General features: G+C 36.2%; 3 pseudogenes; 1 reads left to right on the plus strand and 2 right to left on the minus strand.

Moving 5' to 3' along the window:
• Positions 1 to 16,240: 16,240 nt before the first annotated feature.
• On the minus strand, positions 16,241 to 17,677 carry LOC112916031 (heterogeneous nuclear ribonucleoprotein H2-like; annotated as a pseudogene).
• Positions 17,678 to 29,911: 12,234 nt separating this feature from the next.
• Positions 29,912 to 35,561, plus strand: LOC112916004 (pre-rRNA-processing protein TSR1 homolog pseudogene; annotated as a pseudogene).
• Positions 35,562 to 39,083: 3,522 nt separating this feature from the next.
• Positions 39,084 to 40,134, minus strand: LOC112916030 (glyceraldehyde-3-phosphate dehydrogenase-like; annotated as a pseudogene).
• Positions 40,135 to 60,704: the final 20,570 nt, after the last annotated feature.

Consider the following 60,704-nt stretch of genomic DNA (forward strand, 5'->3'; position numbering starts at 1 on the left):
AAAGGAAATACCGCTAGAGGAATGCCTAAGTGGCTTGCGGTTGAGCATCTACCTTTGACTCAGGGCATAATCCTGGAGTCCCAGGATCGAGTCCCACCTCAGACTCCCCATCGAGCCTGCTTCTCCCTCTGCCTGTGTCTCTGCCTCTCTTTCTGTATCTCTCATGAATAAATAAATAATTTTTTTGTATATTTTTTATTGGAGTTCGACTTGCCAACATATAGCATAACACCCAGTGCTCATCCCATCAAGTGGCCCCCTCAGTGCCCATCACCCAGTCACTCCAACACCCTGCCCACCTCCCCTTCTACTACCCCTTGTTCGTTTCCCAGAGTTAGGAGTCTCTCATGTTCTCTCACCTTCTCTGATATTTCCAACTCATTTTCTCTCCTTTTCCTTTAACCCTTTCACTATTTTTTATATTCCCCAAATGAATGAGAACATATAATGTTTATCTTTCTCTGAGTAACTTACTTCACTCAGCATAATACCCTACACTTCTATCCACGGTGAAGCAAATGGTGGGTATTTGACATTTCTAATGGCTGAGTAATATTCCATTGTATACATAGACCACAGCTTCTTTATCCATTCATCTTTCGATGGACACCGAGGCTCCTTCCACAGTTTGGCTATTGTGGACATTGCTGCTAGACACATCGGGGTGCAGGTGTTCCGGTGTTTCATTGCATCTGAATCTTTGGGGTAAATCCCCAACAGTGCAATTGCTGGGTCTTAGGGCAGGTCTATTTTTAACACTTTGAGGAACCTCCACACAGTTTTCCAGAGTGGCTGCACCATTTCACATTCCCACCAACAGTGTAAGAGGGTTCCCTTCTCTCCGCATCATCTCCAACATTTGTGGTTTCCTGTCTTGTTAATTTTCCCCATTCTCACTGGTGTGAGGTGGTATCTCATTGTGGTTTTGATTTGTATTTCCCTGATGGCAAGTGATGTGGAGCATTTTATCATGTGCTTTTTGGCCATGTGTATGTCTTCCCTGTGAGATTTCTCTTCATGTCTTTTGCCCATTTCATGATTGGATTGTTTGTTTCTTTGGTGTTGAGTTTAATAAGTTCTTTATAGATCTTGGAAACTAGCCCTTTATCTGATAGGTCATTTGCAAATATCTTCTCCCATTCTGTAGGTTGTCTTTCAGTTTTGTTGACTGTTTCTTTTGCTGTGCAGAAACTTTTTATATTGATGAAGCCCCAATAGTTCATTTTTGCTTTTGTTTCCCTTGCCTTCATAGATGTATCAGCAAGAAGTAGCTGTGGCCAAGTTCAAAAAGGGTGTTGCCTGTGTTCTCCTCTAGCATTTTGATGGATTTTTGCCTCACATTTAGATCTTTCATCCATTTTGAGTTTATCTTTGTGTATGGTGTAAGAGAATGGTCTAGTTTCATTCTTCTGCACACGGCTGTCCAATTTTCCCAGCACCATTTATTGAAGAGACTGTCCTTTTTCCAGTAGATAGTCTTTCCTGCTTTGTCAAGTATTAGTTGACAATTTCTGGGTTCTCTATTGTGTTCCATTGATCTATGTGTCTGTTATTGTGCCAGTACCACACTATCTTGATGATCACAGTTTTGTAGTACAACTTGAAATCCAGCATCGTGATGCCCCTGGCTCTGGTTTTCTTTTTCAGTATTCCCCTGGCTATTCAGGGTCTTTTCTGATTCCACACAAATCTTAAGATGTTTTGTTCCAACTCTCTGAAGAAGTCCACGGTATTTTTTTTAAAGATTTTATTTATGTATTCATGACACACACACATACACATGCACACACACAGAGTGTGTGTGTGTGTGTGTGTGTGAGAGAGAGAGAGAGAGAGAGAGAGAGAGAGAGAGAGAGGCAGAGACACACAGGCAGAGAGAGAAGCAGGCTCCATGCAGGAAGCCTGATGTGGGACTTGATCCCGGGACTCCAGGATCACGCCCCAGGCTGAAGGCAGAACTAAACCACTGAGCCACGGGGCTGCCCGAAGTCCATGGTATTTTGATAGGGATTGCATTAAATGTGTAAATTGCCCTGGGAAGCATTGGCATTTTCACAATATTTATTCTTCCAATCCATGAGCATGGAATATTTTTCCAACTCTTTGTATCTTCCTCAGTTTCTTTCAGAAGTGTTCTATAGTTTTTAGGGTATAGATCCTTTACCTCTTTGGTTAGGTTTATTCCTAGATATCTTCTGCTTTGGGGTGCAATTGTAAATGGGATTGACTCCTTAATTTCTCTTTCTTCAGTTTCATTGTTAATGTATAGAAATGTCACAGATTTGGGGGCATTGATTTTGTATCCTGCCACACTGCTGAATTGCTGTATGAGTTCTAGCAATCTTGGGGTAGAGACTTTCGGGTTTTCTAAGTACAGTATAATGCCTTCTGAAAAGAGGGAGAGTTTGAATTCTTCTTTGCCAATTTGAATGCCTTTTATTTCTTTTTGTTGTCTGATTGCTGAGGCTAGGACTTCTAGTACTATGTTGAATAGCAGTGGTGAGGGTGGACATCCCTGTCTTGTTGCTGATCTTAGGGGAAAGGCTCCCAGCGCTTCCCCATTGAGAATGATATTTCCTGTCAGCTTTTCATATATGGCTTTTAATGCTGAGAAATGTTTCCTCTTTCCTTACACTCTGAAGAGTTTTTTTTTTTCTTTAATTTATTTTTTTTATTTTTAATTTATTATTTTTTTCTGAAGAGTTTTGATCAGGAATGGATGCTGTATTTTGTCCAATGCTTTCTCTGCATCTATTGAGAGGATCATATGGTTCTTGTTTTTTCTCTTTTGATGTGATCTATCATATTGATTGCTTTACGAGTGTTGAACCAGCCTTGCATCCTGGAGATAAATCCCACTTGGTCATGGTGAATAATCTTCTTAATGTACTGTTGGGTCCTATTGGCTAATATCTTGTTGAGAATTTTTGCATCTATGTTCATAAGGGATATTAGTCTATAATTGGTCTATAATTCTCCTTTTTGGTGGGGTCTTTGTCTGGTTTTGGAATTAAGGTGATGCTGACCTCATAAAAGAAGGTTGGAAGTACTCCATCCCTTTCTATCTTTCAGAAAAGCTTTAGTAGAATAGATAATATTTTTTTCTTTAAACATTTGATAGAATTCCCCTGGGAAGCAACCTGGCCCTGGACTTTGGTGTCTTGGGAGGTTTTTGATAACTGCTTCAATTTCCTCCCTAGTTATTGGTCTGTTCAGGTTTTCTATTTCTTCCTGTTCTAGTTTTGGTAATTTGTGGTTTTCCAAAAATGTGTTTATTTCTTCTAGTTTGCCTAATTTATTGGCGTAGAGCTGCTCATAATATGCTTTTCAAATCATCCGCAGGAGCCTGGATGCTCCGGGGGTGGGGGGGGGCTGACCTGCACAGCTTGGGGGCCCCGGGGCAGGAGCGTCTGTCCTGGGCCCTCCCCGCCCCCGCCTGTCCCGGGGGAGCAGGGTCCCAGCTGTGTCCCCCGCGCCCTGGGCTCCGGGGCCTGCGCCGCTGGACTCACGCTCCCGGGCCGCAGCTCCCGAAGGCAGCAGGTGCAGCCCCCTCCGCCCGGAGCCCCCGCCCCCTCCCGGCTTCTCCCCGAGGCCCCCCAGTCGCGGCTCCAGCCCTTCCCCGAGCTCGGCCCGCGGGGTGTGGGGAGCCCTCCTGCTAGTGACCCCGGGAACCTGGGGGTCCGCTGCCCTCCTGCGGTCCTGCCCGAGCTCCCTGCGAGCGCCCTCCCGGCGGGAAGACTCCGGGGATCGTTCAGTTCCCGCTTCTCCGGGCGGGCGCTCCCGGCCGAGGCCCTCCCGGCCTTAGCCCGGCTCCTCGCAGCCCCGCCCCGCTGGATGCTGCTTCGTCTTTCCCACCTTCCTACCGGGTTAGAAGTGAAAACCCTTCTCCGTCGTGCTCCGGCTGTTCTCTCTTTAAATCTCAGGCCGAATTCGTAGGTTTTGAGGATGATTTGAAAGTTATCTAGGTAAGTTGGTGGGGCAGGTGACTTGGAGACCCTACTCCTCCTCCATCTGGCCCCGCCCCCAATAAATAAAATCTTAAAAAAAAAAAAAAAATACCACCAGAATGGCTAATAGTGCCTTGTAAAAAATACAGCTTCATTAGAGGAATAGGGAGATATTGAAGAATTTTTAAGTAAATGCATACCATAAGTCTTCAAATGATATATAAGGCCCAGATCATAATGATCTATATTGCTAAATAATCATTTTCTCATCAAAACACCATTGATTATTTTTATGATAAAAATATCTCAAGTGCCAGATAATTTGCCCAAAGACATACAGCTTATAAATAATAAAATATAGAATAAATGGAAAAGACATTATTTGAATGATTATCTGTGGCCATTAAAATGAATTTTTTTCTGGATAAAAGAAGTAATGTGGTGAAATATAGATTAAAATAGAATTTCATAGCCTAAAGTCACAATATAAACCCTCTCCCATATATGCATAAATATAAGAAGATTTCAAATATGCAATTTGAAGGTACAATTCCCATTGCACCTATGGGGATATTTTCACAGGTATATCTCTATCAAATTGACTGTATTGTACTTAGAAGTGTACATTATTTTACTAAGGCCTATTTATAATATTTAATATATGTTTTAAATATATAATATTAAAACTATACTTATTTTATATATTTTCCTCCAAATCATAAAATATATATCCAATGTTTTAACTGGACAATTTTCATTGTAATATACAGTTATAAAAGGGATTATAAGTAAGGATCATGTATATTTTAATTCTACATGGAAAAAGTGTGTGTGGGATCAAGAAAAGTTGAATCTGGTTGAAAATATATCCATTCTAATTATTCTATTTCTGATGGGCCCACTAATTCTTAAATAATAAGCTATGCTCACATATGCCTTTGTACATTGATCACACTTGTGTTTTCAGCAAGGAATGTTCTTCCACCCTCTATCCATCTGTCAAACTTCTACTTAGGACTGAGTCAATATTCTTCAAAAAGCCAGAACTCAAGAGTGGATATGTGCTACTAGTCAATGCTGACTAATAACCTAGCAACTACTGCATGGTGGTGTGGTGAATTCACAAAGTCACTGAAAGCAAGGATGCCTAAAAATTAGCAAACTTTTTTAGTTGACAACAAGTCAACTAAAAGTCAAATAAGTTCACTTATTTCTTCAGGATTTACACCTTGCTGGTGTGGTTCAGTCAGTTAATTATCTGCCTTCAGCTCAGGCAGTGGTCTCAGAGTTCCAGGATGCAGCCCCCAGGCATCCAGCTCCCCACTCAGGAGGGAGTCTGCTTCTCCCTCTGGCCCTCACCCCTCTTGTGCTCTTTCACTCTATCGCTCTCAAATAGTCTTTAGAAAAAAAAAAAGATTTATATCTTGCCTACTTCCAAGATTCATTTTCATAGCTTTAGTTCATTTGTTTTATTTTTTAGTTCACTTATAAAATAGAAATACATCTTTGTGTTGCAAAGAAATAATCTATCATTCTCTGGAAGAAGGTACCAAGTCATGAAAGGTCATGCACAATGAATAACCAAATTAGGCAGTGATGACATCGTTTTGAAATTGCATAAGTATAGGAGTAATTTTAGAAAAGAATTCTTAGTTTATACAAATCTCTACCATTGCTCCTATAAATATTGTGCTTTGAAAATTATCTAGAATGGAATGTGTCCAAATCAACCATAATTAAATACAACAGAAATTCCCCATAAAATCTAAAGGTACACTAAATGAATGTGAATGTTTTTTTTAAAACATTAACTGTTTTAAATGATAAAGCTATTAATGATGGAAACACAATTCCGCTCATTAGAATAATAAGTTTGTATAATATTAAAATCTTCTTTCTTATCTAATATGTCAGTTAAATAAAATTTGTCAACCTTTATGTGGACATAAGATAGAATTAGGGGAAAATTTTGGTATAAAAATTTAGAAAAGTCAGAATTGCAACTAAACATTTAGTCAGTTGTTAGAAGAAAAATTACAACTAATTAATGATAATATAGTCTCTTTAATTTTGTTATCTTATCACTGTAAAACATATTGTGAAATTGAAACACATTACAAGTTGGATTATTTTCCTACACAACCACCCATTCTTCTTTATATATTAATCACTGAAGTTTTAACAATTTACTTTTAGATCCAAATAGTAATGTGGGAGAGATATTTTATTTTTATCTTATTTTTGATATATTTAGCCTCTTATGAAGAATTTGAGAATACATTTTTGTTTTTAGACACAACTTGATTTATCCTTTAAAAAGAAATTAAAAAAAAAAAAAAAAAAAAGGGCAGCCCGGGTGGCTCAGCAGTTTAGAGTACCACAACGGAAAATTGAAAACTTCTGTGTGCTGGTGTTGCAGGAATCCTGGTTTGCATTAGCAGACACAAGGGCTTCAGCCTTTTACCTCATGTAAACATACATGACTTCAGAGATAAGAAAATGGAAGGGAAAGAAGCCGGAGCAAATAAGGAGATATACAATGAGAAAAGCAGCTAGGTATTGCTTTATTTTCTATTCAAAAACTATTTGGTCTCCAGGAAAATATCTTAGGAAATTATCTGATGATTCGTCTCTAATGGAAAGGAACTGTAGTATAGCTATTGTTAAGAGCAATTGACATCCATTTTCAAGGCAAATTGAAAGACCTGGTTTTGTATTGACAAAAAGGTATGGAACCTACAAGTGCTATGTGCTGGTATATAATAAAGGGTTTTGACATAGAAGTTTACTCAGGCTTAAATTTTCTTACTCCTACAGGAGGTTTAAAATGAAAACCAAATTGTAGTTAAGAAGTTAAACGTAAAGACAAGCTAAACTACAATTTACTTAGTCCCCCAAAGATTGTTCTGAATCTACAGTCGTAAAAGCCTACTTCCTTTACTCTCAGAAAAATAAATGTTGTCCATTAAATTGTATTTTCCATTTCCATATACATGGTGACTATAACTACGGCAAGGGGGATATGGTTCTCATAGTGCTGTAAAACCTAACAAATTAAAATTTGTGGAGGAATTGAGAGTCACACTATACGTGGACTCCAAAGTCAACTCTATCTTCTATCTTTCATTTGGGGGGATGCCATCTGCCATTTTGTGAGGGCAGTGAAGAGCCTTACAGAGAGGCCCACATGGGGAACAGTTGAGGCATCTTACTAATGGTCATGTGCATGAACACCAAAGAGGTGGATTCTCCAGTGCTAGTCAAACCATCAGGTGACCATAGCCATAGCTGATATCTTGACAGCAACCTGAAAGGAAGGAGCCAGAGCTGCCCAGCTAAGCCATTTTTAAATTCCTGATTCACACAAACTGTGAAATATTAAAATCTTATATCTACAAGCCTCTAAGTTTCAGACTGTTCTTCAATATAGCAACAGTTAACATAAACAAAACTTTTTATGTTTATCTATTTTCAAAACTTTTTGAAAATACAATAACTGCATGAAGGAAAATAAAGAGTGCGAAACAGGACTTCTTAGCATTCTTATAGAAAGTATTGCCAAGCAAATGAGACTTGAGTTGAAATCTGAAGGATAAGAATGAGTAGGCACTGAGAATAATGAAGAAGCTACTAATGAAAATGTTTGTTATAAAACAAAAATAACCTTGAAAATGCAATGATTTACTGTGAAAGGAAAAACAATAGAACAACAGCCTCTTACAGAACCATCACATGAACTTGCTGTTGAAGGAATATGAACATTAACTAGGCAATTGAAGAACTTATGTTATTTACAGGATATTTGTAAAACATAAAACGCCATTTTTTTATGATCAGATATCTGGTGCCTTAGAGAAGTGTTGCATCAAAGACAAAATTGAAAGCCAATTTGCTATTGAGTCTTTTGAAATCAATGTTTTGTTATTTATTTATTTATTTTTAAAGATATTATTTATTTATTCATAGAGACACAGAGAGAGAGAAACAGAGGCAGAGACACAGGCAGAGGGAGAAGCAGGCTCCATGCAGGGAGCCCAACATGGGACTTGATCCCGGTTCTCCAGGATCACTCCCCCCACCCCCCCCCACCCCCCCGGGCTGCAGGCGGCACCAAACCAATGTGCCACCCGGGGCTGCCCTGAAATCAATGTTTTAAATACTAAGAGGAAACTATTGTTACAGGTAGTTGTGCTTAGGTTAGAAAGTCAAAAGTGTCAAATTATATAGCTTTACAGTTCAAGATACGACTAAGATGTAAATTCATTAAGAAGATTCATAGCAGTCCAGAAATAGAAAGTGGATTACTTCAAGGTAAAAAGTAAATGGATATCATTCAAAAATAAACATGAATTATAAAGAGAAAAACGAAATGAAGATAATGTCCAAAGCTACAAAGTTAAAGGTTAATCTTAGCTCTTTAGGAATGAGGGCCAAAATTTTTTGCATTTTTTTAGTATTATTTATATATTCACACACATATTAAACTGTGCATGATCATGTTCTAAATAGGGATCCATTCCTTATTATAGACCTTTTCTTCATAATTTTTCAAGGTAGGTAATTCCTATAGATTTTACTGTATCTTGATACCCAAAGTGACAAACTTGATTAAAATAAATATTCTGATGTTCATGTAAGTAAGCCCATTTAAGGAAGATTCTTTACAGAATTGAATACTGAATATTTTACTGGCCAAATAGCCTTATAAAATTCAAAGAATCAATAAAGCAGCGCATATGTATTCAAATTAGTTTTATTACTAAATATGTCTTTTCCCTGTCTAAATAATTTCAAGAAACTTATTTTTATGATTTTTCTCTTCTTTATAGAAGAAATGTGAAACAAGATTATGACTTTTTGCCACTGATTTCCCTTTATTCTAAACTAAAGAAAAATAAATGTGTACTAGATTTTACATGCAGAATGTTTATGTGTTAGTGTGGGTGTGTTTATCTGATGATGTGTTCATATTTTACCCAGGGACCGTACTTACACTCTTCATAATTCTATTCATTTTCCAAAAGAAGTTTTATTCATTTGAAACAATTTTTGCACATCCATTATGTGCCAATCGTCAAGGATAAAATGGTAAATTAAAAGCCATGAAGTCACTGCTTTTATAAAGCATACTGTCTAATCAAGAAGTTTGAGGAAAAAATATACAAAAACATAAATAAAACAAGAAAATACAATAACTGCCATGAAAGAAAATAAAGAGTGCTAAAAAGGACTTCTTAGCATTCTTACAGGAAGTACCTCCAAACAAATGAGACTTGAGCTAAAATCTGAAGGAGAAGAATGAGCAGGCACTGAGAATAATGAATAAGCTAAGAGAATTCCATCTATGAATACTGCTTAGAGAAAAAGATAGTGTGCGGGTCCCTGGGTGGCTCAGTTAAGTGTCTGCCTTCTCAGGTCACTATCCCAGGGTCCTAGGATCAAGCCCCACATTGGGCTTTCTGCTCAGTGGGGTATCTACTTCTCCCTTTCCCTTTCCCTCTATGCTCTCAAATAAATAAATACAATCTTTAAACAAAAAAAAAGGAAGGAAAGAAGGAAGGAAGGAAGGAAGGAAGGAAGGACAAAAGAAAGAGAAAGAAAGAAAGAAGAAAGAAAGAAAAGAAAAAAGAAGAAAGAAAGAAAGAAAGAAAGAAAGAAAGAAAGAAAGAAAGAAAGAAAGAAAGAAAGAAAGAAAAAGAGAAAAGATAGTGTGGGACAGCAGTTGGAAGACCAGAATGGCTAGATCATGCTGATCAGGGGGCATGTTAACTAGAAATGAGGCCAGAGAAGGTGACATGGGTGAGATGGTAAGTAGTGAAGATCTCATTTTATGTCATAGGACTTATTGAAGCATTTGGTATAGGTGTGACATAAGCATGTAATTTATGTTCTATGTTAACAAAGTTAACTGGTTAAAAAAGTGATAGAGAATGCAGATAGGAAAGGATAGAGAATTGGATGTATCCAACTGAAAGATAATGGTTGCTTAGATGATCATAGTTATAGTGGTGATGGGTAGAAGCCATTAATTCAAGAGATATTATTAAATAATATTGGCAAGTATTAATGATTTAATGAACCAAAGAAAGAAATAACTAAGGCTAACTCTCTTAGATTTCTGAATAGACCTTCTGGGTGTGTTGGTTTCAATATTTAATTATTGAATGGGAATTGGTAGAAAAACAAAGATGATTCTTGAAATTTAAAATATTGTCACTCCAACTCTAAAGTTTTGTATACAACTAAGTTCTCAGTCTCATATTCATATTAAAACACTTCCTTGTTGATTTTATTTATGTCTGTCTTTTGATTTCTGGCCAATTTCTCTAAATTAGTCACATAGCCTGAAATCTGTATATTCTGTAGTTGAGAACCTTAGAAAAATTCTTTCTCACTCATTCAGTATCAATATAAATTCAGTACAACTGTCATAAAACTCTCTGGCTTCTTGTAACCCAAATTCAAAATTACATATAGGACTGTCATATATTAACATTACAGGTTTTGAAACCTTTAAGAGAAAAGAAAAGAAGGAGAGAGAAAAAGAGGTAAAACTCAGAGTTTGTGTTGTCTTTTTTCTTGTGCTCATAAATAAAATGCCCCATTCATAGTTAAGTACAATCTGATGAAGAGCTTATCCATGATCATTTACAATATGAGACTACTGTTCTAGAACCTCCATCTGGTAAGACAGCCATCACTTGACAGTTGGAGCATTTTATAACAGTAGATGTGAAACAAGGTGATAAGAAGCCACTCTATTTCTTAATAGCCATTCTTATTCCAGTCCATTTTCCTGCTTAATGTGCTTTTTTGGCACCCAGAGAGTCCCAGGTGTTACTAATGAATTTGTGTGAAATTCTCACCTTTCTGCACACTTGAATATGACCATGAATGTAGCACAAATCATCAGTTGCCCAATATGTTCAGTGAGATGCAAAATATGGAGAAAAACAGTTGGCAGTATATGTAGTGTTCCTAATAAAACTTGGCTAACCCTTGTTAGCCATATGTACTGCATTTTAATCGTCTACTTTTGCAAATACTCTGGCTCACTGTAGTCTCTATTAGGAATTGTTTACATTGGTTATATGCTCCATTTGCAGTATTAGTTACAGAGGTAATTAGTGAATTGAGTGGGAGGATATACATTTTAGAAAAATATTTTATTAACAAAATATTAGTTATATAATTATAGTTAAAATAATAAAAAATAAAACTTGTTGTTAAATTAACTTTAGTAAGTGATTATATCTATCTATTCCATGAGCCAAACACATCTTGTTTTTTGGGGGGTTTTTTGGTGTGTTTTTTTTTACTACATTTTATTGGTCTAGGTTATTTACTACTAACATGTAATCTCATATTTTGAATTTGATCCTCCTCAATCTACTCTGGTTTCCAGTTGCCTTGAATTGGCTTCTGTTCTTCTCCCCAATGTTTGCTTTACTGGAAGAGTCTTCCCAGGCCATCCTTCTTTAACTAGTTAAATTGTGCTTCTTCTTAAGACCATAACTTAGTTACTATTTTCTCAGAAAAATCTTTCTTGACAAATCCTTGAATTACAGCATGAAGATCTACCTTTCCTAGTGCCTTTCGTAATTGAAAGTTTGTATTTCTTTCTATGAATAATTAATTTTTGATTAAGATCTCTTTTCTTTGCTAGACTGTAAGCTTCCTGAGGATGGAGTCTGTATCTTTATTGCCTGATATAAATTAAATTAAGTCATCAAAGCACTTTATGAAGGAAGGAAGCAAAGAAACAAGAGATGAAATCCTTTAAATTTTAAGTGGTTTGAGCTGAACACCGTGCATTTATTATGTCAGTAAGACATCCTAATCTCTTTGGGTGGCCCAGTCAGGTCAGCATCAGACTCTTGGTTTCAGCTCAGGTAGTGACCTCAGGGGTCTTAAGATTGAGTCCTACCTGCCTTGGGCTCCCCCACTCAGTGGAGAGTCTGCTTGAAGATTCTCTCCTCCCATTTGCATGTGCACACACACATGTGCTTGCTCGCTCTCTCTTCCTCTCTAAAACAAATAATTCTTTAAAAAAAAAGATATCCTAATTTCTTTATGTGAGAGCTATCATTATTTCTGTTTTTCAGAGTAGATTAGAAAATTAATTTTTACAGATAGTTGAAACAGAACATTGAACTGGAACAATCTTTTTTTTTTTTTTTTTTTTTTTATGATAGTCACACAGAGAGAGAGAGAGAGAGAGAGAGAGAGAGGCAGAGACACAGGCAGAGGGAGAAGCAGGCTCCATGCACCGGGAGCCTGACGTGGGATTCGATCCCAGGTCTCCAGGATCGCGCCCTGGGCCAAAGGCAGGCGCCAAACCGCTGCGCCACCCAGGGATCCCGAACTGGAACAATCTAACTCATTTGCCCATGCCTTTGGTCACTATTCTATCCAAACTCATAAAAAATATAAAGAACTGCAGGAGCTCTCATTTCAATCACCTAATATCCCTCTCATAAATATTCCAAACAAAATCACTTGTCTTTTTTTTTAGATGGAGACTATATATATTTACATCTAATCATTTCACTGTGTACTTTCAAAAAGATGATGTTGATCAAAAAATATTGTGAATTCAGTGTATTAGGATAGATCTAAAGTACTAATGGTAGAAGAACTAGAGATGGAATTGAGCCTTGATTCTGTCACTTACTAGTTATTTAAGCAGTTACTACTTTGAATATCAGTTCCCTACACAAAATGAGGATGATGATATAATTCAAATGAAAATATATAAAATTTCTTTAGCTCTATTATGAGCCAGGCACTGTGGTAACACAGAATTGTGACATATATGATAGATTATATCAACCACTGGGCTTTAACTCTAAAGTACTATGTATTTTATGTATTACCTAAAAACAATATTTTTTCATATTAATGTATACAATTTAACAAACTCCTTCAGATGAGTTTGCAGAATTCTATTAAGTTCTCTGAGTCTGAAGAGTTTCAGGTTTGTAAGTAACAGGTGTCTCCCATTCCATAGGGAGATACACCTAGGAATATAACAGGCCACTCTATACTCCACTACTTACTACTGGTTTACTAACTCATTTCCTCAGGGGAGGAAGCACCCTATTTTTTCCTTAAGTGAGGAAGCACCCTATTTTTCCCCTTTCTTTTTACCTGCTGCCTATTCCAAAATTGTATTCAGGACTACCCTCTTTGCTTCAACAGTTTAAGAAGGATCCCCATTCTCTGTTCCCATTTGGAGAGACCTACAATATTCTCTGCTGGTGACTAGTTGAACACAGGTGTCTCATTCAGGGATAAAGATGAATAAGCCATAGCCTGAGAAATGTGTTTCAGGGTCAGCTTCATTACTAACAAACGTAATAGATCTGTATCTGTTTGACACTTGAATCTATCTTTTAATTGGTTTTAAATTCAGATAATGAAGATAGTAGGTACTTATTAGCCCCACAAATACCCCAATAACATTGATTTTATACTTAACTCTTCAGCATTTGACATTTAAAAGACTGAATGAAACTATCAAAATAAAAAATAATTAATATTCTAAAAGTATTCACTTTAATGTATAGTGATTCCGTCTAAATATGGATATGCTTGTTTTAAAAGAATCAACTTTCCCCTTGATTATGAGATAAACCAATTTGAAAGTACTTTGCAAACCATTAAATTCTATAATTGGTAAGCTGCTATTAATATTTTAGAAATTAATTAATTAATATAAAATTATAGGAAAAATATCTTTCTGTTTAGTGTGTTGGCCCTGACAGAAGTGGACTAACTCATGGACAGGGAGCACTATACTTTCCCAAAGATACCATAAGATAAGCATGTCATTGTTTTTAGGATTGCCTGAAATGACTGGATGTAAATAGCTTTGAAATAAAGGATGTATCTAGAATTTAATATGGGTTCTTGCTTCTTAAAATATGTACAAAGTATGTACTGGGAGTTTCTTTTAAATATAGACTCTTAGAGCCTTACTCCAAATCTACTGAATCAGAATATGCATTTTTTTTTCCAAAATTCCCATGTGATTATATTTTTAGAAGTATTTGAGAGGCCTTGATAAAGGTCATACATGGTGAAATAAAATCACAGAAGTAAAGCAACACTACCTCTGGGCCATAAAGTATATATTTGGTAAAATATTTGTGCACCCCTAGCTGATCACCTTACTAATCTCCCAACAGTGAATAAATTAAAATGTGCTCACTTTCTCTTATTCTACTCCCTGTATATTATATGAGAAGCATCACAGTGTCATGAGGCTGTCTTTCAGAGTTCCCAGAAATCTCTAAACCATGGACTCATATTCAAGATAGATTTTTTTCATTCTATTCTCTGCCTCCATGATTGTCTTCAAACATTATCAGCCTCTGAAATTAAGGAGAGCCAATTGCTCTTTATCAGGCCTTATGTCCTGGCAAATAATATTCCAGAATACACACACATTTCAGCCTGAAATACTATAAATAATATAGATAATATATGTTGGTTTCCTGATTATAGTCCTCAATTATTCCTTTTGTTTTTGTGTAATTAGTAATGGTGCCCCATTTCCTTTTAAAGTTTCCTGGTTTGAGGGATAAATTCTATAGTTACTCTGTCTATAAATAAACCAAACAAGAATACCTGAATGATTGCCTAAAGATTGTCATCAGATAACTTAGTATCCTCAGGCTTAATTTTACAATACAAATAGAATTCTAGGGCAAGTTCTACTCCTGATATGTTTGAAATAGAAGGATTTTTTTGTGGAAACTTCATACTGTTTCTATAGCAGCTGGACATTTTATTTTATTTTATTTTTTTACATTCCACTAACAGTGGACAAGTGTCAAATTTTTCCACATCCTCACTAATTGTCTTTTTGGAAGGAATTGGGTAGATAATACCCATTGTAAAATGTACAGTGACATCCCTTTTTTGATTTGCATGTCTCTGAAGTTGAGTGCCTTTACCTATACCTGTTTGCCATTTGTACATCTTCCCTGAAGAAATGTCCATTCAAGTCCTTTTTTTCATTTGTTAATTGGGTTATTTATTTTTGTGTTGTTATGTTGTAGGTGTTCTTTATATATTTTTGAAATTAACCCCTTATGAGATATATGGTTGGCAGATATTTTCTACCATTCTGTATTGTCTTTTCACTCTGTTTCTTTTGCTCTGCAGAAGCTTTATAGTTTGATGTGCTCCCACTTGCCTATTTTATTTCCATTGCCTGTGCTCTTGGTGTCAGATCCATGAGATCATTGCCAAGACCAATGTCACAAAGCTTTTTCTCTAGGAGTTTTATAGTTTCCAGGCCTACATCAGTCTTTCATCCATTTTTTAGTTGATTTTTGTATATGGTGTAAAAAAAAAGCACCACTATGTGACAGACATTGTGCTGTATCTTGTTTAGGACATGGAATCATTCCATGACACCTGACATTTCTCTATGTTCTCTACCTAGAGAGGAGGAGAACTAGACTAGAACATGAGGCTCCATGTCCATGGTAATTTTCATATTACTTACTGTAGATTTCTGGATATTTTTTTATGCTACTACCAGTATTACTTGAAATTAAGGGAAAAGCTTTGTGACATTGGTTTTTCAGATATGGAACACAACCAAAAGACATAAGCTTTATGATTCCTTCAGGAGTCTGTTTTCTTTTCTTTTTTTTCAGTTTTTAAAAGAAGATTTATTTGAAAAGTTTCACTTAGCAGAATACACCTAAAAGGAAATCACAATACAAGGAAAAGTTTAAATCAAGGCCTTAGAATTTCATACAAACACCAAGACCAAAATCCTAATGTATGGTGTTGCGTCTCAAAGTTGCCTGTTAACTTAAAAAAAAAAAAAAAAAAAAAAAAAAGCTTATGCTTACGTGCCTTAGAGATTATTAAATGAAACTAGAATTAACAAACATGCCAAATGTGTTCACTTTTAATTGTAGACACAGCTCCTATATTGCATTTTACAAAAAAGCATGTCTTTCAACATGCAACCCAACAGTGTTCAATGTAATGTGGTAGAAGAGCAACATTTAACATAATTCAACTGCTTTAACCTAAATACACTTGCTGCTTATTAAGTACATCCTACAACAGAAGTAGAGTAAAGCTGAAATTTGTTTAACAGTTCTAGTTTACTCAAGTGTTACATCCTAGATGAATGTTTATGTTCAAAAATACTGAACCTTAAGTCTTTAAAACAATCCTGATTTCCACTTAGAGTAAGCATCAATCACAAGCTTGTATTGCAAAACTGTCAAACTTTTTTCTCTAAAAAACGTTCACCAAGAGTCAGTGATCTGGATCAGTTACATTCCCCATCCACCATTCATACTGGACATGCTAGACATCCCTCCCATTCCGTTCACTCCCATAGATACACAGCTTCCACTACTGTAGTAGCTGCTGCTCACTGCTCCTTGGCTGCCTATGCAATGTTTGATTGAAAATCACTGGAGTTTTCCTTTAAAACTTAGTCATATCCACTCATGCTGCTCTGGCCACCATAGCCACCTCCATAACCACCACTCAGCTGCTGACTGGCTGGGCTGCCATAACTGGACTGGTTTGACAAGCCCATGCCTCCCATCATTTGGCTACCATAAGCACCACTGCTTGCTCCTGCTGTAGAATTCAAGAAGACTTATACATATCTGTGTTGCATATTTGCTTTGTCTTTTGACATAGCTGCCACAGCATCTTCATGAGTTGCAAACTTGACATCTGCTTCACCAGCTACCGTGCCATCAGGACCAATTTCAATATGTACTCTCACAGGGTTAAGCGGTGAAAAAAAATTATAAATGTCATTCTCAATAGCTCTCTAAGGTAATCCCCGCATATGTACACAATGTCCTATTCTGCTCTGGAAAGTAGAGCCACCATCCCCATATCTGTGATCAGACATTCCTGAAAAACAGTAATTGAGGTCTCTTCCAAATCTAACAGATCCAAATCCATAGCCATCATTATAGACATTATAATTATCATAGCCTCCATAACCTCAACCATAAGCACCACGCCTCATCTGTTCAAAGCCAGCTCCCCTGCCAATGCTGTTATATACTCTCTGCCAGCTTCAGGTCTGTCATAGGGACCTGGCCGCTGCATGGCCATAAGCTTTCGTGGTGGATCATAGTGAATTCTAACTTCAGCTCAACTGATTTTAAAGATTTCAATAGACCTATGCCCTATTCTTTCCTTGTGTTTCTTTAGAGCCTTTTCAGCTATTTCCTGTGAAGCAGACTGCACAAAGGCCTCCCCCATACTCCTCCCCTGGAAGTCCACCGGCAATGTTATCCAATTTGGCACAATTTCCAACCCTGAGAAGAACTGAACAATTTCTTCCTTGCTACATCCAAAAGGGAGTCCTCTAAGCCGTACAAAGCAAAGCCATCATTGGCCATGTCAGGACTATTTGGACCAGTATGCTTCAACACCCAATCCATTTCAAGGTTGTTCGACTTGAATACTTCAAATATCTGTGTCCCATAGTTTCTCTGTCTTTTTTCATGGCCAATTTGACTTCATCTTCTGATTCAAGTGCAACAAAAGCCTCTCCACTCCATCTGCCTTCTCTGGTGTAGATGAAACGAATACCTTGAGCCCCATTTTGAATTTTGCAGTCAGAAAACAAAACAAAAATGCTGAGCCTCATCCACCGAACAAGACCAGGGCAAGCTCTGGACCTTCACCACGAACCCCTCTCCGTCTTCGGTGCCCAACATCATTGTCTCTTACTGGGTCCTGGCGCCGACACAGGCTGAACACACGATTTCCACGTGGCTGAGAAGAAATTGGGAGTCTGTATTCTTATAGAAATCTGTTGCAGGTTCCCAGAAACAGACTGAGATGGAGAGTAGAGCACAGGAAGCTTGTTAGGTGTGACCTTCAGATTTTCACCTGATTACAGGAAAGAAACAAGATTGGGAAGGGCAGAAAGCTGAAACAGAAAGCTATCTTAGAAGACCTCACAGGAAGCTCTATAGCTGGGTTAGCCCATCAGAATGATCTCAGATTTATGCAAGATTGTTAGGCGCATGCATATTCCCTATCAGCCATCTAAACTCTCTGAACCTATGGTTTCTGACTTAAATTGTTGGGAGGGAGAAAAGAAGGACTGACAGGCCAACCAGAATGAAAGAACTTCTTCATGTTCCCTTCCAATGAGACATTTGTATGAACTAAGATAAGGCTGGATAGGAATGGTTTTACACAGCTCAATATGTATTTCTATTTCTAAATAAGAAGGAGTTCACACATGTAATGAAGTATGCCTACAAGTATTTTGGAAATTAATATTCATAATAGAGTGTTCTACTTGAAAGAGGCCCCAACATGAGACAGTTATGCCCCTACGAACTAACACTGTTCTCAAGTGGTTTCTAGTGATTAAAAAAATGTTAAAATTGGGCAATGAATCCCAGAGTATGCTTGACTTTCTAAAAATATTGACTATTTTCTTTTAAGTAGTTTAGATAGTAAAATCTCTAATTTTCACGATTTTCAGTTCTACATCAAATCATAATTTTGGGAGAAATATCACAACTTGAGTAAATTGCAAAGGTAGAACAGCAATATGATTTATTTCAACTCAAATAGAGAAAAATAACGTACCTCCAAGTTGACAATCTAACAGAAGATGCATGCTGGAAGAGAGTTAATGTAATAAATCAGTTGCATAAAGAATTTTCTCTTTTGGTAAATAAATAATTGGTAAATCCTTTAGATTTGCAACACATGTGGGACTTACACTGCCATAGGCAGAGATTTAGAGCTGGCTGGTTTTGTACTTTATGCCAGGTGCCAGTGTTGGCAGGAAAATTTGGAGAAGTGAAGGGATATAGAGAATTACTTGGCCATACTGTTGTTTAGCATAGAAGAGTTGTGTTATCCTGCACTGTTGCCATGGAGAAGCAACTGCCAAAACTTCAGTTCTCTTATCAATGATAAAATTACATTAGTTGGGCAGCCCTGTTGGCCCAGCAGTTTAATGCCACCTTCAGCCCAAGGTGTGATCCTTGGGGCCCAGGATCAAGTCCCACAGGTCCCTGCATAGAGTCTGCTTCTCCTTCTGCCTGTGTCTCTGCCTCTGTGTGTGTGTGTGTGTCTCTCATGAATAAATAAATAAATTCTTTTTTAAAAATAAATAAAATAAAACTATATTTCCTGTTATAGATGGTAAGGAAACATAAGTAAATCTAGACTGAAAATATCAGTTTTGTTTTTTTCTGTGATTGTCTTCCATTACTACCTTTTTTTTCATGAGTATAACTTCCAGAGTATATGTAATTATATAGACTTAATGAGTTTAGAAGCCTCCTTTACCTGGTGCCAACACCACTGGTAGGAGAACATTGTCTTTCCTCTCCTTTCTATCTCACCTTGGAGATACATTCTGAAGTCATTATGTGACTTCTAATTTTTAAAAACTTCAATGTATAGGCAATTTATTTGTTCAATAGCACTGAATAATTGAAGGAACACATCACTTAGAATCAGAAATTTGAGGTTCAATGGCCCTTTACTAGCTACCCCTTAAAATTATCATTAATTCCCAGATATTTCCATATTCAAAATGGGAAAATAAGTTTCTGAAAATTCACACCAGAAATAAAGGGATAATAGAAAAATAGATACAATACAGATCTCCTAGTACCCATCTATATAATTTTTCAGGTGATTTATAATCATTTTCTTCAGATGGATAATTTGCAAGATGGAAAAATCAACTTGATTTTAAGCAGATAAAACAAGTCCTAAAATGAAGTGACATGACTCAAAATGTTCCTTGAGTTTTGGCCTTAACTTCTGTGTGAAATGATGAATTTAATGGCAATTAGACAGAAACAAAGAAAAGCATTTCAGGCACAATTATCAAGCTGCTAATATCCTCAGTGAAGCACAGCATGATTTGTTTCTGTTGCCTTGTTCCATTCTATTTGGCTAGAATCCCAGTTTATCCAGGCATTCATGTATGGTTGAAATTAGTGAAAGTCTCATGCTTCCAGATTTTTTTCAGTTCTTTGTCTAATACAACACCTGCTTTCTTACTGTTTTTCTTTTCAGATATCCAAAGCCTGAGAGCAAAGTATACTGGCTCATTCCTGTTCTGATTGTTGAAGATCATTTTCCTTCCTGTTTTTCTCATCTTTGAGATTTCTTCACTATTAAACTTCCCTCTACATATCCCTTGTGTTTTGTTTTGTTTTGTTCCACAATTCTACAAGTGCTTAAAAATTAAAAAAAAAAAGTCTTGGCTCTAGCCATACCTATTAGAATTAATATTTCCTATCTTGGAAATAACTGAATAGAAATATTATCTAGAAATATTTATACTGCTAGAGTTATAGCTACTGAATGAAGACAAATACAGAATGGTGCATGTTCCACTTCTCTGCTTTTTCTATTTTCATCTTATTCTCTCTACCGTCATTCTACAAGGAGGAGACTTTTGCAAATGCAATAGCTTAACAGTTAGAATTCATTGCACTTCATTTAAAGGGGAAAAGGCCAACTGCGAAGAAATAACAAAAATCTGGTAAAATTTTTTGTTATTTTCAAATATTTATGAGAATTTAAAAATTGTGTTTATTTTTTTGGTTCTTGCAACAAATATAAACAAATATAAATATTAAATATGGCCATATTCTAATACCAGTTTCAGAAATATTGAGATCAACTATACATAAAAATGATATCTGAAATTAAACATATAGAAAGCCTTCAAAAACAATAAGAAAAAGAAAATGAAGAAAAAATGACAAGCTAAAATTTTTTAAATTATATTATAAGTTTGTTTTTGATCCATATGACATACAGACACGTGCACACACACACACACACACACAATCTCCACATTAGTGTGGTGCTACAAAAAGTAAAATACAAAAAATCAGTTTCAGTTCTTGCCCTGAAGGCATATAATTCAGATTTTTCCAGACTCACAGAACACAGAATACAGGTAAGTAGAAAATCCATGTTAATGCTTTTCTTGTGTTGCTGTTGGCAGAGCTTCCCTAGCTGAGGGAGCAGACATTTAAATGTCCATATAAAATGCAAAAGAGACACCAAAAGAAATTTAAATGTGACTTGATACATTAAATTATCAACATAATCCCAGCATTTTAGCCACCATCAATATCAATCACTCAAACAAGAGTTATGGCAAACTCAAGCCAAAGCTCCTTTTAAAAAAATGTTTTTAACTAGAAAACATTCTCTTTCATGGACTTGCAAGAGGGGCAGTATCAGTGGAAATGGATAGAAGCAGAAGGTATTCCATCAGAATGAATGCAAAGGAGAAAAGAGGAACACTTAAAAATAGATTTTGAAATTTAATCACCTCCAAGCATAGTATTTGTTAGGTCTTTAAAATGCAAAAGACACATGGTAGCATTTTGTTTTAAACTCAGCAAACTTAACAGGCTAATTTGGGACACCTGTCCCTACTACTATTTAACATAACAACATATCAAGTGTGTGTGCAGAAACCTGAAAAGCTTAAGTATATTTAGCATAACAAACATTTTGTGAGATTCTAGGTACAGGTGTTATGGTTAAAAAAGACTTATAAATGTACCTGCAAAACCCTGACAGATGAGTAAGTAGAAACAGCAACAATCTTGTGCTGTTGGCAAATAAGAGAATATTACTAATTAATTACAATACTCACCATTTTCTCTTAACCTATAGACCTCCTTGGACAAAAATACAAAGTTAGCTTTGTAAATGGTAGGTGTTTAGCGCCATTGCTTCTGAATGTCAGGTGGTAGTCTCTGCTGTGATTATAAATATCATTATAATAAATATTTTGATGCTCAGCTTTCCCTACATCATCCTTCACAGAAAAATGTCACACAGATGCGACAATACAATAGGTACCTGTTTTATTGGTATTGCCCTTATTTCCCAACATGCATTCTAATCATCCAACTACCATAAAATCTCTGAGTTTAACCAAAAACTAGGTTGGAAGAGCAAACACCTGGATTCTAGCATGCACTTTCTTCTATTGTTTATTATAAATTATCCACAGCATTTTTTGCTCTGCAATATTTCCAAATAGCTAAGCCATATGATCTATTAGTCATTGACAAGATACCCTCGTCATTGAAGCATTTTGTTCACCACATATTTTGGCATTGTCACAGATTCCAAGGCTCTCTTCCATTTCCAAAAACTTTCACATATCTGTTCATCTGATTTGAAAACACATACAAGAGGCATCTGAGTGGCTCAGTTGATTAAGCATCCGACTCTTGATTTCAGCTCAGATCATGATCTCAGGGACGTGAAATTGGGCTCCACACTGAGCATGGAGCCTGTTTGGGATTCTCTCTCCCTCTTCCTCTCCCTCTCTCCCTCCCCTGCGCTCTCGCTCTCTCTCATTAAAACAAAACACGTATGAAAATGTGCAAGAAAAAATTCCAACTAAAAGGCTTTTTAGTATCAACTTCTATACTACACACACATATCTATAAATGATTTAGCTACTTGTCATAATTCAACTCAGGGGTCTTTAGGTATTTTTAGTGCTAATTTTCTTAGTACACCTGAAGGAAGAGATAGATGTATTTATATCTTTCCTAAGTGGTTCTTTAAAACTATTAAGATATCTTTAAAATAGAAACTGTAGGAGTTGGCATTTTAGAATTCATTCTGCCTTTCAGGTGATTTTTCTTTCACACAGTATTTGGAAAAACATATTTTCCCCAAAGGAATTTAAGGAAGTTGATGGCAGCTGTTAAAATAATAGTAATCCTCTGTCAATCAGAGGTTAGCAATATAATTAAATTCCATTCAAAAAGTATTTACAGTGGGCCCAATTAGAGTAAAATGCTGAAATAAATTGGTATAATTTGCAAAACTTCATCAAATGGTAAATACGGTAGATATATACTGCCCTACTCACAAGCTTATGCATCTATAATAGTGCTCACTACTAAAAAGGAAAAAAATAGAGAGAAAAAGTGCGTATTTCTGCATGTTGCATTGATTACAAATTTTAAGATTCAGCTTGGAAAAAAAATCAACTAATAGAGAATTTTTAAAAATCATATCAGAACTAAATAATCCATAAATTAAACTATCTTCTTAGATATAATTCAGCAATTAGGTAGGACCAATAAGGCCTTGATTAAGTAAGCCAATCATGGTATGGACTAGAAGCTCAATTTTTAACCAGTTATCTCTTTACCAAACAAATGATTTCACTGTGTGTTTTCCAAAGCCTCTTTTTACAGTAACAGACATTAGCTATGCTTTAATTTTTTGCTGTCACATACTAAAACTTCTATCATAAGATATATTCCACTTTCTTTGGTTTATTGTTAAAAAATAATCAACTTCATTAAGCCTTATATGGCAAGGTTTATAAGTCAATAGTCAAAAATCGTAAGCAGGACTGTGAACCTCTAGCATTAGTCATCAGTATAGCTCTATAAAATTTTCTAGCTAATCTATCAAGCAAATTTAATTAATTTTCTGTTACTGTGTAAAATTGCCCCAAAATTCAGCAGTTTGAAACAATGAACAATTATTAGCTCACATAGAGATCAGGAATCCTATAGTGATTTAATAGATGATCCTGATCCAGGAGGCTCTTTTATAAGATTTCTGTCAAGTTGTCAGCCAGGACTGCAGTCATATGAAAGTCTTGACAGAGACCAGAGGATCTGTTTTCATTATAGCTCACTTATATGGTCAGTGGCTGGAGGACTCCGTTGTTTATCACTTGTGTTCCAGCATTGAGATATGCTACCTGGCAACTGGCTTTTCCCTAAGTAAGTGATGCAAAAGACAGATCAAGATGGAAACTACCATACCTTTCATAAATTAACTTCAAAAGTGACATACCATCAATCTGTCATGTTCTTCTGGTTACGCATATCAACCCTAGGACAAGCTGGGAGTGAAATACACAGTGGTATGACGATAGGGAGGTGGGGGTCACTGGAGGTCATCCCAGAGGTAGGTAACTACACAGATGATCAGGATAACCACATATTACTTGATATCTGAAAACTAAAATAAATTCTGTAAAAGTACTCTCAAGTTGGACAACCAGAGCTAGTCTAACACACCAGCTTAAAGGCCACTTTTTAAAAAAACAAGTACAGTATGCATCATTCTAATACTCTTTCTTTGATCACCTATTATTTCCAGAGCCCCTGTTCTATCTGTTGCCCAAAGCAACCAGGGGGACTACATAATGTTATTCAATTTGAGTAGTTCTGGATATTTAATATCTCTCCCTCTCCCATCCAAGACAGAAATTCTAAGTACAATACAAAGGTCCCCATGTTTTATTTCCCATGTCTCATTCTACTATAGCTAGGGCCCACATTCCAGATTTAAACCCTCCAAACAGGCATTCCCTATGCCAGTCTTTGAATATTAAAATTTATATTTGCTTGTTTTGCCCATTATCATTCCTCCAGCACCACTAATTATATGCATATGTATGTATTAGAGCTTTTTTTAAGGTCTCTAAAATATGTATGTGGCCAAATAATTATTTTTTTAGTAAAAGAACCATCAACTGATGTCCATGACATTCAGCATTCTCACATATCTTAGAAGGGAATAACTTTATAAACACATATGGAGTCACATGTGAGACAGAACCTTGCAAAATTATTATGCTGTCCTATAGGCTGTAAAATGTGTTCTAAATTAGCAATCAAAATTTGGGAAATGTCCAACCAAATAGCCAAAAGAGAGCCAAAGCAATCTTGAGAAAAAAGAAAGCTGGAGGTATTGGGCTCCTGGATTTCAAACTATACTGCAGGGTTTGGCCATCAAAACAGTATGGTATTGGCACAAAGCCAGACACATAGATCAGTGAAACAGAATAGAGAGTCCAAAAATACTTATGTGGTCAATTAATTTAAAACAAAAGAGTAAGAATATACAATGATGAAAAGGCAGTCTCTTCAAAAATTATATTGGAAAAACTTGACAGCTACATGCAAAAGAATGAAACCAGAATACTTTCTTACACCATCTACAAAAATAAACCCCAAATGGATTAAAGACTTGAATGTAAAATCTGAAACCATAAAACTCCTAGGCAATAAGAGGCAATAAGCTCTTTGACATAGGTCTTGGCAATATTTTTTAGCAATATATTTTTTTAATCTATCTCCTCAGACAAGGACAACAAAAGCAGAAATAAACAGATGGGACTACTTCAAATTAAAAAGCTTTTTCACAGCAAAGGAAACCATCAACAAAATTAAAAAGCAACCTACTGAATTGAAGGACATTCACAAATGCTATATCTAATAAGGGGTTAGATCTAAAATATATAAATAACTCAGAATCCAATAACAAATAGCCAAACAATTTAATTAAAAGCTGAACAAAGGACCTGAATAGACATTTTCCCAAGGACAACATACAGATGTTTAACAGACACATGAAAAGATGCTCAATGTAATTAACCATCAGAGAAATACAAATCAAAATCTTGCCATTTGTGACTACATGGATGGATCTAGAGGGCATTATGCTAAGTAAAACGTATCTGACAAAGACAAATACTGTATGTTTTTACATATATGTAAAATCTACAAAATGAAAGAAATAAAACAAACAGATTGATAGATACAGAGAACAAACTGATGGTTGCCAGGGACAGGGGTAGATGAAATAGGGGAATAATATTAAGAGGTACAATCTTCCAGTTATAAATAGGCAATACACTGGGATGTAATGCACTGCACAGGGAATATAATCAATAATATTGTCACTTTGAATGGTGACCGATGGTAACTTGACTTATTGCAGTGATCATTTCATAATGTATGTAAATATCAAATTATTATGTTGTATACTTGAAACAAATACAATATTGTATGTCAATTCTTCATTTTGAAAAGATAAGGAAAAACAAAAACTGTGTTACTATTACATATCTCTGTTCATCCAGCAAAACTTTTTAACTCAAAAATGTTTGAAAAATTTGCTCCCATACATAGAGTAAAAGAGGAAACAAAAAATGGAAGTGGGATTATACGTAAATATATACTTAAGGGAAATGTGTGTACTTACTCCCATGATTCTGGGCTCTACTAGATTCCAGGAAACGTTTCAAAAATGCTCATTGAATCGTATTGATCGATTATTATTGTTATTACATTGGTTTAGAAGCTGAGATTGCCTTTTAGCCAATGCAGCTTCTCATACAATTAGGTCAAAAGACAAAAAGATATTTATATAGACTGCCATGATTAATACTCACTATCAGGGGAGTATTACATAATTGAATGAAGAATATGAATAGAACTCAGGTGATCCTCTAAAGTACCCACTAATAGAACTACGTGGAGTCAAATGTTACTGCAATTTATACAGGTAGGATTGTCAAAATGACAGATTCTCATTGAGAAAAGCATAGATCATACTGTGGGTACAAAAGCCTGACAAGTTGAGGTACTGCCTTAAAGCCAGAAGAATCTGCAATGGGTGATTGAGGAGGTAATTTGTAAATATGTACCATAGCTTCCTGTTTAGTTTTAAACACCAAGGACTGTAGCCTTTGTCCATTTTTAATTCCTTTCTAGTGTTTATATTTATTTCTATATTGTAAGTAGCAAACTTTCTTCCATAGAAATGAATACGGAGTCATAGAAAGACATTGGATCAAGAGTTTGATAGAGGTTGGATTCAGTATTGAATTATGAGGAAATTTAGGATTTCCTAGAAAGTCTGTACTTAGAATTGAATGTAAAAACTGATCAAATTTTAGGTCCTCTTCCTTTGGAAATGGAATGTGTTTTAGTAGTTTAAGAAACCCTTGAATTATGTCCCATGGAATCAATTGTTTTCCGAGTATAAAAAGAGGAATACATGCAGATAGTGGTGAAAAAATTTCATTATAGTAGATAATTGTCACTTATTGAGTAGCTATAATTTAAATAGATTAAATTTAGAATTCCTAGTTTTATTGTGTATCTGGTGGGAGGCAAGTCCCCATCCTACATCCACACTCTAAAAGGTCCCTGACACATGAGCTTGGGTTGGTGAATCAGGTCTTCCTTACTTAGGCACTGAATATTAGGAGAGAATCACAAATTTCAAGAGACGTTAGAGGTTACTCAAGTTGACAGAGTCAGAGTTTCAATGGTGGCATTTGCAAGAATTTGTAGAATTGAGTTTCCAGTGATAAAATGCCCAGAGTGGCATCCATCAGTTTATTTCAGTAGCTGTGGTCTCCTAACCAATTACCTTGTTACTGTTCATTTTTTTCAGTCTTGTTTTCCAAATTCACCCTAGGTCAATTTTATATTATCTCAAATGATTACCATTCACATGCTACATTTCTGTTTTTGAAACAAACTGCAAGGAATTTGAGAGATGCCCTCTAAATTTAGATATAACAAGTATACATTTGCCCTAGATGAAGCTTCTGAATATAAAGATGAAAAAGTCAACAATCTACTGAAGAAATGAGAAAGTTGAAATGCTCAGTTTACACTGCACCAATTGTGAGGTAAATATGCGTTTGGAAATTCTATGTCATATTCATTTTATGATATAATACAGGAAAATACTATGATTGTGTATTTCATCTTGAGTCTATCCTAAACTGCCAATACCTTATGGAATAGTTGGTAGAAGTTGCAGCAGCATATAAAGATTGAATACTGCAGTTAGATAAATACTATGGCTGTAAAAATTTGAAAAGATTTCCTATGGTTCTTTGTTGGATCAAAAGCCAACTTTTCAGACTCCCAGTGGCTCACTCCCAGATAAATTGTATTTATCTTATTAATGCGACAGGAAATGGAAAACAGCTATACCAAAAGATCAGACCCCCCAAAAATGTTTTGCTATTTTGTCAAAAAAATACAAAAAAAAAAAAAAAAAAAAAGACTCGAGACACCTGGTTGGCTCAACAGTTGAGCATTTGCCTTTGGCTTAGAGCATGACCCCAGATTCCCAGATTGAGTCCTGCTTCAGGCTCCTTACATGGAGACTGCTTCTCCTCCTCTGCCTGTGTCTCTGCCTCTCTTTCTGTGTTTCTCATGAATAAATAAAATCTTTTAAAAAAATGACTCATTTCAGTTGCTTTTTCTAAGGTCTCTTGTATTTCCCATCTATTCTTGATCTATAAATATTATTGGGTTCCTAGTTTACCTGTAGGCCCAATTTTTATTTATACTTCATTCCTATATGATCACATCTAGTTTCATGGCTTTAGATAACATCAATATGCCAATTTTTCCCAAATTTCTCTCTAAACCTAAGCTTTTCCTTGAACTCCAGACTCATATATACAACAGTATACTATTAGGTGACAGAACCACATGAAATTGATGGCATTCAAGGGTTTTTAGCTTACAAAAAAAAAAAAAAGAAAGAAAGAAAGAAAAGACAATTTTATATGATTCAAACTAATTTATATCTTCACTTGTATGCTGTATAGTAATCTCATATTTAACATTTAACACAACTGACAACTTTGTACCTCTTTACCTCCTTGTCAAAACTACATCTAACCCAGGTTTTTCATCTCAGTAAATGGCAAAAAATTTCACACGGTTGCTCAGGATTAAAACCAAAGACACTTTCGGTGGTCTTAACACTCCCTATTTTTTGTTCTACTTTCAACATATCCTGTAGCCACTTCTTTCCTTTTCAAAGACTAAAATCCTGTTAAAGATATCATTATGGGGATCCCTGGGTGGCGCAGCGGTTTGGCGCCTGCCTTTGGCCCGGGGCGTGATCCTGGAGACCCGGGATCGAATCCCACGTCGGGCTCCCGGTGCATGGAGCCTGCTTCTCCCTCTGCCTATGTCTCTGCTTCTCTCTTTCTCACTGTGTGCCTATCATAAATAAATAAAATTTAAAAAAAAAAAAAAAAAAAAAAAAGATATCATTATGTCCTACCTTGGCTACTATTATGTTCTCCTGACTAGTCTATCTCTATATTCCATCACTTTTAGAAGTCCTGTAGCAGAAGAGTTTCCAAAATGTGAATTACATTATGCTTATCTTGTGCTTAACACAATTAACATATCAGATTCATATAATAAAATGTTGATGATGTATCACTCTCGGTAAAGTCTTACATATTCTGGATCCAGTTTATTTTTGTGACCTCATCCAGCATCACTCTTCCCTTTTCCTCATGACATTCCATTCACACTGGTTTCTTTGCCCCCAACATGCCAACCTTGCTTTTCCCTCAGTGTGTTAGAGGAGCTCTCATCTCAGTTTTCCTATAGCCCTTTGTCACTTAGTTTCCAGTTCAAAAGTCACATCCTCAAAGAAGACCCTAATAATCCTATCTATCCAAAGTAACTTCTTTTAGGTAGAATCACTCTCTTCCATTACCAACATTTTCTTTTCTTCACAGCACATTCTATGAAATTTTCTAGAATATTCTTACTTGTTTATTGCCTGTTTTTCCCTATCCCCTCGTATGTCCAGGAAAAAAATTTACTTTATAATTAGAACTTTGCCTATTTTGATTGGTACTATAAACTTTGTTCCAGGTATCCGGTAGTCAAACTATAAATGTGTTGAAAGAATGAAGAAAATGTGTTCTGTGAACTGCTGAAACAAATTGAGATTATATTCATTTCTTAAGTGGGTCATGCACTGAGGATCCATGGAGAACTCTTTAAAGCAGTATATTCTGAAAAATTATAGAAATATTTTATGACTTTTTTAGAATTTCAGAATATTTTATAAATTTATCATATTTTAGGAGGATGAATTACTCTTTAAGTTATTGTGGATGCACTTAAAATATACAAATCTAGATGAGCTATTGCTTAAATTCCTTAAGAAAGAGTTTGGCGTCAAGAATTGAGTTAAAGTTATAAAAGACATGGTGCTTGTCCACAAATATCAGAGAGATGGCAGTGGAATCCTGGAATCCTGTCCTGAAAGGTCATCTGCCCTGGGAATATTCTGGTATCAATGTCAGTTGAGCACAGCAGATGGGTACTATGCAGAAAAGAGTTTCTTTGGCAGACTTGAGACTGCTGTTCTTAGAAAAAGCCTTGCTCATAAGGTAGGTCCTTGGCTGGCATCTGGTAACTTGGTTTTGGGAGTATTTCCAGTCAACAACTAATTGATTAGGGCAGCTCATGGTGCCTAGATTACTTGAGCAAACAATGGAGTTTAATCCTAAACACCTACTTTCCTTCTGGGAGTCTGGAATTTTGCTATATGCTAAAAAGAGAGTGCTTATGTGATTAGTCCCCAATAAAAGTTTGAGTGCTGAGTCTCTAATGGGTATTTATAGTAGACAATATTTCACATATGTTGTTGCAGTGTTGTTGATGGGAGAAGAGTTCACTCTGCATGACCCCTCATAGGCAGAAAAGAGCATAAGGAAGCCCACACAGGGATTTATGGGAGATAGCTATAAGAAGGCCTTGCAACTACACAAAGTGGGTTAGAAGAGCATAAGGCAGAAAGCTGTCTCTCAGGTGGAAAGTCACCCTCCAGGGCAAAAGTGCCCAAGATTAGCCAGGAATACAACAGAGACACTTAAAACCTAACCTCTGACTAGAATGCTTGTCTCACTAGCTTTGTTGCCACAGATTGCAATCACCAGGAGATGAATGCCCGCCACCTATTGTTAGCTAAACTTAGTATATGTTAATGATTGCCTTGTGATCCTTGCCTCAAGCACCTACCCCTGATTTTGTCAGGAAACCTGAGTGAATACAAGTAATGCCAAAGCCTTCCCTGGGGCTCTTGTCCATTACTGACATTAACCTCTCTTGTTCTCATTTATGCCTTTGTTCTGCTTGCTTGCTGGATGGGGGAGAACTTCTCAGGCTTCAATCCAGATTCTCAGGGATTCATCCAGATTCCACCTGTGTCTTTGTTCCTTTATGGTCTAGCTGTGTATCCTGACAGCATCACTATTTAATTTAACCACAAATTAAACTAAACAAAAATAAATAAATAAAAGATGTGGTGCTTGTTTGGTCTTGCTTTCTAGTGTTAATATTAGTATTAGTATTAGTATTATTAGTTTAGTGTTAGTATTCTGGGGTAACTCATAAACATAAGTTGCTGCATCTGACCCCTCTTACTACTATGAGAGAAGCATGTTTATGGAGAGTTTTGGAGTTAGTAAGCAACAAATACATCATTTGGACTTGCCAGTACAACTCCTTTACCAAAGTTGGACGTGAGAGTTATTCTTATTATCCCTTGTGATACACCAGTGAAATTTTTGGGCTCTGCAACACAGAGTTATTAGCTCCCATGGGAGAATCCTTTCACCAGAGAACTCAACAATGGTTTCCAATACATTGCAATTTGAATTTGCCACCTGACCACTTTAGGTTCCTAATGATAATGAATCAAAAATTAAAGAATCTTACTCTCCCAGGTGAGATATTTAGGTTAAGAGCTACTGTACTCTTAGGAAATTAGGTTTCTACTTTATAATAGTAAAAAGAAGATTATGTTTGGAATGTAGGCAATACCTTGGAGTGCCTTTTGGTACTCCTATGTCCTGTACTTAAAGGTAATTTGAAACTATAACAACCCTAATTCTGTGTGACTAACGGCCCACAACCTTCAGGAATGAAGGTATGGTCTCCCCATCAAACAGGAAAACACATCAAGCCAATGTAATAACTGAGGGCAGAGTCATGAATGGTTAGGAAAAGAAGATAATTATAAAAACTGGCTATGGCCACATGAATAATTAGAAACAAGGGCTACAATAGTTATTTGTATTTTTCCTTATATCAGTATAAGCATATTTGGTCATGTATCAAATATTTACTTATTTTTCTTTCCCACCCCCCTCTTGTCAAACACAAGAAATGTTCATCGATGCTGGCCTCCTATCTCAAAATTTGAGTTATAAGAAATCAAGAGGAATGTGGTTCAGCTAGGAGAGGAATATATTTTACACCAAGATGGTTAAAATAATTTTTATCCTCTTTGGGGAAAGATTAGCATGTTTTTTTTTTATTGTTATGGGAGAGAGATGCATCATTAAAGATGAAGCATCACTTTGTTATTACCTTTGTTTGGAAATTTTGTATAGTTTATTTATTTATTTATCTAATGATCTTAAGTATTTAATTGCTTTCTGAGGTACCTTTTTGGTGTGACACACTTTTTTTTGTATATATTTTTTTATTGGAGTTTGATTTGCCAACATATAGCATAACACCCAGTGCACATCCTGTCAAGTGCCCCCCTCAGTGCCTGTCACCCAGTCCCCCCAACCCCCTGCCCACCTCCCTTTCCACCACACCTTGTTCGTTTCCCAGAGTTAGGTGTCTCTCATGTTCTGTCACCCTCACTGATATTTCCCACTCATTTTCTCTCCTTTCCCCTTTATTCCCTTTCACTATTTTTTATATTCCCCAAATGAATGAGAACATATAATGTTTGTCCTTCTCTGATTGACTTCACTCAGCTCCATCCACGTTGAAGCAAATAGTATAGTTTAAAATAGTGTATATATTGAAAAAAAAATAAATAAAATAAAATAAAATAAAATAGTGTATATATCAGCCAAAATGACAAGGAATTGATTATGGGAGCTTTAAATTATGTTGATTTAGCTTAGGTAGAACTGTCTCCCTTCTGAATTCCTGTCTCTTCATGGTTCTGGGATAAGGTTGGCCTAACCTGGAGAAATTTGCAGAAGATTCAGAAGGCAAAGTGAAACAACAGCATGTTAATGCTTAGCAAGTGAGGTTAAGTGCTGCTACATACAAGGTATGTCAAGATTGTGTTGACATGCCTTGTAGATCTGGTAAAGCAGCCAAGTTGCAGGTGCTTTACTTCCTATCAGATATCTCCTTTCAGCTTCTCCAAATCCTGGAAGCAGGTTTTTTTTTTTTTAAGATTTATTTATTTATTCATTCAGAGAAAGCAAGAGAGAGGCAGAGACACAGGCAGAGGGAGAAGCAGGCTCCATGCAGGAAGCCCGATGTGGGACTCGATCCCGGGTCTCAAGGATCACTCCCCAGGCTGCAGGCGGCACTAAACCGCTGCGCCACCGGGGCTGCCCTGGAAGCAGTTTTTGTAAAGTGTCATGTTCAAGTGCATCAGCAATTTTACTGGTTGTCTAAATCATCAACATTGGGAGTTTAACCTCAAGTTTCCAGCTCACTTTTGCCTATTCCAATTTGCCATTACTCTTCCTTCACTTCATGTCATATCCATTTTTTTCCCAAACTGTGGGACATTTTGAGACTTTAGAAATAGCAGCAGATGCATGGGCTACTCTTATGTAGACTTCATCAATACCCACAATCCCATAAGATTTCTTACTGGCTTTGTTTCTTTGATTAAAAGAGCTTGATACAGGCTGACTGGCTACACCTGAGTGGCAGCATGGTGACCCATTGTCCAGGCCATTAAAGTAGCAGAATAAATCTCATAAAGGCAGGCAGCACTAGAATCTTGGATCTGCACATTGGGATGGGAAAGGCTGTCTAGCACTGAAAATCCTAAGCAAGAAGGTAAGAAAAGAGCTCAACAGAGTAGACCAGAGGTGTCATGCCAGTCACCTCTGAAAGTGGAAGATGATTCTGGCAGAGAAGAAACACCTGGATGGCCCTCCTCATCAGGTATTGGTGGTGCCCCTGCACAATAGGATTTCCCTGACAGATGACTTTAGTTGTTTCAAGATAAGGACACTGGAACAGTACACTTGAATGAGTGGGAAAACACCACTAGCTCTTTGCTGTTAGGCACTCCTTAAAACATCAGTGATTTTTCACATTTACGAGGTCAGGGGATCTGCACACTATGTTAGACATGGCTAAAGTGGTACATACCATCCTTTTCCTCCTCGATCCACTAGAAGGCTGGGGCAGCACTGGGAATTACTGCCTTTCCTGCCTCTTTGTTCAAGGCCTTCCCACCTTTACACTAGCTCTCCAGGGGATTTTTGGCCTCCCACTGAAGAAACAAACAGATGTCAGAAAGAAGCTAAGTAAAGCAATAGAGAAGCACTTTCCTGATGACAAACTTCTATTGGACACTCAACAGGAGGTAAAGATGCTACTTAGGCAGGTGGATAACCAAAAGCAATGGCATCTTTCCTTTCCAGATTGACAGGCCTAACCTGTTTGCACATGCTGCTGATTTTGTGCCCAGTGAAAAGAAAAACTTGGTGAGCACCTTGAAAAATCTCAGGCTCTATTCATGAGCAGGCTCTGAATGTGACTAACTTGCTGCATATTACTGGACAAGATTATATCCAGATGAAACAGATAGATGCCCCTATGGACCATTTCCCTTTAAATCCTAGAGTGGTCAAATTCCAAAAGGCCCTAGCAGTGGCAATGGAGATTTGCACTAGGATACTATAGCTGGTATGGAGGAAGACCTTAAGGTCCTAACAAAGGCAGACCCTGGTAGACAAGAATCTTTGTAAACAGAAGTTATCCCAGATTTGATGGAAGAGGAGAAAACTTGGCCCACTGAGGGGGAGCTAAGCAAGGCAAAATTACTTCTTGAAGGAAAATTCCAAGGTGGTAAAGAAGATTCCCAAAGGGATATCAAATTAGCAACCTGAATAGATTTTGGATGAGGATGGTCTAAGTGGTGGGGAAGATGAATATGATGATATGGAACATGAGAATTTTATTGAGGAAGCATCTCAGAATAAACGTAGTGAAGATAAATGGAGGAAGAATGTGAAATGGACTATAGGAGAGTCTGTCATCTTCAGAGAATCCTGAGAAAAACCTTCCTCAAGATTAAGCTCTCATCTTTCATTTTCAGAGCTTTAGTAATATTACGAAATGCATTTTTATAGAAACTAAGGGGAAAAAAGTTGAAGGAACTGTGGTTGGTTGATATGTCATACTTCATGTCTGAAGTTCCTGTGTCAGTGGTTGAGTACTTCAAGCAAAGAGAACTGTTGATATCATTTTCATTACTACCTGATGAGCAGAAGATGTCAATATTGAATATGGTAGTGGGCTGGAACTCTGGCAACACTAAGCCAATAGAAGCTAGAGTAGCTGATCTTCTATTGTGGGTTCAGGCACTTCCAAGCCTCACCTTTATTATCTCAGCACACTGTGGCAGATAAACACCAATTTCAGAGACTTCTTATCTGCTGACAGGGCCTTGGTGGTGACATTATATGGCCCAATCACTTTTTCTCCTGCATCTGTGCTGCTTTTCCAAGAGAGTAGCAATGGGAGGCCCAGCTTCATCACCATAGGCTTCTATTGTCAGTGAATCCAGACAGAATGGTCATCAAGAGAGTTATTTCGAGTGGTCATCCTTTCAAAATGTTTGCTAACATAGCAGTAGTGCATTACATGTTCTTCAACAGAGAAATGTGTTATGATTAAAACCAGTGGAACTGAAAACAAAGTGGGGCCACAGGGGATATATCAAGGAGTCTTTAAGTACTCATGGCACCTGAAGTGCAGTTTTGATGGGAAGCTAAAATCCCAGGACACAGTACTGATGAACCTCTATAAACCAGTTTTCCCCAAATGGATTTATGATCCTGATGTACCAGAACCAGTACTGTGGGTGAAAAGTGAGATTTCTTCAGCAGTGCTAGAAGAGGACATGGAGCAAATAGCAAACTATTATCTCACTGAAACCTCTACTTTCATTACGATTTTGAAAGCTTTTTAAGAGGGGAAAATAAGAAGTTGAATTAACCAGAAAACAAAATTTCTGAGTGTCTGCGGACACTGAATCCCTCCCATCTGTTCTGCGCAAATTAAACAGAAACATATTGATAAAGAGCTGGACTTTTAGCCCACTTCACCCGAGTTAGGGAGGTTAAGTCTACATTTCCACCACTGAGCACAGTACTAAAATACTAAGATGCTTTACTTCCGGAGAAACTGAAAATGCTGAGACAGCAGAGCAACCCCTGCAACACCAGTTCGACAAGCAGTTCCATCCTCTCCCATACCAGCTGGGTTGCATACTGTTGCTATGGAGGGAAGTAAGAATTAGTGAAATGAGAGAAAGGGAAAGAGCCTAGTTGGCTGGCCTTTACAATTTAAGGACATATGTGGTTATATGCCTAGTCTGAATTTTCTTCTTGGCCATATGTATGTGTTTGCCAATGAAGGACAGGGCTTTTTTTTTTTTTTTTTTTTCCCATCCTAACTCTGCTTCTACTCTTGAGACAGTTGTCTGAATACATCTGGGGCACCCTCCCACCTTATTCTTTCAGCACACGTGGCAGATAAACATAAATTTCAGAGATTTCCTGTCTGCTGATGTGGCCTTGGTGGTGACAATATATGGCCCAATCGCTTTTCCTCCTGCATCTGTGCTGCTTTTAAAATAGAATAGCGATGGAATACACAGCCTTATTGCCACAGACTATCAATTGTCAGTGAATCCAGACAGAATGGTCTTCCAGAGAATTGTTTTGAGTGATTACACCTGTGGCATGGACTACCCTTGTGAGAATGATCCAAAAAAGAGGACTGTGAATTAGGCCCTGGGACTGGAATTAGGTCCTTTTCAGTAGGTAACTGCGGGATTCCAGGATCCACAGCATGATCTAAAATGGATATATGTGTTGGTACATTCCCTGTATCCACAGATTCCCATTTAAGAGGAACAGTGCAGCCATAGGAAGACCAGACTAGAACCATTTAAAGTATTTATCTCAAGGAAATTTGTGTGTGTGTGTTGGGGGCGGGGGGGGGTCTTATAGCAGTAATAGTTTGAGAACTGTCCAGAAGGCCATAATGGTTGGAGTGGAATAAGCAAGAACATGTGGTAGACAAAGTCAGGAAAAAGGAGGAGCCGGGGAAGCTCAGGTGGCTCAGCGGTTTAGTGCAGCCTTCGGCCCAGAGCGTGATCCTGGAGGCCCGAGATAGAGTCCGGTGTTGGGCTCCCTGCATGGAGCCTGCTTCTCCCTCTGCCTGTGTCTCTGCCTCTCTCTCTCTCTCTCTCTCTCTCACTGTTTCTCATGAGTAAATAAATAAAAATCTTTTTAAAAAAGGAGCTAGATAACAATTGTCAGTGGTTCTCAACCCAGATGCCCATCAAGATCACTGGGGGGCTTTTAAGAAATACTCTTGCATGTCACTAACTTTAGAAATTCCAATTCAGTTGATCTGGGGTAAGGTCCAGTCACAGACAATTTAAAAAGTAGCCTAGATGACTTCAATGCACTCAGCTTTGGAGACCACATACATAGGCACCTGGCTTCCTCTCTGAGATAGGAAGCTAGTGGAGAATTTGGGGCAGAGGGTGTCATAATGCTATTTGCATCTCAAGAGAAAAAGGTGCATTGAGGAGCTATAGAGAGATCAGTTAAGAGGTTACCGAAATAATGCAAGAAAGAGATTATGGTGCTCTGGACCAAAGTGGTGTCCCTAGAAATGGTAACTCATATATGTGTGCTACTATTTATAACAAGTCTAGATAATTCTAATGTAATAAGCTCTATTTAAGTTACAGCCTAAAAAAAATAATACATACAGCAGAGCCTCAAGTTTATTCACTATCTAGTTTACAATTCAAGTAAGTTTTTTAAATCATTTTTAATGACAAAAATAACATAGTAAAACAAGATTGCTTTCCAGACGGCAACTGATTTTCACTCTTTCCAAAACTATGGTTAAGTTAGTAAAAACCCCATTCTTAGGTAAATCGTCTTACAGCCATTTTTTCAGCATACATCAAGAATACCATTAACTTTTTTAAAAATTAAATTCAATTAGCCAACATATAGTACATCATTAGTTTTTAAGGATTTATCATAGGAAAAGCATATACTCATTAATTTGAGAAGAAAACTAGGGCAGGTGGGATAATTTAAGAAGCCATGTTGAGGTATAACATTATATTTTAAATGCAGTAACTAACATTATTCACCTATAGATGTGTTTCTCTGTGCTACTTGGTTCATGTGTTAATCTTGCTTATTATGTGTGATTGTATTGAACTCACCGTCAGGAAAAAAAAGGAAAAAAAAACCTGGAAAAATACCTGAATACATAATATGCAACATTTAACTTCATGCTTTTATAAACCTGAATATGATATGATATATTTTAATCTTCTCATATTCACTCCATTGGTAGGGAATGGATTCCTGCCCTAATGCTATAAAATGACCAAGTACATGACACTCGAGTCTGGAAAGATGGAATTGACAGCAGTTTATTAGTCACATATATTCACCGTCTAGTGAAGAACATACTCCATGACATGTAGGGCCACATGGTAGTTGCACATGAGAATAGAGTGAATAGCCAGGGCTGTGGGAAGCAGGCTTTGTAGTATCTAGAGAGAGAAGTGCCCCTGGTTCCTTGGGAAGATGTGATTGGCTTATTTGTATAATTCTGTGAACTCTTAGGAAACTGAAACCCTGCTACAAAGGGAAAAACGGACACTGTACCTGGTCTCTGAGAAAAGGAAGTTTGTTTAGCTAAGTAACCTTATATATGGTTGCAGATGGAGTGGAAAACTTATGGTTTTAATATTTGAGACCCTCCCCATATTACCAGATGTCAAAGCAGCATGTGATTTTAATTTTAGGCTTCATATATAAGCCAAAGGAAAAAACCAATATATAGTGTCTTTAGGACTTTTTCTTTTTCTTTCTTTTTTTTTTATTGATGTTTGATTTGCCAAAATATAGTATAACACCCAGTGTTCATCCCATCAAGTGCCCCTCCTCAGTGCCCATCACCCGGTTAACCCATCCCCCTGCCCGCCTCCCCTTCCACTACCCTTTGTTCATTTCCCAGAGTTAGGAGTCTCATGTTTTGGCACCCTCTCTAATTTTTTCCACTCATTTTCCCTCCTTTCCCTTATAATCCATTTCACTATTTCTTGTATTCCGCATATGAGTGAAACCATGTGATGATTGTCCTTCTCCGATTGACTTACTTCACTCAGCATAATACCCTCCAGTCCAACCATGTCAAAGCAAATTGTGGGTATTTGTCCTTTCTAATGTCTATAATATTCCATTGTATATATAGACCACATCTTCATTTAGAAATTTTTCTTTTTCTTTTTTTGGCTGGGTACAGCATACTTTATTGATGGTACATGACAAGGTAGGGCTCCCCAAACCCCTCCCCTTCCTCCAGGTCTGGGATGTAAATTGGAGGTCAGGAGATTCTCAGTGTGTTGGGGGATTAAGCTGGGGCAGGGACTTCCCAGCAACCGAGGGCCTCTCTCTTCCTCTTGTTCTTGCTGGGACTGGTGGTCCAGGAGGCTTTTACTCCTTGGAGACCATGTGGACCATGAGGTCCACCACCTGGTTTCTGTAGCTGAATTCATTATCATACCAGGAAATGAGCTTGACAAAGTGGTCATTGAGGGCAATGCCAGACCTGGCGACAAAGGTGGAAGAGTAGATGTCACTGTTGAAGTCGCAGGAGACAACCTGGTCCTCAGTATAGCCCAGGATGCTCTTGAGGGGGCCCTCTAATCCCTGCTTCACCACCTTCTTGATGTTGTCACATTTGGCAGTTTTCTTCAGGCGGCAGGTCAGATCCACAACTGACATGTTGGGGGTGGGGACACGGAAGGCCATGTCAGTGAGCTTCCCATTCAGCTCAGGGATGACCTTGTCCACAGCCTTGGTGGCACCAGTGGAAGCAAGAATGATATTCTGGGCATCCCCTCAGCCATCAGGCAACAGCTTCCCAGAGGGGCCATCTGCGGTCTTCTGGGTGGCAGTAATGGTATGGACGGTGGTCATGAGGCCCTCCAAGATGCCAAAGTGGTTATGGACGACTTTGGCTAGAGGAGCTAAGCAGTTGGTGGTGCAGGGGGCATTGCTGACAATCTTGAGAGAGTTGTCATACTTCTTGTGGTTCACACCCATCACAAACATGGGGGCATCAGCAAAAGGACCAGAGATGATGGCCCTCTTGGCCCCACCCTTCAAGTGAGCCCCAGCCTTCTCCATGGTGGTGAAGACCCCAGTGGACTCTACAACATACTCAGCACCAGCATCACCCCATTTGATGTTGGTGGGATCTCACTCCTAGAAGATGGAGATGGACTTCCCATTGATGACAAGTTTCCCATTCTCAGCCTTGACCGTGCTGTGGAATTTGCGGTGGGTAGAATCATACTGGAACATGTACACCATGTAGCAGAGGTCAATGAAAGGCTCATTGCTGGCGACAATATCCACTTTGCCAGAGTTAAAAGCAACCCTGGTGACCAGGCGCCCAATACGGCCAAATCTGCTCACTCTGACCTTCACCATCGGGTCTCGGGGACTTGGCTGGCACTGCACAGAGCATGCAGCTGTCTGTCAAAATGGGGAGGAGCCTAGGACTTTTTCTAAGGCCCTCTAAAAGAATATGCTTCTGGTAGCCACACATGGAGCAGAATGTGGTAGAACTGCCCTGACCCATGAACAAAAAATACCCAACATATATCTCTGATTTTGTGTGTGTGTGTGGTAATCATTCACCACTTAACAGAAACCAGTACAGAAAGTTATAAGTTTTTGACATGAATAATAGATGATTGTGAAAAATAAGAATAATCTATGAAGCACACATATGGATTTCTGATCATATATATTTAATTTTTCTGAGAAGTGAACATTTCTATCTTATTCTAAGATAAGGGATCCCTGGGTGGCGCAGCGGTTTAGCGCCTGCCTTTGGCCCAGGGCGCGATCCTGGAGACCCAGGATCGAATCCCACGTCAGGCTCCCGGTGCATGGAGCCTGCTTCTCCCTCTGCCTATGTCTCTGCCTCTCTCTCGCTCGCTCGCTCGCTCGCTCTCTCTCTCTCTCTCTGACTATCATAAATAAATTAAAAAAATAAAAAAATAAAATAAAAAGTTTATTCTAAGATAAGCCCCATGCTGTTACACTCTCCTTGTTACATCTTATTTTTTGTAGAGTATGGATATAGTTTGTCATTAAATTTCAACTATTTGTATATTGCTTTTATATTTATGATAAATAAACATTTCTAAAAGACTTGTGTTGATTCTTTAGGATGGTTCTCATATTTATATGTCAATGTTCTCCAGAGAAAGAGAATTAGTTCATAGAATTATGGAGGTGGGCATTCCCCAAGCTTAGGACAGGGTGAGTTAGCAAACTGGAGGCTTAGGAATGCTGATAATTTAGTTCTAATCTGAATGTTGTCAGATTCCAGACTCAAGAAGAACTGATGTTTCAATTTGAGTCCAAAAGCAGAGTGAAGAAGAAGGCAATGTTTCAGTTCAAAGGCAATCAAGCAAGAATTATCTCTTATTCGAGGAAGGATTAACCTTTTCGTACTATTCAAGCCTTGAACTGATTTGGTGTGTCCCACCCATATAAAGGAAGGCAATTTACTCTACTCAGTCCACCAATCTAACTGTTAATCTCTCTAAAAACACCCTCAGAGAAACATTAAGAATTATGTTTGACCAAATAACTGGGCATCCCTTCAATTTGGCACATAAAATTAACTATCATTAATTATGTGAACCAAAATGTATTTGAAATAGTTCTCAATGTATCACCATGATACAGAGTAATGATAGATTAGTGTACAATTCAAGTGCATTCAGAAGGCAGATAAATAAAAATCACATATTCTTATTATAAGTTCCTGAATCATAGATTTCAGTTAATATACAGGAAACTAGAAATAGAGCTAAGTAATCTAAATTTTGCTTGTCCATTATGGCCATTGATTCATTTTTACTAAATTATGTATTATCAAAAGTGGTATAATAATTTCTTTTGGTGTTACAACATATCCTCAAGAACTTTATTTTGTAGGATGCCTGGGTGGCTCAGCAGTTGAGCATCTATCTTTGGCTCAGGGCATGATCCTGGGGTTTCAGGACTGAGTCCCACATTGGGCTCCCTGCAGGAAGCATGCTTCTCCCTCTGCCTATGTCTCTGCCTCTTTCTCTCTGTCTCTCATGAATAAATAAACAAAATCTTTTAAAAAAAGAACTTCATTTTGGATGTTAAGATCAATTGACCTTATATAACATATCATAAGAAAAAAGTTCGTGAATAATATACCATAAGAAAGAAAAAAAGGATATTGGATTTTAAACATGATAAATAAATAGGTTAAATTAAAATATAGCTTTTAGAAGATATATAAATTACCAACAGATGCATTGAAAGATGTTCAACATCTTTCATCAGGCAACTCATCATCAGGCAAATACAAAACAAAACTACAATGTCATATCACTTCACATCTGTCAGAATGACTAAATAAAAAACACAAGAAACAAGTGTTGGTGAGGATGTGGAGAAAGAGGAACCCCCATGTACTCCTGGTTGGAGTGCAAACTGGTGCAGCCACTATGGAAAACAGTACGGCGGTTCCTCAAAAAGTTAAAAACAGAACTATCCTATGATCCAGTAATCACACTACTGGGTACTTACCTCAAAAAAACAAATACACTAATTTAGAGTTGTACATGCACCCCTATGTTTATTGCAGCATTATTTATAATAGCCAAATTATGGAAGCAACCCAGGCATCCATCAACAGGTGAATGGATAAAGAAGATGTGGCATATATACACAATGGAATATTGCTCAGCTATAAAAGGAATAGAAACATTGTCATTTGCAACAACATAGATGGAGCTAGAGAGTATAATGCTAAGTGAAATAAGTCAGAGAAAAACACATACCATGTGATATCACTCATCTGAAGAATTTAACAAATAAATAAACAAAGGAAAATAAAGAAAGAAGGACAAAACAAGAAACAAACACTTACCTATAGAAAACAAATGAATGGTTACCAGAGTGGGGGATGGGTAAAAATAGGTGATGGGGATTAAAGAGCGTATTTATGATGAGCACTGAGTAACGTTTAGAATTGTTGAATCACTATATTTTACATCTGAAATGAATATAACACAGTATGTTAACCATACTGGAATTATAATAGAAAACAATAAATATAAAAAAGAAATTGAGCTTTTATTCAAGTCATCTCCACCTTAAAAGCTTACCTTGATAATACAATAATCAAATTATGATTATAATAAAATTTCATAATTTTCTATGAGATCCAACATATTAATTAAATTAACTATTATAATGAAGATGAATGGATAAAATTTGAAATACCTGAAAATAAATATGTGGTCAAAATACACATAGAGAGATATTTATCATATCAATATCTAAAACAGTAAAACTTTAGAAATTTTTAAATATTCATTTGTCAGTAAGATATATTACAAATGCAGCATATTCATAGTATTGATTCCTAAGTGACATATTAGGGCTATGCAATATGATGACACAGAATTTGAATCTATAAAATGGCATGAGAAAATGTTTAAATATAATTCATTTTGTAATTTTAAGTGCTAAAAGCAGTCTTACATGTGCACTATTGTTATTATACCACAAAATAATAAAAAGTGTAAAAAAACATTTTTTAAAAATCTGGGAAGAAGTCAAACTATATTTTAAAAGTAAATATTTCTAGGAGCAGCTGACTGGTTCAGACAGTATGGCATGCAGCTCTAGATCTCAGAGATGTGAGTTCAGGCCCCATGTTGGGTGTAGAGATTACTTTTAAAAAAAAAAAAGAGTAGGGATCCCTGGGTGGCGCAGCGGTTTGGCGCCTGCCTTTGGCCCAGGGCGCGATCCTGGAGACCCGGGATCGAGTCCCACATCGGGCTCCTGGTGCATGGAGCCTGCTTCTCCCTCTGCCTGTGTCTCTGCCCCTCTCTCTCTCTCTCTCTCTGTGACTATCACAAATAAATAAAAAATTTAAAAAAAAAGAGTAAATATTTCCTGATTATGGGCTTGTGGGGTGATCTGTATATTTACTTTCTTTTGACATGTGTGTTTTCCAAGTGTATAAATTGCTCACAATAATTATTAACACTAAAATGATTGTTTTTGTAATACATGCTATCAGCATTTTCATAAAGAAAAGTCAAGCTAATAAAGTCACAATTAATTTTACACTGATGTTAAGAGGAATAAAGAAATCTGCATATAAACCCAATAGCCATTTGTGTTTCATTTGAATATTTTCTTCTAATACACAGGAGAAAGCAGGATAAACTTCAATTGAAACTTCAGTAAATCTAATGTTCTCATTTCTAAGACAATTTTATTGAAGTAATAATAGTTATTCATTCTATAATGAAAATAATGCCACTGTTTTTGGAAATGTAGCTGAATAAACATGCATAAATAATTTTAAGTGATAGAATTATACATGTTTTACACTCCTGAGGGAATAAATACTCTCTTTCAAGAAATTTATGGGGATTCTTTGTAAGAAACCTGAAGAAATTTTTAATTCAAGGAAATAGTGTTGGAAACAGCATAATCAGTTGCATTTAAAATAGTAGAATAATCTAATGATTACAAACTGAACAAAAAAATAAGACTAATTCCCTTTTCATTGGTGTTTGATTACATTTCCATATGACCAAGTTTTCTGACAATATTTTAATATGTCACAAAACTTCCCATTGACTGCGACATAGACATGGGCCAAGTCCTATTGAAACTAAAGATTCAGTAGGGATGATGACAGATGACATCAATTGAAGATTTTATGTATCTTTACCATGTTTTATAGATGGTTGCTGAAGGCAATTGTGTCACATTTGCTGGTGAAATAACAAGAGAGAGAGAAGATGATTTTGTAGTGTGTTTGCAAAGGGAGAGGAAGAGTGAGTAAAGCATGATCAATGTTCTAAGCCCAGGGCAAATACATTATAACCATGAGGAATTTGGAAAGTTGAAGGAACTGAATGAGAACCAGTGCTAGCAGAACCCAGGCAGTAAGAAACCCAACCATACAGGGTCATGGAAGCCAGCAGAGATATGAGTCTTTATAGCTAAGAGCATTGGAAATGGCATGATTCAATCTGAATTTTTAAAAGACAACTTTCACTGCTCTGCAACAAACAGTTTGGGAAAAAACAAGAACAGACAAAATATCAATTGGGAATGTGTAGAAAGAAACTTGGACTTGATTGTAGAGCTGGAGAAGATTGAAGAGGTTCAAGGAATATTCATGCAGTACGATCAAATAAATTTGAATATAGATTTCTTTTGAGAGCTGGGAATAAAAGGGGTTCTGGCTTATTAAACAGGGAGGATATTTCTCCTATTTATTAAAAATTAAGTTTGGGATTGATAGATTGGAAGTGGCCAGTCCGTGAATTTTGAGATTTTTGAATTGAACTAAACTTTTTATTTTTTAGTATAATGAGTAGGTTAATAACAGTAGGTTAATTTTATAGAATATTTAGAAGAAATACCCATTATTGGTGTGGAAAAAATTAAAAACCATGCATATATAAGTATAATCATCTATATTAATGCCAAAGTGTCCTGATGTAATAGCTATAAAACAAAACAATACTGCATTAATTAATTATAAAGCATATGTAATATAATGTGTTATAAGCATATAGAATAAAATGTGTTTAATAATCTATTTTTATGGGTTTATTCTCATACATCACAGGTGCCCTTCATCATTAACATACAGAAATAGGAAACATTTAACAAATTTATGGTCTCTAAATAGCTAATATCTTTTATAAGGGAAAAAGCTGTGATCACTAAGTATGGACTATGTTTTAGTGGTGGTACATACCCATTTTTTTCTCCCACTCTAGTTGAAGAAAAATCACAGCCACTTAGCCTCATTTATTGTTTGTTATGAAAAGCAAGAAAATAATTGTGTTTTGATTAATAATTATCTCTTAAGTGTGTACAAATGAGGTGAAAAACAGTAGGATAGAAAAGCACAGCATGTCTAATTGAGAAAACTGCATGATTGGCAATATCATGTTATACCAGGAGACAGACTAAAATCAATTTAGCTGAAAATCAAAGAACTGACTACTCAAGAGTAACAATGTATAAGACTAACATCTTAGTCAATAATGTTTCCTGGGAAGGGCAAAAACACAAAACAGCCATATTTTCACTTCTGAAAAGTTCAAAAGGTGATAAAAATTGGAGCAATAGACAATAAATTGTACAATAAAGCCTGGGAATTATATCAATGTTCACATAAAATTCATCTGAAGAATATAAATTCATAGTCTTGGATGGGAAATATTTTTCAATACAATTTTGATATGACTAGATCAGGTCACATCAAAATCTTGGCTTATCTTATTTAGTCTAAGAAGATCTGTATGAGTTTCTTATATATTTTGGATATTAATTACTTATCAGATATATGGCTCACAAATACTGTCTCCCATTACATAGGTTTGCCTTTTAACTTCTGTTGATCACTTTCTGTGTAGAAGCTCTTTATTTTGCTGTATTCCCACTTATTTAATTTTTATTTTATTTCCTGTTCTTTGGTGTCAACAAAAATTGAGAACACTAATATCAAGAAGTCTTTTTCCCCTGTGTCTTATTTTTCTTTATGATTTCAGGTCTTACATTTAAGTCTTAATTCATTTTGAGTGGATTTTTATGTATGCTGTAAGATATGGGTCCAATTTCATTATTTGCTTGTGGATATCTGGTTTTCCCAACATCGTTTATTGAAAAGACTATTCTTTCCCCATTGGATGTTTTTGGCACTCTTGTTAAAGATCAGTTGACTGTCAACACATTTTTTTTTTTTCTGTACTCTGTTCTATTGGTCTATATTTCTGTTTTAATTACTATAGCTTTGTAGCATAGTTTGAAATCAGGAAGGGTGAGGCTTTCAGCTTTGTTCATCTTAAGATTTCTTTGGCTCTTCAGCATCTTTTGTGGCTTATTCAAATTTTAGAATTTTTTTTTCTATTTCTGTACAGAATGTCATAGGGGTTTTGATCCAGATTACATTGAATCTGTAGATCACATTGTATGGGTAGGATGGTCATTTTAACAATATTAATTCTACCAATCCATGAATATAGAATATCTTTCCATTGATCTGTCTTCTTTAATTTCCTTCTTCTATGTTTTATGAATTTAGTGTGCAAATCTATCACCTATTTGCTTCAGGTTTTTCATAAGTATTTTATTTTTTTGGTTGCTATTTTAAATGAGATTTTCTTCTTTTCTTTTCTTCTTTTCTTTCTTTCTTTCTTTTTTTTTTTTTTTAAGATTTTACTTATTTATTCATGAGAGACACACAGAGAGAGGCAGAGACACAGGCAGGGCAGAGGGAGAAGCAGGCTCCATTCAAGGAGCCTGATACGGGACTCGATCCTGGGTCTCCAGGATCAAGCCCTGTGCTGAAGGCAGACGCTCAACCTGTTGTGCCCAAGATTATGAATCAGAGAAACCACCAAGGAGCCGACACCGATGCAAGCACACAAGGGTTTATTAGCAAGCTCGAGCTTGGGTCCAAGTATACCTGACACAGCAGAGCAGGGACTTGGACCCAAGGTGGGTTTCAGCTGGGTTTTTATGTGCTGGTCTAGGGGATTTCCAGAAGGGGTAGAGGAATTTCCTAAGCTCTATTCTCATTCCAATTTGGGACTTTCAAGGGCGTTAAGCTCTATTCTTATTCTGATACAGGGCTTCCTGCCAAGGGCGTTAAGCACAGGAGCCTGAGCTGGCTGTACTTGTGCTAACGCTGAACTTGAGGTGGAATGGCTTTAATTTTCTCTGTTCCACAAACGGCTGAACCACCGAGGCTTCCTGAGATTTTCTTAATATCATTTCCAAGTAGTTATTTTTTAGTGCATAGAAATACCACTGATTTCAGCATGCAAATCAATGTGACATACCACATTAACAGGCCTGAAAGATGAAAACTACATAATTCAATAGAGGCAGAAAAAGTATTTGACAAAATTCAACATCCATTCATGATAAAATGTGCCAACAAAATATGTATAGAAAGAACTTTACTAAACGCAATGAAGTCCATATATGTAAAACCTAGGGCTAACATTATAGTCAATGAGGAAAAACTGAAAACTTTTTCTCAAGGTCCAGTACAAGGCAAGGATGCTCACTCCTAGCTCATCTATTCGATATAGTGCTAGAAGTTTTAGCCAGAGCAATTAGACAAGAAAGAGAAATTAAATGTATCCACATTGAGGAGGAAAATAGAAAATTACCTGTTTGCAGATGACATAATCACATATGTAGAAAAACCCAAAGCCTCAACAACAATAGCAAATTTAGAACTAACAAATTCAGTAAAGTTGCAGGATAGAAAAATCAATATAAAAAATTAATGACATTTCTTTTCTCTACTTTTAAATGCTGAAGTGAGTCAGTCCTCAGAACTCTTTTCTCCTGGATCTACATTCACTGCCTAGAAGCTTCTGTTGAGGCCTTATCTCAAACCTCATCTCCTATTAAATTTTATAAATTAGTATCACTGTTCACTGGATTGTGTAATATCATGAAGTCTACCTTGACACCCTTTGGAAGGGAAAACCCTTTCAAATTCTATTTATTCAGCAAAACTAAGATTCTACCTTTGAAACATAACTTTGTTAATAGATTTCTTCATTTTACTTTGTTGCTCCATATTTTTTCTTAAATCTTTGCTTATTTCCAACCTTCAGCAAATTTTCATTTCTTTCCTGCTCTTTGAATTTACTGCTCCTCAAATGTTACTCTAGGAACACCTTTAATATTCCTTAGAACATTCTTCCCTGCTCTCTTGTAATATCAAACGACTATGTTCTCATAGTCCTTGAATCTATATCTTCAAGGCAAACGCTATCCACCTAAGATATATGTCCACTCTCCTTCTGAGACTGACTTCTTGTGTATTTTATTCATAGCTAAAAATGACACAATATCCAAAACCTATTGAGTATTTATGCACCTGGCACTAATTTAAATGCCTTACTCTATTATCTCCTGCAACAACCAGGTAACCCTGTGACTTGTACTTATCAACATCCCTACTTGACAAACAAGATGCAGACAGGTTAAGTAACACACCCAGAATCCACAGCTAGTAATTGACAGTCCTAGATAATAAGCCCAGAAATTAGTCCCCAGGAAAAACATGCACACAATAGGCTCTCTTAAAATATGAACAAAAATCAATTCATCTTCTCTCCCCAGCCCAGTCCACTTTTTTCTCCAGAACTCATTATCACTACAACAATCTTCACGGTTGTTTTAGCTAAGAAAACTGGACTACATTCTCCTCATACTCTCCCTATTTTCTCTCAATCCATACACTACCATATTACCATGGTAATGGTAATGAATGCCTATTTGTTATTTAAACTTATGCACTTGTCTTCATCTCTCTTGCTCTTTCCAAAGTCAGACAACTATCTTTTTTTTTTAATTTTCACAATCTTTCAACCAATCTCCTGACATCAGAGTAGACCACCTACTATTCCTTTTGTAAACTCAGTCAAAATAATTTTAATAAAATATTCCCATGTCTCAGCTTTTTACATTTTGATGGATGTGCTCTCTAATTAAAGTAAAAAAAAAAAAAAAAAGAACAAATGTAGCTTATTAGGTCTGCATGTTCTGATTCAATTTTAATTCTCCAGCCCCTTACTATTTAGTTTCCTATCCTCTAGAAAGAAGGGCATGGTTCATTTATTTTCTACTTGGCAAGCTTTCTGTTACCTATGCCTTTGGTTCTGCAATTTTTTTCCCTCTGCCTGAAACACTTGATACTCTTACTCTGTCTGGTTGAAGTTTATCATACTCAAATTTCACTTTAGAAATTGCTTTCATCAGGAAACGTCCTTGACCATCTCCCACCCCAATCATGGGTAGGTAAACAGGCTCTTCTAACACCTAATAATCTCCTCTCTACTTGGCCAAAATACATAGTTTATTTTCTGTAACTCTTATTGGACTGCAATCTTAAGGAGGCAAGAGCAATGTCAGTTTTGTTCAAGTATACAAGTATTTTCATGCCCTAAGCGTTCCTTAAATATTGAGTGGGTAAATACATAAATGATTAAATGATATTTACTTGATTATATATTATTATCTTTAAAACTTCCTTAAATAACTATACCACACAAGCACCCACACACATAACTTTCCTAACTAAATTTATTTTGTCTTGACATCTTATGAATTCTAATTATTGTGCTTTCCAGATGCCTTTTCACTTCTGACATAATAGTTTAGGAATGATGTATCTTCTACAATACAAATATATACTAAAAATATTCTGAAGTGAGGTCACAATTTAGGCATTTAAATATTACATTATAAAGTACAAGTTAAATAATTATTTAATAAATTAATGTTGCTTCTTTTCTGTTGTGTATCTCCGAGGTGAGCTGTTAATGAAATCCAGCCAACTGAAGGGTTACTGACTTATGTCACGACTTTCCATGAAACATTGGCAGTTCAATTTTTCATCTTTCTATTCTCATCTTCCTCCATATTAGTGAAATTGCCATAGGCTACTGATCTTGAATCAAACTTATCTGAAATTCAAACATAATGAAAATGGGAATTGATGAATGAAAACTGGTCACAACCATCAATTTAGGTCCTAAGCAAATAAATTCTTCAAGTTATAGAACATCAGCACTTATGCTTGTAGTAATAGAAGCAATAAGATAAAGGACTATAAGAGTGAGTTACAACTAGTTAATATCCATATTATACTACTTAACTATAGTAATTATTTAAATATCCAGTGATTTAAGTTGTTTCTATTATTCAATGCCCTATTTTGCCTACCGAAGATTTTAGGAAAAGTTATAGACTCATTTTCAGTGTTTATTGTGAACCTGGAATATGAGATTCATTTCATAAAATAGGAACGGATTTGTAGATATCAAAATCAGATTCACATAAATATGTGTGTTTTCTTCCTTTGGGAACATAATAAGTATATACATTTCTAAGTGAAAAGGGTAACAAATAAAAATAAAATTTTATCAGCTTTCTCTTGGGTCTTCATCAAGGTTAGTTTTGAAAGGACCTCACAAAGAATGTTACCAAAGCATGTAATTAGTAATGAAAAGAAACAGCTGCAAATGTTTTTAAGTGAGATCATGAGTTTCCTGATTGAACTAACTAGTATAGTGGGTGCTAGGCCAAGTAGTTTATCCAAATATAACTAATATTTCTTTGGATCAGATTAAGTTTATATATAGACATGATCATCATTATTGCATTCTTTGTTAGTATGACAGATGTTTACTGAGAATCAAAGATATACTAGGCATTTTGATAAGATTTTAAACCTTAAATTCTTTATTCAGTACTCCAACTTGCATCTCTACTGGCATATTTCATTTATATCAGGTTCTAGTGCTGATCCTTGCAGGCCATCATTATTTTCATTTAAAAAATACCATTACTGATGCTTTGGTAAACCAGAGTCTTTGATGAATTTATATGAAGATATAAAATGTGATTTTTAAAATTTTGATCCTAAATCATTAGGGATTTAGAAGACAAATATTTCTGACTATATCAGATCACTGTGAAAGAGGTATTTCAGCAGCTCCTTTCTTTCTTTTTTAACATATTATAGCCTGCGTTACATTACTCTACAACTCAAAAGGTGTGGAAATGTACCAGTGTATGCCGATCATTACATAAATATCTTTACTATTTTAGGAAATGCTAACTTATCTTTTTTTATTTTATTTAATTTGTTTTTATTTAAGTTTGATTTGCCAACATATAGTATAACACCCAGTGCTCATCCCATCAAGTGCCCTCCTCCGTGCCCGTCACCCAGTTACCCCAACATCCCGCGTACCACCCGTTCCTCAACCTTTTGTTTGTTTCTCAGAGTTAGGAGCCTCTCATGATTTTTCTCCCTCTCTAATTTTTCCGACTCAGTTCCCCTCCTTTCCCTTATAATCTCTTTCACTATTTCTTATATTCCCCATATGAGTGAAACCATATGATGATTGTCCTCTGATTGGTTTACTTTGCTCTGCATTATACCTTCCAGTTCCATCTATGTCCAAATAAATAGTGGGTATTTGTCAATTCTGATGGCTGATTAATATCCCATTGTCTGTGTGTATCTATATATCTATATATCATCTTTCAATCTATCATCTATCTATCTATCTATCTATCTATCTATCTATCTATCTATCATCTAACTATCTATCATCTATATATCACAACTTCTTTAACCATTCATCTGTCGAAGGGCATTGTTGCTCTTTCCACAGTTTGACTACGGTGGACATTGCTGCTATGAACATTGTGTAGGTGTCCCAATGTTTCAGTACATCTGTATCTTAGGGGTAAATACCCAGTAGTGCAATTGCTGGGTCACAGGGTAGCTCTATTTTTAAATTCTTGAAGAACCTTCACCCTGTTTTCCAGAGTGGCTGTACCAGTTCACATTCCCATCAAAAGTGCAAAGTGCAAGAGGGTTCCCCTTTCTCCACATCCTCTCTAACATTTGTTGTTTCTTGTCTTGTTAATTTTCCCCATTCTCACTGGTGTGAGGTGGTATCTCATTGTGGTTTTGATTGGTATTTCTCTGATAGCAAGTGATGCAGAGCATTTTCTCATGCACTTGTTGGCCATGTGTATGTCTTCTTTGGTGAAATTTCTGTTCACTTCTGCCCATTTCATGATTGGAATTTTGTTTCTTGGGTGTTTTGTCTGATAAGTTTTTTATAGATTTTGGATACTAGCCTTTAGCTGATATGTCATTTGTAAATACCTTCTCCCATTCTGTAGGTTGTCTTTGAGTTTTGTTGAATGTTTCTTTTTCTGTGAAGAAGCTTTTTATCTTGATTAAGTCCCAATAGTTCATTCTTGCTTTTGTTTCCCTTGCCTTCATGGATATATCTTCCAAGAGTTACTGTGGCCAAGTTCAAAAAAGGTTGTTGCCTGTGTTCTCCTCTAGGACTTTGAAGGAATCTTGTCTCACATTGAGGTCTTTCAACCATTTTGAGTTTATTTTTGTGTGTGGTTTAAGAGAATGGTCTAGTTTCATTCTTTTGCATGTGGCTGTCCAATTTTCCTACCACCATTTATTGAAGAAACTCCTTTTTCCAGCGGATAGTCTTTCCTGCTTTGTTGAATATTAGTTGAACATAGAGCTGAGGGCCCATTGCTGGGTTCTCTATTCTGTTCTATTGATCAACATGTCTGATTTTGTGTCAGTACCATACTGTCTTGATGATCACTGCTTTGTAATACAGCTTGCAATCCATCATTGTGGTGCCCCCGGCAATGGTTTCCTTTTTCAAAATTTCTCTGGCTATTCGGGGTCTTTTCTGATTCTTCAGGCCCGGGAGCAGGAGCCAGGCAAGGATAAAGTGGAAGACCTTACTAGTGCTCTGTTCATCTAAGTCTTGCTGCTTCTGGCAGAAGCTGGGGAAGGGATGGTTGTGGGTGATTTTGATCCATGCCCCCATGTTAAATGTTTGCAAACACTGATCTAAAGAGTTCTAATAAAGAAAAAAAAATTATTTTTTTGTTGAATATTAGTTGAAGTCCTAGCCTGTTGAATATTAGTTGAACATACAGTTGAGGGCCCATTGCTGGGTTCTCTATTCTGTTCTATTGATCAACATGTCTGTTTTTGTGTCAGTACCATACTGTCTTGATGATCACTGCTTTGTAATACAGCTTGCAATCCATCATTGTGATGCCCCCGGCAATGGTTTCCTTTTTCAAAATTTCTCTGGCTATTCGGGGTCTTTTCTGATTCCATACAAATCTTTAGATTATTTGTTCCAGCTCTGTAAAGAAAGTCCATGGTATTCTGATAGGAATTGCATTGAATGTTTAAAATACTCTGGGTAGCATAGACATTTTCACAACATTTATTCTTCCAATCCATGAGCATGGAATGTTTTTCCATCTCCTTGTGTCTTCCTTAATTTCTTTCAGAAGTGTTCTGTAGTTTTTTGGGTATAGATCCTTCACCTCTTTGGTTAGGTTCATTTCTAGGTATCTTATGTTTTTGGGTACAAGTGTAAATGGGATTGACTCCTTGATTTCTCTTCTTCAGTCTCATTGTTAGTGTATAGAAATGGCACTGATTTCTGTGCTTTGATTTCGTGTCCTGCCACATTGCTGAATTGCTGTATGAGTTCTAGCAATCTTGCGGTGGAGTCTTTTTGGCTTTCTATATACAGTATCATGTCATCTGTGAAGAGAGAGAGTTTGACGTCCTCTGCCAATTTGAACACATTTTATTTCTTTTTGTCATCGGACTGCTGAGGCTAGGACTTCTAGTACTATGTTGAATAACAGTGGTGAGAGTGGACATCCCTGTCGTGTTCCTGATCTTAGGGGAAAGGATCTCAGTTTTTCCCCACTGAGAGTGATATTTGCTGAGGGCTTTTAATAAATGGCTTTTAAGATATTGAGGAATGTTCCCTTAATCCCTACACTTTGAAGAGTTTTAATTAGGAATGTATGTTCTATTTTGTCAAATGGTTTCTCTGCATCTATTGAGAGGATCATACAGTTCTTTTTTTTCTCTTGATAATGTGATTCTCACTTTGATTGTTTTATGAGTGTTGAACCACCCTTGTATCTTGGAGATAAATCGCACTTGGTCCAGGGAGTAATCCTCTTAATATACTGTTGGTGCCTAATTGGCTTGTATCTTGGTGAGATTTTTTTCATCTGTGTTCATCAGAGATATTGGTCTATAATTCTCATTTTTGGTGGAGTCTGTCTGATTTTAGAATCAAGCTAATGCCTCATAAAATGAGTTTGGAAGTATTCCCTCCCTTTCTATCTTTCGAAACAGTTTTAGTACAACAGGTATTATTTCTTCTTTAAACGTTTGATAGAATTCCCCTCAGAAGCCATCTGGCGCTGGATTTTTGTGTCTTGGGAGGTTTTTGATGACTGCTTCAATTTCCTCGTTGGTTACTGGCCTGTTCAGGATTTCTATTTCTTCCAGTTCCAGTTTTAGCAATTTGTGGTTTTCCAGAAATGCATCCATTTCTTCTAGATTGCCTAATTTGTTCACATATAGCTGCTCATAATATGTTTTTTAAAATTATTTGTATTTCCTTGGTATTGGTTGTGATCTCTCCTCTTTCATTCATGTTTTATTAAGTTGAGTCTTTTCTTTTTTCTTTTTCAAAAGGCTGGGTAGGGGTTTATCTATCTTATTAATTCTTTTAAAGAATCAACTCCTGTTTTTTATTTATTTTTTACTTTTTTTATTTGTTCTACAGTTCCTCTGGTCTCTATTTCATTGAGGTGTGCTTGAATCCTTAATATCTCTCTTCTTCTGCTTGGTGTAGGCTTTACTTTCTGTCCTTTCTCCAATTTCCTTAGGTGCGAAGTTAGCTTGTGGTATTTTAGTTTATCCCAATATTTTGAGGGAGGCTTGTATTACAACGTATTTCCCTCTTAAGACTGCTTTTGAGGATCCCTGGGTGGCGCAGCGGTTTGGCGCCTGCCTTTGGCCCAGGGCGCGATCCTGGAGACCCGGGATCGAATCCCACATCGGGCTCCCGGTGCATGGAGCCTGCTTCTCCCTCTGCCTATGTCTCTGCCTCTTTCTCTCTCTCTCTGTGACTATCATAAATAAATAAAAATTAAAAAAAGAAGTTAAAAAAAAAAAGACTGCTTTTGAATGGCATCCATCAGGGAAAACTCTGGCCTGTATTTTCAAAGTTCACGCTCCTCTGAGGTGGGGCTTTCCTGTTCCAGAGGCTCTCGCTGCCCTGCTTTAGTCCAGCTCCTGGTGGGGCCCCTCACCCACATCTATCTTTTTTTCTTTCTTTCTTTTTCTTTCTTTCTTTCTTTCTTTCTTTCTTTCTTTCTTTCTTTCTTTCTTTCTTTATCTTCCTACCTTGTTAGAAGTGAAAACCCTTCTCTCTGTAGTGTTCCAGCTGTTCTCTCTTTAAATCTCAGTTCAAACTCATAGGTGTTCAGGATGTTTTGAAAGTTACTTAGGTAAGTTTGTGGGGCCAAGGTGAGGTGAGGACCCCTACTCTTACACCATCTTGCCCCTCTCACCAATGCTCACTTATCTATTGAAATTGTTAAACTAAGAAAATTCTTGACTTTCTCTTTGTTCCAAATGACTATTAAAAAAACCTCAAATGTTAGAAATTAATATACTAAAAAGTAAATGTAGTTCACTTCTGTTACAGAAATAAGTAAGAGATTTTAATGTGTGTCTTTCAATTGCTCGTATTTATTTTCTGTAGCATTTTAAATTATATTACCAAATTTATGCTGGTTAATAGTGTTTTCCTGGTAGATACTTCTATTTTGATGACCTGCCAACTTTGTTAAACTATTTAAAATTTTTGAAAATTATTATAATGTTTTGAAAAGATGATAAGGTTAAGATTATAAATATAATCCAACCAATAAATTGTCAAATGAATTAATCAAGGGCAATCAATTTTTATATGGGCAAAAATTTTAGCACTTTTTAATCTTTCTATTCAAAGTGACATTGCCATAAAGACAATTCAAGATGCCCAGAAAATAAACATATTTGCTAATTTACTCTAATATTTAAAAGATGCAAGCCTTTGTATTTTCTTAAAATAAAATAGTAGTATTTCAAATTGACCTTGCTTACCAAGCTTCTTATAATAATCTTAGCATAAATTGGTCTCCATTCTATATAAAGTACTAAGCAAAACATTACACAGATCTTTGAACTTCATCAGTATAATGTTGAGTCATTTAACACTTCAATTTGTGGTTTATTTGAAAATACGGAAAAGTGATAAAGTCAAAATGATTTTCAGATTTTAAAATAACTTTAAAATGTATGCATTGCATTTACTTTATGAATTTGCCATCTGGTAGGTATCAAAATAGTTAAAACTGTCAATAATGGATCACAAACATGATTTTAGTTTAAAAACTGCTTTATATTAATGTTATATATGAATAACTAGTTTGTTGACCTGTGTCTTCAAAGAGACTAAAGGCAAATGAGCAGTTCTCCTCCCTATGTAGACTCCAACGGCAAACACAATATAAGTTTACTTTTATTGTGGATTCACCTCAACCATAGATGTTATTCTCTTGGCTCTTCATCTTCTCTTGGCTTCAGGGAGAATAATCTATGAGATAAGGTAGAAAAAATCATCACAAAGAACACTGATGAAGTTTAACTCTGTCTCTACTTCTCAGTTTTGCTTACAGTCTTATAGAAGATTCATTGGAACAGTGGTAGACAGTGGTAGTAGTGCCAGTTTAGTTACCTCATTGGAACAGTGGTAGACAATGGTAGTAGTGCCAGTTTAGTTACCTCTGGGTATACTATAGAGTAAGCATTTAATCCCAATTGTTAGGTAGCTTTCTCCATAAAAAGGCATTTATTGTAATCCCAAAATTTAGGTCATGCTGTGTTCAGTTCTGGAGCAACAGGAAAACTAGAGTTTAACAGCCTGCTATTTTTGTTGTATTTTTTATTGCTTTTTTTTTTCTGTATTAGTTATGCAGTCTAAGCTGCTGTAACCACCCCTCCTCCCAAAAATTGTTTTAAAAAGATGGAATTTATTTCTCTGTCATATCACAGTCTCAGCTATTTAGTCCAGGGCTGGAAGGAAAGCTCTATTCCATGAGGTGGCCCAAAGTCTAATTCTATCTTCTTAATTTATATTTGTGAAGCCTGTGGCTTCCACCTTGAACTCTAAGATGCTTGTTTCACCACCCACCCTTGTATCCACACCCTCATCCTGCAGAAAGATAAAATGGGCAAATATATGACATGTACATTGCTTTTAAGAGCATGTACAGCATGTGGAAAGAATTGACGCTCAGAATTCAGGTTAACCTAATACAACCAAGATGACTAACTCATTAAGCAAAAATTAAACCTACATGTATTTGACTCCAAAACTAAAGTGTTTTTCCATTTGTTGCAACAAATATTTTTCCATTCCTATTGAAAATTGTCAGGAAAATTCACAACCTAAAAGATATAGTTCAGACACTGGAAAGTGTCTTAGTACAATTTCTTCTACTAAGACTTATGACATAATAATTATACTATGGTATTAGTTGGAAAAGTTGTCACTTCTGGAAAATTAGAAAAGAGTAGATAAAGATTTTGCATTTTCAATCCCTTTAATTTCTTGTCTCCACAGATACTAAATATTTGCTTAATAGGTGTGTACATTTATTAATACTAGACTTGTATATTCAGTTTATTAAATATCCATCATGATTTTTGTACTTCTCTAACCCTAAGGATTCATTTGTGAAGGACACGGCTAAAGTCATCTTATTCTGGAGCTTATGTTCAGCAGAAGACTGATGGTGGGGTTGTCAGGAAGAAGGGAGACAGACATTATGAGAACAAATAATGAAACGAGGCATCTTTAGATAATGCTAAATGTCATTAAAAACAATAAAATAGTGGGATGATAGATTAGAAAGACTAAAGAAGGGTAGCCTTGGTGGCTCAGTGGTTTAGTGCCGCCTTCAGCCCAGGGTGTGATCCTGGAGACCCAGGATCGAGTCCCATGTCGGGCTTCCTGTATGGAGCCTGCTTCTCCCTCTGCCTGTGTCTCTGCCTCTCTCTCTCTCTCCCTGTGTCTCTCATAAATGAATAAATAAAATCTTTAAAAAAGAGAAAGACTAAAGAAAATATTCAGATTAGGTGCTCAAGAAAAACCTCTCTAAAGAGATGGCATTTATATGAGAGTATGGAGCTCAGGACAGAGAGGTAGGCTAGAAATAAATACTATTTGTAAATACCAGAGAAAATATGGACCATAAGAATAAAAACCTTAGAGATAAATCTTAGGACATCTCAATAATTACCAGTCCAGCAGAAAAAATATATATATAAAAAAGCAGAAAATGAGTGGCCATTGAAAAGGGAAATAAAACTAGTATATGAGGACAAGGAAGCCCAAAAATGACTATTTTTAAAAGAAGCGTGTAGACAATTGTTTAAAATGCTGCTGAGCAAGAGAATATAGCAAGGACAGAAACTATACCTCTAGATTTGGACAGATGCAAGTACTAGTGCCATAAACAAAATTTATTGGAGTGATTGGTAGGGTCTCTACTGGAGTAAGGTAAAAAAAAAAAAGGGGGGGGAGACGATGACATAGACATAATAATTTATAGACGACTTTTTCAGAAATTGTGCTATAAAGGGACAAAGGAAAAGATTTGATGTAAAAAGGGGTGCTTTGCTTTCCTGAATCTTTTCTCTCTCTCCTTTTTTCTTTCCTTTCTCCCCTACTTCCTTCCTTCTATCTTCCCTTCTTTAGCTGGGCTTATAGTTCAATTAACAACTTTTTTTTACTATATGTAGTAACATGAAGAAATACAATCACTTGTTAAAACCAAAAGATAGTAAAACCTACTATTCCTTATTTCTCTCTGGTGATCCACTATACAATGTAGTGCCGATAGTTTAAAATACTGTATTGTACACATAGAATTTGCTAAGAGGGTAGATCTTACATTAAGTGTTTTTGCCACAAAATAATAACAATAAAATCTGTAATTGTTTTTTAATAACTGTAAAGAGGAAAGATTATCTCACCTACATTTAACTACATTGAGTGTAGAAAGGTATATACAGATAATTTATAAATATCTTATCATGATGATCCCTTGATAAAAGGAAAATATTAAAACATCTTTTGCTCTGACATAATCATATATTTCCATCTTTGATTACAAAATAACTGTGCATATGCTTAAAAAATCACTAAAAACCTTACAAACATTAAAAAGAAAATTAAAGTAATTTCAAGATCTTTATGTTACCCTAATCCCCAAAACATATACACCAATCCTAAGGAAAAATCTATAAACTAGTATTTCTCCACATAAAGACAATAATTCTAAAAACACATTATTAAATCAAATTGAACAATGTATAAAAATAATACAGAATTACCAAATAGCATTTATCATAGAGAGTATATTGTTTTATATTCATATATCAATCTTGGAATTTGCCATTTTAATAAAAGCAAAGACCAAAAGCTACATAAGAATTTAGATTATGCAAAAAATTTCCACTTTTGATGACAAGCAGGACTCATTAATGATAAAATTCCTCAGAAAACTAGGAATAAATGAGGTTATTGCCACCTGATAAAGAGCTTCTCTGAAAAAATACATCAAACTTCATAATCAATGCACAAACACTGTTTTCTATTTTAAATGAGGATCAAAGCAAAGTTGACTAATCTCATCATTTCATGCAACAATGTACTAGATGTCTCTGTAAATTAATAATGAAAGAAAATTAATGAATGTTAAACACATTAGGAAGAAAATAGTAAACCTTTCTTTATATGTAAATGGCATGATCATGTATGTAGAAGTCACTAAGAAAACTATAAAATCATTGATAAATCTTAAAAGTGAAATTAGTAAGATGTCAGATACATTGTCAATATATAAAGCTCAATCACGTTTCTTTGTGTTATTGATAAAATGAGTCTTGATACGTAAATCCTATTTATATAATCACCTTAAAAGAACTAGAGATGTATTTATGGCAATATATGCAAGATTTGTACATTGAAAACATGAAAACATTGCTGAGGAACAGTAAAGCAAACTAAATAATTCAAGAGATACAGCATGTTCATGGTTTAGAAAATATAATGGTAAGAGGTCAATTCTCTCCAAATTCCTTCATAAATTTAATGGAATATCTATGAAAATCTTAATAGGCTTTTAAAATAAATTGATCTGCTAACTCTAAAATTTATCTGATAAGGCAAAGGAATTGGAATAATCAAAACAAGAACCAAATTGGAAAATGGGCATTACCTGATTTTAACCTATTATAAAACTTTAGTAATCAAGACAGTGTGATAATGGTTTAAGTTAGAAATACAGGGGAGTGAAGTAAAATTGAACAAACAGAAATAGATCCACACATATATATAGTCATTCAATCTTCTCTAGAGAAAAGTCATGTGAGGACACAGTGAAAAGGCATTATCTGCAAGCCAGGGAGAGAAGCCTGATCAGAAACCAAC

The sequence above is a fragment of the Vulpes vulpes genome, chromosome 13 (genome assembly GCF_048418805.1).
Source record: "Vulpes vulpes isolate BD-2025 chromosome 13, VulVul3, whole genome shotgun sequence".
Classification (NCBI taxonomy): Eukaryota; Metazoa; Chordata; class Mammalia; order Carnivora; family Canidae; genus Vulpes; species Vulpes vulpes.